The sequence below is a fragment of the Podarcis tiliguerta genome (assembly GCF_965153285.1).
Source record: "Podarcis tiliguerta genome assembly, chromosome: 1".
NCBI classification, from domain to species: domain Eukaryota; kingdom Metazoa; phylum Chordata; class Lepidosauria; order Squamata; family Lacertidae; genus Podarcis; species Podarcis tiliguerta.
Genome location: NC_139534.1, coordinates 93,908,589 through 93,967,862, shown reverse-complemented (window position 1 = coordinate 93,967,862; position 59,274 = coordinate 93,908,589). Strand labels below are relative to the sequence as shown.

The window sequence follows — 59,274 nt, the reverse complement described above, 5'->3', positions numbered from 1 at the left end:
TCTAAGGGCCAAGCAACATCATCCCACCAGCAAGCAGCTGTCGTGCTGCTGCTGCCAGACAGCTTTTCCCTGTGTCAAGAACCAGCTCCAGCAGCCGGATACTCATGACAGGTGTGCAGTGCCTGTTGGTGAATTCTTAGCTCTGCGCCCACCAGCTTTCAGCACATGACTGCAGTCAGATGCAAAGGGATGCTTGTGGTAGGATGCTAAAGGCCAGAGGTCACTACTAGCATCAGATGCAGGACCTTTTAGGGTGAATTGGTGGAGCCCACATGCTGAGCAGCACCTGGCAGGGTCCTGTGACTTGGACCAACATACCAGGGATGAAAACATTTTAAAAATAGTGTTCTAGCCATTCTTATTAAGGCTATGCTTTGGAGACTTTCAGGCTTCAGTTCTATACACTGGGAGTAAACTACACTGAACTCAGCAGGCATGTAAAATATTGTACTGTGAGTGCCTGGAGCATGAGAACTGTGTCAGCATCACATCAATTCTGGTGGGTCAACATTCAAAATTGGCCAGGTATCAGGTGCCTATAAGCCACATGGGACCAAGTGAGGCTGCCTGGGCACCAAGGATGGCACCTGACGTCTCCACCATCTGGAGGTGCATGCCTGGGGATCCTTGGATCTTGTTTTCACACACTAGTAACACATCCTGTAGAATTCTATCCATTATATTTTATCCGCACGATCGGAACAAATTTCAGGAACCTAAAGGTTGTATTGAAAAATACGACTTTTGAGCTGACTGGCCCCCAAATGACAACTAGACATTCTGTTTTGGCAACTGTAACCCTGGTTTAAGGAGCCATTTGGTGCCTAGCTTATATATATGAGTTTCTAACGCTGCAGTGGGTATTTTTCTGGGCATTTGCTTTTGGCGTTTTGGTTGCCTGACTCTCCGCACTGCTTGAAAAGTCTCCTCGCAGCAATAGCTTCTGCTTAAGGCATCTGCTTCTGGCTCCTTACTGGTGTTTGTAAAGCTCTTGGAGAAAGTGTCATGGAAATAATTACAAGGAAGTTAATAAGCCAGAAATCAGGTGAGGTGCCTTCTGCTCCTTTCCAGCCTGCTACAAAACAATCTATAGCAACCTTTCTGTCTATGAAGGTGGGGGGAGAAAAGAGGATAAATTGCTGTTTACATATTTCTCCTGCCTATAAAAAGGTAAAGGTACGGGCCAGTCTTGACAGACTCTAGGGTTGTGCGCCCATCTCACTCAAGAGGCCGGGGGCCAGCGCTGTCCGGAAACACTTCCGGGTCACGTGGCCAGCGTGACATCACTGCTCTGGCAAGCCAGAGCCGCACACGGGAACACCGTTTACCTTCCCGCTAGTAAGCGGTCCCTATTTATCTACTTGCACCCGGAGGTGCTTTCGAACTGCTAGGTTGGCAGGCGCTGGGACCGAACAACAGGAGCGCACCCCGCCGCGGGGATTCGAACCGCCGACCATTCGATCAGCAAGCCCTAGGCGCTGAGGCTTTTACCCACAGCGCCACCCGCATCCCTATCTCCTGCCTATAGAGTTGGCCTATTAGGGAACAATCTTGTGCTCACTGGGAGGATGGAAGAGGAGGATATAGGGTGCTGTGGATCCCTCACTTAGCCAGCCACCACTGGGACCCTTCCTGCTGCTGCAGCAGAAAGCTGTGCTTGTGGTGGAGTCCAGAACAAAACATGTTGGGGGAGGTGGTTGATCTGAAGAACAGCCACTCCCTTCCCCCCCCCCCCGCAAAAAAACCCATTGACCAGCCTTGAAGCTGGTATAATTAAGAATGAACTAGTTGCCATCCACCCTATGGGGCAGCAGGGCGATGGATCCAGTGGTTGCTGCACCATGTATCCTCTCCAATCCAGGCAGGTGAGATTGCTCTGTGCATTTGCAAATTAGGATACAATATGAATACACCGAGCATATGCACTTGCACACACAAAATATTGGGTGTCGTAGAATCATAGGGTTGTATGTAGCGTTGGAAGGATCCACGAGGGTAATCTAGTCCAACCCCTGCAATACATTCAAGTAAGATTTACTCAAGGGTAGACCCCCTGAAATGAATGAATGAGTGTAGTAGTTAGAAAGTCAGACCCTAGGACCTGAGAGACCAGGGTTCAAACCCTCATTTAGCTATGAAGGCCACTGAGTGACCTGGGGCCAGTCGCTGTCTCTCAGCCTAACCTACCTCACAGGGTTGTTGTGGAGATTAATTTGGAGGGGGGGAAATCATGTACGCCCCCTTGAGCTTCTTGAAGAATATAAAGTGGTCAATCAGTAAGTCAGGTCTATTATTTCCAATGGATCTACTCTAAATAAATGCCACCTATAGTGTCTTGTGATTAGTTCTTGCATCTAAATTAATCTGGGCTAAATACTATTCCAGTAGCAGCACTCATTCAGCTGTATACAATGCAGAGAATGTTGACAAGTGCTTTGATATTGATCAGAACTTGGTCATAAAGAATGCAATGCCAGCGATGAGCCCAGCAGTGAAGCAGAACCCAAAGCCACTCCCTGAAGTTGTGATTATTATTCTTCCAGTTGCAATTGTTATTGTAGGTCCCTTTGGGTGAAACTGGTCTCCCTCTGGTGACTTTGCATGCGATCTAAACATCCCTAGATTAATTAACATGGTATTTAATTTCATAGCACTGTAATGCCCTATGGAGGTACGGATTATTTGTCAAGTGAAAACAGTGCACTGTTTTCTGGAAGCTGTTAACAGCCCTTTGAACAACAGATTTTAGGAATTACACAGGAGGTGGTACCAACAAAGGAAAGGGATTGGCTAGCGAGCTAATATGAATGTATCTCATTTGTCGAACAAAAAATAAACTGCTAGAAATTGCTGACCGACTGCTTGGTGCAGTGTGAAGGAAAGACAAGGCAGTAATGCATAGCTCGTAAGATGTTCAGTAGTGGTGATGTTCTTCAAACAGCATAGCTATCTTCAAATATCTGAAGGGCAGAAACTTTCTAAAATGTGTGAACCAAAATGCAGTCATCTGTCAAAATTTACACTTATCTGAATTTTGCAGTGCAGTGTTTTTTTGTTGTTTAGTTGTTTAGTCGTGTCCGACTCTTCGTGACCCCATGGACCAGAGCACGCCAGGCACTCCTGTCTTCCACTGCCTCCCACAGTTTGGTCAAAAGTGCAGTGTTTACTAACTAAGTAATGTGCATAAAAATACATATCCTGGGGTAAAGTGTGCCTAAAAAGTGATTAATGATTGTAGCAATTGATCTGTGAGTGCTCTGGTAGCTAGGATTATTTCAGGCCTCCTTTTTGACCATACTATTACCCGCAAAGAAGACACTTTTTTCGTTAAACCAGTCATAAACCCTTGGACTTTGATGCAGGTAGGGTGGGCAACTGTGCCCTAGAAGAGGAAAAACCTCACCTCTACGAGAGAGCCATTGCCTTCATGCCCTGCCAGGAAAAACTGTTGAACTGCTGTGGGATATGGGATGCTAAATTAACTGGACATTTATTCTGATCCTTCAAGGCTCTTTTTGTATTCCGACTACAGGTTTGGTTTTTTTTTTTTTTTTTTAAGTTTATATTAAGTAGTGGGTGGACATAGCAGGCGACACAGATATTTCTCCAAGTAGTTCTTTATAAGTAAGCTGGAACTGAACTGAACAGCAAACGGCTCAGCCGGCCTGCTTTTATTGGCTGTCAACATTGTAACAACAACAGCCCAGGGTTTCCCACCTAAATTAACTTAGTGGACCAGAGTGCAAACTATATACACAATACGCCCTGGTGGCCAGGGTGAGAACTTCAATATATAACAGTTTGTTTCTACCCTGTATTGTCACTACAGATCCTGAAAGATAGAAACTCCAGTGTAGATGCAAACTAATCTGGGTTACCAGATCACAATAATCAAAGATTCAATGAGCTGATGGAAGTGCGACAAGAGACAGCCCATTAAGTTCTATGGAACTGTAACGTCTGGAACAAAATGAGTCATTAAAAAAATCTGTGCCTTAAGAACAGGGTCAGGTGAGAGACTCACAGCCTGCTCACCAGTAAATCGCTAGATTCCTCATCCTCTGCCATATTCTCAGCCGTCTGAGTTTCACATCTTTCAGCAACAGGTATCAGGTTGTTTTCTTGTAGCTGTTGTTTCAGCCTCTGGCCTCCCTCACTGGCAGCATATAGGTCCTCTTTCTTGGCTGCATCAGCTTTCACACAGTTCTTCACTAAAACTTGCACTTCTGCGTCGAGAGCTTTCACTTTGCCTTCGTACTCTGTGTATGCTTCCTGCTGCAGCTGTACGGAGAGAGAAATCAGTACATGAGACACATGTTGCTCAAATGCTCAGAAGAAGCTGCTTGTTTGTGGGATTTTAAATGCTGCTGCTGGGTCAAAAGCCTTTGTTTTACAAAGCCTTGGTTGTTAAGGGCCAAATTAGGCATGCTCACTTTTGTGATGGGGAGCTATTAGGATCATTTTTTAAATGAAAAGTAGCTGACCATATCTGGATTGGGAGGGATTACTTTGTACACTGCCCCCACCTTATGCCAGTTCTCTCGTGCAAGGCACCTCGGCAGCGAATAGCTTTGGGGAAGGGGGTAGGAGCCGGGATTTTGGAATCACATGGGCTCACTTTACCCTACACAAGAGGTCAGCAGCCGTTTTGAACCAGTGAGCACATATGGAATACTGGGAAAGTATTGTGGGTGACCGTTACAAAATGGCTGCTGTCATTGTGGTGTGGAAAAGCACAAAATGGCTGCCATGGGGTTGTGGTATAACATCTGTCACTAGTGAACTCACAAAGAGAAGCTCTGCACAGGAGGGTGGGCATTGAATCCTGGCATCCACTGAAATGCAAGGATGTTGGATGGGGTAGGTTCAAAGTAAAGGTAAAGGTACCCCTGCCCGTTCGGGCCAGTCTTGACAGACTCTAGGGTTGTGCGCTCATCTCACTCTATAGGCCGGGAGCCAGCACTGTCCGCAGACACTTCCAGGTCACGTGGCCAGCGTGACAAGCTGCATCTGGCGAGCCAGCGCAGCACACAGAACGCTGTTTACCTTCCCCCTGGTAAGCGGTCCCTATTTATCTACTTGCACCCGGAGGTGCTTTCGAACTGCTAGGTTGGCAGGCGCTGGGACCGAACGACGGGAGTGCACCCCGCCGCGGGGATTCGAACCGCCGACCATGCGATCGGCAAGTCCTAGGCACTGAGGTTTTACCCACAGCGCCACCCGCGTCCCAAAGGTTCAAAGTAGGAGAAGCTTAACCATTGCAAACAGGCAGGGACAACAAACAGTCCGTTGTGCATTTTGCTGAGCTATTTGCTGAGACCTTCAGCACATACCACAGCAACTATAATCAAGCCCACTGGTGTATGTGAGTGCTGTGCTGTTGACCACTGCCCAACACCACATTCCCAGTCCAAATGGTCCCCTTGGTACTCCCAACTCTGGGTAATTTGTTTGCTGTTACCTTTCTGCATGCTTATGTGCACTAGCTGGCTTCGGAGTGAGGTTTGCACCACTTGCCCTCTAGTCTTTGTCAGACTTGCTTCATTGCCTGAAGCTCCCCAGAATGCCAAGCAGCCACTTGGGTGCCACAAAGCTGGAGAGGATGCTCAGGAGCGATAGTGTCAACCACCCATTTCATCTCAACCATTCCATAGCAAAACTAGGGCTTCAAAAGGATTGTTGGATTTCTCTGCTGGACACTTCTTAGAGCAGGGGTCTATCTCTGGGGTCTATTCTAGATCTTTGATTCTCCCATCCTCTTACCTGGTTTTCCTTTTCCTTGATTGCTTCTAGGCAGGCTGCCTGCTTTTTCTCCAGTACTTCTTGGTCCCTAGCCTGTTTTTCATTCATCTTGAAGCAGGGAAAGAAAGTATTTTAAAAGCCACCATCTTCAAAGCAACAGTATAAAAGCGAAATAAAAAGAATAGCCCAGTAGCACCTTAGAGACCAACTAAGTTTGTTCTAGGTATAAGCTTTCGTGTGCATGTACACTTCTTCAGATAGTATAAAAGCGGCAAATGTTATTGCTAGGTACTTGGGGCATAGGCTCATGGCACAAGTTTGCATAATGGTATAGACTGCCTCTGGGCAAACTGAGTTAGTGAGTGGGTGGGATTTCACACTAGCACTGCATTTTGCAGTGTGCTCAGTAAAAAGTGATTCAGCGGCAGGAATTCTGGGACCCAGCAAAGAAGAAGATGACGAGCTCAGGCCCCTGGGCCGCCCCCTAGAAACACCCCTGATGAATTGAGAGCCAGTGTGGTGTAGTGGTTAAGAGCTACATAATCTGGGGAACCGGGTTCGCGTCTTCGCTCCTCCACATGCAGCTGCTGGGTGACCTTGGGCTAGTCACACTTCTCTGAAGTCTCTCAGGCTCACTCGCCTCACAGAGTGTTTGTTGTGGGGGAGGAAGGGAAAGGAGAATGTTAGCCGCTTTGAGACTCCTTAAAGGGAGTGAAAGGCGGGATATCAAATCCAAACTCTTCTTCTTCATCATCATCCCTGTGGTCCATCAGCAATGTGTTAAGCTGACAAAGCAGGAGTGCACACTCAGGATTTCTTAGCAGCTAAGGCATAGCTATTTATTTTTTAAAAAATGTTTAAATATTAAAGGCCACTTTTCTGGGCAAATGGCTATCCAAAGCAGCTTGCAACCAAGGACTATAAAAGAAAAAAGAACTAGTTAATACTGTCATTGTGTGACGGACCTCTCTCCTTTGTGGCCACCCACCTTCCTGACCTAGGGGGCAGGCACAGCAGGAGATTTCAAAGTTCCAGTGGGATGGTAAAGGTGAAGGTCCTTCAATAAATGGTTCGGGCCTAAGCTAAGCTGAGTGAAATGATCCCGAGAGTGTACTTTTGCTTAAGAACATAATCAGTGTGTTGTACAATTGGACTAAGATTTGCCAGAGGCCTTATCCAACTAGTTTCCGTGACAGCCGTACCTGTTTGACCATCTGTACCACTTCCTGAATGTGCGCATTGTTGATTTCTCTCTTCAGTCTGTAGGGAAAAAAACACCCTATCAACACACAACCTAAACAGCATTTTAAAAAGTAGAGACACCACCTTGCCAACAAAGGTCCGTATAGTAAAAGCTATGGTTTTCCCAGTAGTGATGTATGGAAGTGAGAGCTGGACCATAAAGAAGGCTGATCGCCGAAGAATTGACGCTTTTGAATTATGGTGCTGGAGGAAACTCTTGAGAGTCCCATGGACTGCAAGAAGATCAAACACATCCATTCTGAAGGAAATCAGCCCTGAGTGCTCACTGGAAGGACAGGTCGTGAAGCTGAGGCTCCAGTACTTTGGCCACCTCATGAGAAGAGAAGACTCACTGGAAAAGACCCTGATGTTGGGAAAGATGGAGGGCACAAGGAGAAGGGGACGACAGAGGACGAGATGGTTGGACAGTGTTCTTGAAACTACCAGCATGACTTTGATCAAACTGCGGGAGGTAGTGGAAGACAGGAGTGCCTGGCGTGCTCTGCTCCATGGGGTCACGAAGAGTCGGACACGACTGAACGACTAAACAACATCAACACACATTGATAATGATAACCTTCAGCAGGGAAAGGCTTCAGTTAGTCATGACTGAGAGGTTTATCACAGGTGCCCAGTTAAGAATTAAAATGACAGGGTGTTAAAGGTACATGATTTGCCAGCAAAAGGCATTGTGTTGTAAAGAATTGTACTAAAATGATAGATTTACAGGATTTCCCTGTAGTGATGATGAGAGCAATGTGTATCAGTTAAGGAAACTTGAACAAATTAATTGGGTTGTAGTAACTTGAGAATGAGTTCTGTGCAGTACTTACGAGTGTCTGACAAGGACCAGGGAGGGTTAGGTTCAAATTCTCACTCAGCCATGAAACTCACTTGGGACCTTAGGCCAATCACTGTCTTTCAGGATGGCTGAGACGGTGTGTGAAGTGTGTGTGATAAGCACAGATCAACTGAGGGTGAGCAAGTCTGTGTGGGAGAGTGTGTGGGTCACACTCATGTGTGATATGTGGCCCCTAGAGGGTTGCTCAAGGATGAATGTGGCCCTTGGGTCAAAAAAGGTTAGCCATCATTGGTTTAGCAGAATACCAGAATTCTCACACTATTTTTAAGTTTTAGGCTCTTTGCAAGTAAAAAATTGTTTCTAGCTAGGCATGGAGGAGAAATTCTGTTTTGTTTTAACTACCTCATTCACTCTTCTTGAACCAATATGCAAACTGAAATATGGCCATCCTTCAAAATGTGCACTTGTATATGGTTCTCTATCCAAACCATATACAAAAATATTAGGGGGAAAGGTGCATTAAAATGCACATATTAGTGAAAATAATATTAAAATGCATTACATTACTGGGATTTGCTTGCAAAAATGCATGCATGAGTCAAAATGTGTTTATTAGGATAAATTTGCACTAAAATACTGATGAATTTTCAAGATGATTTAAAAAATAAATTGCAATTTGCTGCAGAAATGTGGAGAACTAAAATTAAGGCTGGGAAAAGGAAAACTAGGGGTAGGCAACCTAAGGCCCGGGGGCTGGATATGGCCCAATCACCTTCTCATTCCAGCCCATGGAGGGTCCAGAAATCAGCATGTTTTTACATGAATAGAATGTGTCCTTTTATTTAAAATGCATCACTGGGTTATTTGTGGGGCATAGGAATTTGTTCATCCCCCCCCCCAAAAAAAAATACAGTCCAGCCCACCACATGGTCTGAGGGAAGTTGGACGGGCCCACGGCTGAAAAAGGTTGCTGACCCATGTCTTAGAGGGTCAAAATTGACAGATTTGTCCATCTCTATTTCTAGCTAATGCCCAGCCCTGTGAAAGAGTTCAGCAGATACAAACTCCAAAGAGGCCAATCAGTTTGCCACAGTACCTTTCCTGGGCACTCTTGTCGGTTGTGTTCTTAGCCATGGTCTGAATTTTTTCCAATCTTTTCACCTCTAGTTTCTTTTTCATTTCTTTAGTGTCACTGTAGAGGAAGATATCACCTAGAGTTGATCGATTTCAGCAATAGCACATTTTTATCTCTGTAAATTGCTGTCTTCTTGTCTACCTAATGTCTTCAATCATTTCAGTCATAGAGCACAGGTTAGTAAAGGAAGCACCACATAATGCTCTTTGTTTACAGGCCTGAAAATGTTCCTTGCCGGAGGTAAATGATCCCAGTGGAATGAGAGAAAATGCATAGGTATTGTGTGCAGGTTACATCATGCAAATCCCTTCTGACCACCCCTTCTATTTCTTGCCCAGCCAAACGACAGATGAGCTAGACTAGCACCAACCAGGACTGCATGCACAGAGCTGATTCAAAATAACCTCACCCTTCCTATCAGCTGCAATTCAGTCTGAACAGGGAAAACACAAGCAAAAATTAAGCCATGCAAAATTAGTAGATGAAAACGCTGGAAAAAACTTACATTATTTTGTTACCTACCTTTCCCAGGATTCCTTTAGTGCCTTTAGCTCAGATGCTTGCTTTTCTCTTGCAAGCTCAATTATTTTAGAAATTTGCTGTCCAGAGATTAAAACACAGGGTAGAATGTCAGAATTTAATTTTACTCTTTTTCTTTTCTTTCTAAAACTGCAAGTTGCTCCTCCATTTGTGGGAGGGCCTTTTATCCAGTGGAAGCTCTTGCTGGAGGAAGGGAGAAAGAGGCAATTTTTGCAAGTTCCTACTTCTGTTGGCAGCCTGTTGTGCCACCTTTTTCATTGTCCTGGAAGGGCCCCTGACAAGCTGGAACAGACCTTAAGGGTGCTGCAGGGAGAAGGAGGAATTGGCAAAATTGTAGCCTTCCCTTCCACAGCGGGAACAGCCCATGAGCAGAGTTCCTACAATAAATCTGGCTCCAACCTATATTCAGCCATAAATTAGGGACCCCCCCCATGAGGTCTATAACAGCTAGTTTGGGGTATATTTGACACTGTCTGTGACACATAGACTTGAACATCAGACAACCACAGCAGTGAGGATGAGATGCTGCTGCTCTCTTATTGAAATATACTCAGAGTCGCAAGTGATTTCATGCTCTTTATTCAGCTCATAGTGGTGAGGAGGAATGAATGAAAGTCCCCTCAAAGTATCTGCTTTCTATACATTCTTTACACAATGGGCTGCACATGATTGGCTAATTCCGGAATTCTACTGTAAGCCAATCAGGTTGTGGATTCACTTCTATCTGGAGCATGATTGGGTGGTTCCTGCCAACCAATCATACTGCTGCATGGTTCTAGGACCAATCAGACTGCTGCATTCTGAATCCTATTGTTCTAGGACCAATCAGACTGCTGCCTTTTGGATCCTATTGTTCTAGGACCAATCAGACTGCTGCAATTTGGATCCTATTCAACTCAGTACATAACACCTATATTAAAATCTACAGAACAAACAAGTGGAAAACATGGTTTTCCCTCACCCTTACCTGCCATTCCTGTGCTGAACATTTTCTTGTGAACAGATTTATTTGACACTATTCAGTTGCAACCAAATGATCTGAGTTGTGTTCAGGCAGTAGCACTTGGGATCACTGACTTCATGCCTTGAGATCCTCAAAGATCTTCCTCTGAGTGCCCCTAACCAAATGATGTGCACTAGGTCCTTTTCAGTGGTGGCATTGCCACTATGGGATGCCCTCCTCAAAAAGGCGCACATGGGGCATATTTTGGTGCCATTTCAGTGTGAGGTAAAGATCTTTTTATTTTCCCAGGCATTTTAATCTGTCTTTAATCTGTGCTTCCTCTATGTGACTTATGTTTTTATTGCTGCTTTTATTGCGATTAGATTTTAAATGGTTTCATTTCCTGTTGTGGGCTGCTCTGAGAACTCTGTTGTAGGATGACCTGTAACTACAGTGGTACTTAGGGTTAAGAACTTAATTCGCTTTGGAGGTCCGTTCTTAACCTGAAACTATTCTTAACCTGAAGCACCACTTTAGCTAATGTAGCCTCTTGCTGCCACTGTGCCGCCGGAGCACGATTTCTGTTCTCATCCTGAAGCAAAGTTCTTAACCCGAGGTACTATTTCTGGGTTAGCGGAGTGTGTAACCTGAAGCGTCTGTAACCTGAAGTGTCTGTAACCCGAGGTACCACTGTACTGCAAGCAAATGTTAAGTAAGGAAAGGGTAATAAACCTCCGATCTGTACCTCTGTGGCATGGAGCTCTTTCTTCTTCCGAATTGCATCATACTGCTCTTCTCCTAGCTGCATTAGCTCTTTCTCCAGCCTCTCTTTCAGCTCCAAGACTCTATTGTCAGGAGGACTCTCTGCCATCTCACTGGCGTTCCTTCCTGAGCTGCTGTCATCCACAGTCCACTTCCTGCAACTTCAGACAAAGAGGAACAATTCTCACAATGTGGCTGATATTGTGACCAATTCACTGCCGTACCGCCAAGGAGCCATTTTTCACGAGATCTCTGCATGGCATAATATTGCCAGTCTGTTCTATAACAGCTGTAGATTATGGGCCTTATTCTGCCATGTGAGAAAGAAGAGAGGCAGGCAGGGAAACAATAATAATAATAATAATAATAATAATAATAATAATTTATTATTTGTACCCCGCCCATCTGGCTGCGTTTCCCCAGCCACTCTGGGCGGCTTCCAACAAAGATGAAAAATACACTAAAATGTCACATATTAAAAACTTCCCTGAACAGGGCTGCCTTCAGATGTCTTCTGAATGTCAGTTAGTTGTTTATCACTTTGACATCTGATGGGAGGGCGTTCCACAGGGCGGGCGCCACTACCGAGAAGGCCCTCTGCCTGGTTCCCTGTAACTTGGCCTCTCGCAGTGAGGGAACTGCCAGAAGGCCCTCGGAGCTGGACCTCAGTGTTCGGGCAGAACGATGGGGGTGGAGACGCTCCTTCAGATATACTGGACCGAGGCCGTTTAGGGCTTTAAAGGTCAGTACCAACACTTTGAATTGTGCTCGGAAACGTACTGGGAGCCAATGTAGGTCTTTCAAGACCAGTGTTATATGGTTTCGGCGGCCGCTCCCAGTCACCAGTCTAGCTGCCGCATTCTGGATTAGTTGTAGTTTCGGGGTCACTCTCAAAGGTAGCCTCACGTAGAGTGCATTGCAGTAGTCCAAGCGGGAGTCAGACTGTCCCCTTTCAGGACCAATGAACATCATCTGCCCCATGAATAGGAAGATGAAAGGCTGGGAGAGGGAATTGTTTGTGTTTTATTTTTATGAGCATGAGACTCTTAATCTCAGGATCATGGGTTTGAGCCCCCACAATGGGGTAAAAAGATTCCTGCATCACAGGGGATTGGACCAGATCAGGCATAGGCAAACTCCAGCCCTCCAGATGTTTGGGACTACAATTCCCATCATCCCTGACCACTGGTCCTGCTAGCTAGGGATGATGGGAATTGTAGTCCCAAACATCTGGAAGGCTGGAGTTTGCCTATGCCTGGACTAGATGATCCTTGCGGCCACTTCCAACTCTGCAGTGATTATGGAATTGTAGAATTGATTATAGAATTCCATAATCATAGGATTGTAGAGTTGGACTGGTCTCTGAGGATCTTCTAATCCAACCCCCTGCAGTGCAGGAATATTCTATGTTTCTCTGTGATGGTGAGTGGGTGGGACAGTAGCAGAGCTGTAAACTGCCATGGGTCCTTCACAAAAAGGCAGTATATAAATCCTATAAATAAATAATATAAATAACTTGCTCTTTAAGCAGGAAGGCAAACGGTGGAGCCATCATTAATCCTTGATTTTGCTTCCTTTATACCCTGCAGCTGTCATATTTAGAAAGTGGCTACATAGCAAAACTGTGGTATTGTAATTCTCTGTTTATGTAACGGCTGTTTATTGCAGCTGTTGTGTAAGAAATGCCCTTTTATTTGTTTCCCTTTGTGAGGAGGCATTTCCTTAAAATGCATTGGGATCTCTGAGCTTTGTGATTAAATAATTACATGAGACACATCTGTGATTGGATTTTCTTCAGTGCTTTGAATTGCACCTTTGCTTCCTTCCTTGTCATTGTGGCATTCCCCTTCTGTTTCGTTGTGTATTTGTGTGGCAGGTATCTATACCACTGAGAATAGTAGTACACTGTTCCTGCCACCTGCCAAGGGCTTCTCCTCACACTCTTTTCTAGCACTGAGATTAACACAGTACCAACACACAAATCAGTAACACACACCTAAATATCTCTCTCTAATGCACATACCTAAATCTCTCTCCTCTGGAAAAGCCCAAAGTCCTATAATGTCTCAGTAGTGGAACAAATTCCTTTTATGCCATGAGACATACATTATGAAAGAAATGTATTAAATAAAGTTACAGTTAAAAGCAAGTCTTCTGATGGCCAATAAGGATCCCGCAGCCTTTCCTGCTCATGATCCAATTTCTACCTTTTCTTTTTCTGGGTTTTAGGCGGGCATGGCATTTTCTTTTTGCCAGCTTGCGTGCCCAGCTCCATGAAAAGGATGGCATATTTCTGCAACAGCTCTTCCTTGCGTTTGACTGTCTTCCGTTCCACCTCCTTCAGGTCTTTCTCTTGCTTTTTCAACAGTTTCCCAAAATTCTTCATCTGCTGCAGCTCCTCAAAGCTCGCCGTTTGCAGCTCTGAAACACAGCATGAAAAAGAGATGCATCTGCTTAAACGAGATGCTAAATTGCCACTTATTTTCACCATCCACTTGAAGGAGCTTTCTTTGCTATACTCCAGGCATGTCCAACTCCGAAGAGACTACGATCTACTCCCAGTATAAAAAAACTGGCAGTGATCTACCCATTGTCATTGGAGGGAGGAGGAGCATGCGTGGGGTGGGTGGATTGGGGTGAGTTGTTGAGCCCAGAGTTCTTGAGCTTTTTAAGGGTAGGATTGCCCAGAGTTCTTCAGCTTATATTTGTTAACTTTCAGTAAACTTTTATTTAATCCGACGATTGATAAGGGTCCCGCGCTTTACCAGGATCAGCTGGGGATCTACCGGTAGAGTGCGATCTACTGGTTGGACATGCCTGCATATACTCCATTTCCTCTCAAAGTGATCCTACGATTGCACATATATCGCAGCATCTCAGCACACAAACCACAATAATTTATCCCTGGGAAAACGTAACACTTTCCTCCACGAAAGATGCGACTCTGCAAATGTCAGAGGCCCTTGTTGGGTATTGTTTGTGACACTGCAGCCCACATTGTCTTATGCATGTACAGGACTTACCTGGCCTCCTTTCCACTGAGTCTGTCATGCCCTCTGAAAAGCCATTCCTAAGACACAGGACCCTCCAGATATGCAATGCAGAGTAGAGGGTTAATGATTCCCCCTTCTTGCATAGATTGCAACCCACAACATTTTTTGAACTTTTAAAATGTGTGTCTCTGTGTGAAGTTCAATTTATTTATTTATTTATTTATTGGAAAGTGTAAATATTGCTGTAGAATCTTATGGACACTGTAAGCTCTCTTATTTTCTGTCTTCAGTGCAGGAGCACTCATTTAACCACACCTTTTAAAAAAGTGGCTAGCCATAACAAACTCACTACCTACCTTTGCAGCATTGTTCCATAATTTTATGAACCTTCTGCTTAGCCTTAGAAACCTTCTGTTTATTCTTATATTTTAGATGCCCTCCAGCACACATCTAACTACTTAAGATGTGTGTGTATGTGTGTTCTTCCACCCCTTTAAAATATGCAGATATAAAAAAGTGATGGACAATTCTATTGTTTTATTTTTGTAAACCACTTTGAGGTATTTTACAATTAAACGGTGTATACATTTTATGAAATAATAAAGTATGAATCTGTAGCTCTAACTACTTTTTTGCAACAAAAAACCTGCAGTTTTATTATTTTCATTTGAAAAAAACTGTATAAGATTACATGATTCCTGTGAAGAAAACTGGCTGGATTGTTAAAGGGTGTCAGTTAAATCATTCCAACACCATATTTTTAAGGTCCAGGCAATCCCAGAAAATGAAAATATGCTGTTGGGATGTGCTTTGCAGGATTCTGTGGCTATGTCCAGAAGCTGCTATCAATTCTGTGCAGGATATAGAAAGAATATGGGGAAAGGTGAATCGGGGCCTGTGATTGACTTACCTCACATTTTGTAATGAGTTCACTTCCAGCAAAGTTACAGTAGCACAAGGCTAGCCAACATGTTGCCTTCTAGGTGCTGCAGGACTGCAACTCCCATCATACCTTGCTATCAGCTATGCTGGCTAGGGCTGATGGAAGTTGGAGTCCAACAACATATGGAGGGTGCCATCTTGGCTGTCCCTGCAAAATCAGGACAGAAATTACAGTAATTTGAACTTGAATGTTGCCATTCAACAGGAACAGGATTAGAAATACCTGTAGGTTCTTTTGTAGGTTCTTTTGTGGTCTCTTCTTTTCCTGTTGAGGTTCCTTTTCCATTCAGGGTTCCTGAGGGGCAAAAACACATAACGGATGAGTGAGCTTATTCTGTCTCGTGAAAGATAGCAGCCACTGAAATTGATCACAACCAGCATGTTAAGTGAGTCCCAATGAAATGAGAAATGCCAACCCTGCTTCCTGTCTCCTGGATCAATATCATTTCTTTTCAGAATCTGAACAGCGTATATTTAAGCTGCCGTGCTCAGCCCCAACCATATCCATAGCATTACCTCCAGGCCCGTTTGAAGGAGGAGTACTAAAGGTCCCTGTGGCATTAGGTATCCCGTTGGTATTGAGTTGAACAGATGAAAGACTTTTTTGCAAGTCAGGCCCCTAAAACAAAAATTAATTGTGCATCAGTTATAGCAAAAACGGATCACTAGAAACAACTGGACACTTTCCCCTCAGTTTTGCTTCGTGGCATTGTGTATTTTGCCACACTGAAACTACAGGAGGCATAAGAGAGAGCCATAAGGTACATCTTTAATCTTCTTGCAAACTTGCATCACTGTGGACTTTGGGTTTTAGTCTGGTTGGTGGTGGCACCCTCTTGTCCCTGCTGGAAGCCGAGGAGACACTGGCTTGTGTCTATGTGGCTGAACAGGCAAGCAGAACAGGAGATTTAGGAACAAGAAATAAATACACTAGAATTGAGGAGGGGGTTGTATTGCAGCTTGTGGCAGGGAAATGTGATGCTTGTGGTTACTAGTACAGTAGTGCACTAATGTGCCAGGCACAGGAGCCTCCTATGGAAGTTTGTGTTACTGCAGTATTTAATCCATTAACTTGGTCAATCAGTCAAAGCCATCCATTGATTTAAAACCTTAACTGCCTGCAGTGGCATAAATAATTTCAAACACAATGCTAAGAATGCCTTCCCATCTCTAACTCTTTCAAGGAATCCTGTAGATACAATTAATGTGGTATGTAATGCTTGAAGCAACTGCTTTTGATATGAAAAACAGTCCCCAGATACATCCTATTTGAATTTTTTAAAAAGATCTAGTGGGTGTAGGTTTTCCTATCCCAATGACTGAATGTTCATTTTTTAAAATTGCCAGTAGCTAGCTTCTCCATGGAGAAAACTAGCATTTGGGGCTGCCTCTCCTTTTATGGAAAATGGATATTCTAATTCAATATGGAAATGCACACATTTAAAGATGCACAGTATAGGATGCTGTGATGTCATTGTACACATGCAGGAAACTAATAAAAATGTAAGTCCAAGTGTGTTCACTCATTCCCCCTTGTAAAATTAATTGCATGTGGTTCAAGCCAACTCTGCAATACCCAAAATGGGTAGAATTCTGGGCCATCATTTTAAGATTATTCTTGGGAACTGAACTTTATTCAGGATCCAAATTCTGCTGCCAGCTTCTGCCTGTAGGCCCCTCCTAGGGCGAAAAAGTCATTTTAAGAACTGGTTCCCCTCCCACATTCCTGCTCTTGATTCCCCTAAGCAAATAAAACCCAGATGGAACCTCCATGTCTTCTCTACTTACCATTTCAGGCATTTTTGACACGCGCCATTTGCAGTAACTTCAGCTTTTATTGCATGAATTCTGCTGTTAAGTCACCTTGAACGGTACAAGTGAAAGTGGAATGCAATTATTCTGAGTAGGTAAATAAATAAAAGTATCTGTGGAACTCACCTCAGGAGTATCCTCTTGGCTCTTCTCTGATTTTTTGTCATGTGCGTTAAAAAACTTTATTGGGTTGGAGAGCGCCATGGTGAGATCTAGGAAAATAATCCAGGATTTTCAACAATATCGTATCATCCCTCTCCTACTTATTCCTTACTGCTATGTTTCTAGGAGTATGTTAGAGATCATATATCCTGAGTTTTGAGTCTCTCAATTCTCCAGATTCATGCATAATAGTACAGGTTCATTAAGGGAACAACCCTACTGCAAGTTCTGTCAGGATGAGCAGGCTAGGATTCAGCATATATCTGGATAAGCCAGGGGTTTTCAGCACAGTTGGGCTACACCGGCTTAACTCTCGCATCCTCATCTCAGCATCCCCTACATCCCAGCTGGCTATGCTGAGCCCAGTGGAACTTAAGCTGGTGTAAACCCTGAAAAAGGGGTGTGTATCGTTAAGCAATGGTGTTCTTGGGACACATGCCTCATGAATAGGAGATGGCTACCCACATGAGCCAAACCTCAGGACACATTTCCACTTCACCTCTCCCAGAAATTTATGAAAATCACTGGATTTATGAATACATCAGCCAGCCCTTAAGAAACAACTATTACAAATAATGACCACCTGACCATCATGCCTCAAGTTATCAAAGGGCCTACAGAGTTGGCAAGTCACATTCTGGATCTGGTGCTTGTAATGGGTTGGTGAAAGCGGGCCAATAGAGGAGGGTTTGTTGTGATCCAGTTGTCATGGTCAGACCATTTTCTAGTAAGGTCTACACTGCTAACTCGTTTTTCTTCATGGTGGTGGTTTAACCTTTGAAATTCTTCATGGCACAGAATCCAGATACTGTAAGGATCACCTCCCATATTAACCTGCCCAAATATTAAGAACTTTTACTGAGCCCCCTCCCAGAGTGTCACCACCATCGCAGATCAAGAAGGCAGATCTGTGGCATCCCCAATATGGAACTCCTTCCCAGGTATCTGCTGGATTATCTTTTCGGTGAAATGTCATAGGAAGACATTGTTATTTCTTCAGGCATTTGAATGATGCACATTTTTAATATTATAAGGGTGATGCAATTTAAACTCTGCTAATATCTGCAGGTTTCATTGCTGTTTTAATTAATACGTCATTTGCTATTTTGTATCGATTTTAACTGAGCCATTGTACATTTTATCATTGTACTTTTTCTTTTCATTGTAAACTGCTCTGGGGTAGATATTATGAAGATGCCACTAAACAAAAAAAAGATAACTACATCCCTCTTTCAGGTTTTTGGAATACGGTACCTGCCCACGAATCCGGAACATAGTCTTTCATCTCCACATACACAAAGAGAGAAGGCATTGTAAGTGGCATGTTGCTCTCACTACGAAGGCAAACATGGTGATAGCCTAAAACAGAAAGCACATATCCCAATAGAAACAGGTGGCAAACAGAATGCTACTGAGGGACTGTTTTGGAAAATGCTGGAGGCAATCAGAAATCAGCTTCAGATGATGCAAGGTGCAGCAAGTCACCTGCAATGGCAGGTTCTGCGTACCAGTAAGCAGGGCTGGCCCGAGGCATTTTGGCATCTGAGGTGAACCACAAAATGGTGCCCCCACCAGGGGAGAAGGGGTGAGTGAAGATCCACATCAGAAACAAGGGGCAATAGTGATCTACATCAGGAACTAAGCATGTGGGGAGACCAGTAGCACCTCCAATTTGCTGTGGAGGTGGCATGGTGGGGGGTAGGCACTGAGGAGATGATGGATCCAACCTCCAGGGTGCACACTGCAACCATTGCTGCCACAGTGCTTTCCTTGGAGTCTGGCTCTTCTGCCCCTCTGGATCCTGCTGCCTGAGGTGGTTGCCTCACCTTATCTCATGGATGGGCCGGCCCTGCCAGTAAGGATAGTGGGCATGGGAGCTGACTCATGGAGCACAGGCCCTCAGAAAGTTATCCTGTATAAGTCCTATTGAAATGGCCAGGAGTTATGAATCACAAATAATAGAATTGTAGAGTTGGAATCGACCACAAGGATCATCTGGTTCAATCTCCTGCAATGCAGGAATCTTTTGCCCAACATGAGGCTCATACCCATGACCCTGATATTAAGAGTCTCATGCTCTACCAACTGAGCTATAGTTGTGGAAGCCTCCATTCATTTCAATTAATTGTGGCAATGTCTCAGTCTGGTGAGGAAAACAATAATTTCCATATGCAAACCATGACACATTCTCACTATGAATATTTATGGCTCTGGAAATGATAGGGTAGAAGTTAGTGAAAGGACTTTAGAAAAGCACAGGCAAAATGACCAAGCAGCTTTTATATACAAATAGACTAAATTGCTAGATTTTTCAGTTAACAGAGGATGCAGCTATGATTGAGTTATATAGAAAGGGAAGAAGCAGAGGGCATTTGGTAAAATTAATAAGCATCAAGTTTAATACCAGCAGAGATTACAGACACAGAGATATGAAACAAATACAAAGCTCACTGCCACTAGCAGTTTCTACATATATCCTATAACACATGAAGGGCATATGGATTCATGCAGAAAAATCGCCAGTCAACCAAATGATCTAGTGAAGAAAGTAAGTCCATTTTCAGAAATCTCAAAAATAGTCCATTCTCACCTGAACGCACAGCAGTGATGGGAATGACACGTTGCCCTATGAACTTGCCTCCTTCCTCCCAAACCACAATTCTGAGAGAAGCTAGCTCTGGCATCAAAATCTGTCAAGAAAGAATCAAATGATGCTTATCTTCAATTGACTTAAAATATTTTATAAAATGGAGTTCTCAAGAATCATGAACTCCTGGATTGTCCAAGTATTTTCTTTTATACTTCCAGTTCATTTGTTTTTGCTAGCTCTGTCCCCTGTAATAACGGACTATGTTTTATTTAACCTACTAGTGTCCTGTAGGTTATAGCTGGCTGAGAAAAACATAGCGCTTGTGCAATTGCACAACACTGATTTGAATGCAGCATTGTATCAACCTAATTGATTCCAAGTAAATGCCAAAGCATACAAAACAGCTTAGCGTTCCCTATTTTGTTTTGGTTTTTTAGCACACAATTCCCCCCCCCCCCCAATAACCAGAGGTAGTGTGTGTGATAAGGAATATGTGTTTTGGGAAAGAAGGAAGAACTGTATGAGATATGGTTCATAATGTTGAAACTGGAGTATGGCTGATTTAAACATGATAACCCTAAATAAACAGCTCACAATGGGCTAAGTTTATGTCCTGAACAACAGACAACTAAATTTCCTCACCATTCACTATAAAAACTTCACTCCTTTGCACAGGAAGATGTTATCTTAGGAGGTGATCTAAACTGAAACATTAGGGAATCTCACTACAAAATGTACATGTCAGGCAGCATCTCTCCTCCAATAATCGCAGGGAACTTAAAACTATTGCACCTCCTTGAGAGGTGGGGACTGCGAGATACGCAGAGTGAATTTGACTTGACAGACGTGAGCTTTTCATTTCATACCAATTTAAAACAAATACCTGAATCAATTTTGATACGGCTTCCAGCTCACTACTCGCTATGGTAACATCCACAAATATTGGCTCTATAAAAATTACAGATCACACGTCTGGCCCAACTTCTTTTACATTGAGCTCATAGTTCGAAATGAGTCATTCCTGGTCTCTTAAACCAGCTTTGCTTGCTAATCAGGACATTAGAGAATGAATTGAGACAGCTCTTAAGAATTACTTTGATGAGAATAAGCAGGAGGGGACTTCTATTATGGGAGGTTCAGGGGAATTTGTATAAAAGGTTGGGGTTTTTTTATAGAGAGAAAAGAACCTTCTCTGAGATAAAGAACTAAGAACTAGAAATGTCCTTACTATTACAGGAATACAAGAGGACCGGGTCAACTAAAATAATCAACGCTGCCAAATTTATACATGAGGGGGAAATAAAATTAAGATGCCTTCTAGTTCAACAAAGCAAGTGTATATTTCCATAGTCCATTTGATTTGCAAGTTCCACTTTAAAAGCACAGAACAAAATATTTTGTGGGTTCATAAAATAAGAACAGTGGACTTGGATCTGGAATATTTTAATTTTAAAAAGCTTGTTCAGACAAGAGCTCAGTGCGTAATTTTTGGATAAGCCTCAGTCTCTCAGCTTCAGTTCTCCATCTGTGAAATGGAAATGTCAATTATTTGCCTCACAAGGTTGCTAGGAAGAAGGAAATCAGTATTGTAAAAAATGCTGTGCATGAAAGTTGTCAAAGAAAATGTAAAATATAAGCAAGAGGCTCCTAAATCACTCAACCCCACATACCCTATTTACACTGTAGTTTGAAAGTTGACCTCAGTCCATGGAAGTCTAGAACTGTCAAAGAAGCTTGTTCTTAAAAGAGACACCTGTTGCATGAGGCACTGTTACCTTTTCAAAGACAAAAGCATCCTCTTTCCATACAGGGTTGATTGAGTTGGCATTTGGTGACATCTTGGTTCTGTATCTGCGTTTTGGATCACCCGGCAGTCCATATAACTCCACTTCTACATATGACCTCACACTACGTTCTGAGAGGAACTGACCAGAAAGTATCTACGAATACATGGAAACAAGATCAACAAAGCATTTACTTAAACCCAGTTTACATCATCCATCGTTATATCATTAGAGACTGTCACTATATTGCAGATGGAATTCAATTACATACTGGCAAAATACATATTGCACAATTAAAGTGAAATTGCCACTCTGGTGCAACAATCCCCCCTCATCTCACAACTTGAACTTTTTGCAGGAAGGAAAGTGATGGGAAAACACACTGAAAACCTGCCAAATGTGAGATAACGACTGCTCAGTACAATGTTGCATAACCTCCATGCAAACTTTGTGAAATCAGGATGATTACACAATAATTAGTTCATTGGGGAAAGTCCTTAGTTTGTGGTTCTTCTCTACTTTAATCCTTCAGATGCATTTTCTTGCTTTAGTGCTACTTGTGTCATCTTTCTATTGCTCATTCTCCATTTTCATTTGATTCACTACATTTAAACACTGAAGGAAACTAGCCTTTTTCAAAATACCACTTTGCAGGTTACTGCAGGTGCATTTTTCCACAAAGAGCCTTGCTGGGTGATAAATGTCTCGGGGCCTCGGGACTATACCCCTGTTTAAAGGGCTCTAAATCCAGAAGCAACCTAGCGCTTGTTACTTACTGTTATTGAGAGTGTGCTCGCCACCACCACATCAATGCGATCCACAGAGAAAGGGTCAAATTGCTTATCTGGGCGACGCATGAAGTCATGCTTGAGAATATAGCCGCTCTGTCCATTGAATTCAAAGAGAGCCAGATTATGCTGCATGGGAATATCTGTTAAGGGAGCAGGCAAACAGGAATAAATAGGTAGGATTGTCTGTTAGCATGTATGTATAGTATGAATGAAAAGCTGATGAAATTGTGCTTCAGCAGCATATTCATTTCAAAGTCCTCAGTGTGCTTTACATAAAGGGGATTAGCCACCTATGGGCTTACTCAAGTTTCAAGAATAGGACCAAGTTCCAGCACAGATTCTGAAAGTGCCCATTTGTTTTTAACTGCTCTGGCACCTATATATGAGTGCACTCCTACATACATCTACTCAGGAATAAACTCCATGGCATTCTAATCAGTTTATTGCAGAGTTAACTCCACACAGCAGCCTATTTCATGAGATGTATACCTCACTAATAATTATGTTCCAACACTGATGTCACCTATGTGTAGAAATATATATATATATAGGCACCATCATGTATGAAAGCTGTACATCTGCTTCATTCCATGTACACATGCTGGGAAGCTGCAAATTGACTGTACACATGTGGTGAAAGAAGCACATCTGTACTTGTCACATGTGATGATATAAAACTTTCTCCTAAATGGAAATGATACTGATGTAGGAAAACATTCATGAGTAAAGTGCTGGTGGATGTTTGCACACAGGCACTGAGATACATAGGACAATAAATCAAACTAATAAGGAAGAATGGAAGATAATGAGGAAACTGCATCTTCCTGCCACTTCTATTGGATATCCAGTTTTAAAATGAATGAACACCTCAGTCCACTTTCTCATTACATTCCTTGTCCCATTCCTCTTACAACTCCATCAACACCTTCATTCTCTTGTGTACTTTTTTTGATTCATCCTGCCTCCCTTTCTCCCAAATTTATTACACTGCCTCCCCGCAAGTTCCCATCTGTTCACTTTATCCTTTCCTTTTCCTCCCACTCTTCTCCTCATCACACAACTCTGCTCTTCTATGCATGAGTGTAAGGAAGAAAGGAAAATCACTGAAGAGATGGAACAGAAGTCATACTGGCAATTGTGTTCCAAGGGAGACTGAACCCCTTCCCTTCCTCACAGTGAAATGAGAGTAGATCAAACTAGGCAAGGCTGCAGCTATGAGGGGGGTCACAGATGTTGCACTACATTACACATCCACTGCAGGTCAGGCATCCCTTATGTGCTCTGACTTGCTATATTAGCACTGCAACAAGCATCTGGTAATGTCATCTGCACCAGCAACATATGGTAACTGCTGTAGGCAAGATGAAGTGCTGCACTCGTACTGTCAATATACACAATATATACTCCATTTCCCCCACTACAACAACAACAAAAAACCTCATATCTGAATAGAATCTGTGAATTCTACTTCAGTTGTACCGGGCCATTCAATATCCAAAGAGGTTAGTGCCTTCCTGCCTGAATTACATTATGAGCTCCACTTACTGTTCTGTGTATGCTGATTTAGCCTTTAAGGTGCTCACCCTGAGGTGATGCCTTTCTGCCTTTCCATCAGGAAGTATTGATATTGCCACTGTTTTCCAATGTCCCTCCCTGCCTGCTTCCTATATATTTCCAGTCTTAAGAAGTGAGTCTATATAGTCATTTCTATCAGGGACAAAAATCACCCTGTGGCAATTTGTCCTTATCAATCTCAGATTTTAGGTAGTAGGAATACTTGTGGCCTCTTTCTTGTTTAACTTTCAGTGGGGTGGGCTGTGTTCTCTGTTAGACCTGCCTTTTTATATATACTGTGGGGTTGTTTTTTAGCTTTAAGTTTTGTTCTGGTTTTTTATACTTGGATTTAATGTTTGTATCATTTTGTAAGTCACTGTGGGTCACTTTTATATCTATATCTCTGTATGTAAAAAAATGCCTGTTGAAACTTCATTTCTGGGTTGCCATATTCTATCAGATGCCTCTGGACTGGCCCTTGAGGCAAAAGGAAACAGTTTCATTTGTGTTACAGGCAGTCCTTTGACCCCACCTGCTTCCTTTGAAAGGACACCTGGTTTATATCCAAAGGTAGGTTTAATTTAGCAAAAAGCCCTTCCATGAGCAAGTTGGGGGCACCTAATTTTCACCAGTCTTTCCCCCCCAATACTGCAGCCCCATCCCATTCTGTTCCAGAGGGTCTCCCAATTCTCAGGAGCAGCATTTTGGGAAGGAAGCAGGGCTTCGGCAGGTTGGAGGGGATGGCAAAAATCAGGTGTGCCAAACTGCACAGCTGGCAGCCCTTTCTTTTGAAAACATCTGTCTTCAGCACATGTGGAAACTTTGCACTGGAAAGATCTCTAATTAAATGCAGCAAGCTTTGATGTTGACCCCTTGCATTTTTGGGTGATATGGGGAAATATCCAATATAGGGGGGGACGACACCCAGTAATAATAATAAACATAAATGAAGGAACACAAATGAAGAAAAGAAAAGAGAAAAGGCAAAGAAAGAAAGAAACAGACATAGCAGGGTAGAGAAGCAGCTCTGGGAAATTTATGGGTAGTGGTGAAATTAAAAGAGTCAGAAAATTATTGCTAGCCTAGGAACAGGAAGGGATGGTAGGAGGTCACCACTTACCAGTTGTCTGGAAGTTTAATGCCACCATTTGACAGCCAACATTCCAGAACATCTGAGGCATGTAGTTAGAAGAATCCATCCGAGTACCTTTGGGATAAATTCGGCTCATCTGCCTCTTGTTGTAGCTGAATTTTCCTAATAGGAGTCCCATCTCCGAAGTTTATTGCAGTATATATGCCCTTGGCAGTTTTGCTCTTACAGGGTTCCCAGCATGAGCTTTTCATGGAGCTGTCCAGGGTGCTGCCTATATTCTGACTCTTCCCTTGCTTCACCAGTCTGGAGTTTTTATTTACCTTGACTTGCCTGGCTCTTGTTTGGTGGAACATGAAACTTTGCTGTGGCCCTGCACTCCCCGCCCCTCGCATTGCTGTGGCCAGCACTTGGAAGAGAACACTACACAGCTAAAATGTTTTTAAAGGTTTACTAAAGTTTAATATCACAGTGCTGCAAAGCTAAAATCGACTTCTGTGTGAATCGTATAGAAATCAATAGGTACACCTTATATATAATAGTTCTGAGGAATACCCATTTTGGGAATTGGCCTTGAGTCATGGAAGGTAGCAGTAGATTTTATCCAATGAAGTTTTCCTGTTCATGCAAGAACTTCCACTTGGGTGAACAGAGCGTCCCCTTTTCCTCCCCAGTGCATTCTCAGATCTGTTCTGGGGTTTCCCTAAATTCTGCAGAGCAAATAGTGTGTTTGGGTGGGTGTGTGGGTATGGGTGTGGGTTTGCAGGGCCACACAGGGAGAGGATAGAGATATGTTCAGTTTCATAGTAAGTCCTTGTGCAAACAGGACAACTTTGTTGGATACAACCTTTTGTTTCCAGACAGTAATATTATGATTGGCTGCATGTGACATGACCTAGAACAAACTTTTAAATATGTGAATAGGTGCACTTGCAGGTGCACCAAAGAAAAAAGAAAAAGGATACTCTACAAACTGGATGGGCGATTTGGTCAGCAGGTCATAAGCCTTCATCTCAGTGAAGGAGGAAACGACATAACTCCGGTTCTTCTCTGGAAGAACAAGCAAGATAAACATAAATCACGCCCAATGCTCCAGATCCTCCTATTCTACCATTTTTTCTTCACTATCAGCCCCTTGCTATCCACAAATAAAGACACTGTCTATGCATGATCCTCTGACTCAGAGAAGTAAAAAATATCAAGTTTGATTTGGGTTTTGATGGAGGTTGATTTGAGGAGCTTTCTCTGCATGATAGTTTCCCAAGGGAGTCGCTTAAGCGGCATTGAAGCCCTCATACAGTATCACCTGAGCAAGTGTTTTGGTTGTGGAAGTAATCAGTAATCAACTGCTAATCAAATCTGTGGGTAAACAGCATTTCTTGCAAGAAGGACTATTGGCACATTTTTGAAACCTAGAGGGATGGTGCCCATAATTCCACTGCAAAGTGTTCCACGGTGTCCCTTCTACACCTGTCCATGACATTTTTTATTTTTACTTTCTCTTTTTCTTCATGCATTTAACCTGTCCACCTATCTGCCCTAGTTCAGGAGGCCTTGCCACATGTGTGGCTTCTGCAATAGCATGACAGTAGTTCTCTGCTTATGTTAAGGTGAGACCACCTGCATTGCTTTGCTATGTTTGAAGATGGGAATGGCTACTCTAGATTCAGGAAAGGGGCAGAAGGCTTAGAAGTAATTGGTATAAAGGATCTGGAGCTGCTGGTTCTTTTTTGGAATAGAATCAGCTATTGTTGCCTAATATTTTTAGAAGAAGAAGCTTATTTTATAGTAAGTGCATAATCTTTATTAGTCCTTTGTTCCATTTCCAGACTTTTTGCTTTTTGTCTGACACTAAATCAGTTGGGAATCAAAACTTGGAAGGGGGGGGAGAGCTCTGCATTTCATCAGGCTTCCCATCAGTTCCATAAATCCTTTCAAGGACACTCAATACTTCACCCAAGATCATGAATCTTTTGATATGCTTTGGCAGATGTAATGAAAACATGGCTCATGATATATGGTTTCAAGTATGCAATCTTCTCCCTTTCAGTTCTCAATTACATTGGGGCAGATACCAGAGTAACTCCAGGTGCAGGGGAAATTTTCTGAGTTTACACAGCCATACTGAAGAAAAGCATCTGATTCAGGGGCTGCAAGCCAGGAACACTTATCTACAGGTCAGCGCAGCTTTGGGATGTCGGGTCACCTACTTCTGCAACTCTAGCCTCCTAATAACCTCTATAAAAGGGAAGTAGGAATAATCTGTTAGGAGGCTGGTTAGTAGCTATGGTTAGTGCTGCATGACTGTGCTCCAAACCTGATGCATTTTCTACTGCACCTTGTCTTGCTCTGCCCTAAATCCATGCCTGTTCTGGATTTCACCTGGTCTATTTGCCCTTCCCCCTCTAGATACACCACCTTTGTCCAGTCTTAAGAAAACTGCATTTTCTTAAAATAAAACCCCTAACAACTAGTTGGTTTTGTTTTAAGGAAATACAGTTTTGTGAAGTAGGTAATTTGGAGCACAGAATCAGCAAGAGGGAGGTATTTAACACCTTTCTTGGGCTGCCACCTTCTCTGCTCCACACCACCTTCGGAAGACTTCTTTTCCCTACACAGGATTCCAAAAGGATGTAATTTGTTGTTCAACCTTTACAGTGGAGCCAACAGATGACACCTAAATGCATGCAGATAGAGTATATAGCTCTAAATACCTGAAAACATGACATTCAATAGGACAGAGACAAGAAATCTTTGCTTACGTGCTGAGTTTTCAAAGCATTCGAATTTGATGGGCTGGATGTAATTAACCAGGCTGGACATTTCTTCATATGCTGTCACTTCTAGACCTGCAGTACCCTAAGCAAAATTAGGACAGTTAGAGGAAAAGGCATATCATACAAACAGACAGACAAAATGATAAAGCCCAGTGGCAGACAGAGCCCTAAACAGAATCAGAAAGTAGTGGGTAGAACTCAGAAGAACAGTCAATGAGAACCACATATCTTTTTCCTTGAGTATAGTTGGCTTTGATCCAGCTGGAGAAGCACAGATACGCAGAAGCAAGCTATCTCCTTTGTGCGTCTCTCTAGTCGGATGAGGACCGGAGTGCACAAATGGGTGGGGGGGGGTGTGCAGCTGCTCCCCTGCCTCAGCAGTATTGCTAGGACAGGGACTTCCTAATTGGCCCATAGAGAACAGGGGGTGGGGAATGTGTAGACTTCCAGGCAGCACGATGTCTTGGACCAGTCCTGGACAGGTGGAAAGCTCAATTCTACCAAACAGCAGGAAAGTAGGAAGATTTTTTAAAAAACAAAAAAATGTTACTTTTCAAGAGTTCTTTAAACTAAGAGCAATAATTGTACCTCATCAGATTGCATCTTTTTAATCTCCTCTTCATCCAGGTTTCCCATGTCTTCCTCTACTTCAGACACTTCTTCAGTCACCTCACCTGACTTTACTGATAAATCAAAACAGAAATTAGTTCATTTGTGATGACTGCAACCAGGAGTACCAACTTGGCCCCGTGACCGTGGGTGCCCAGGGCCATGTGTGCGATGCAGCGTGCATGGCCCTGGCACTGAAATTTGTAGGTGTCTAGCCCCTTTATGGGGAATTTTATGGGTGCTCAGGCACCCAGTGCCCCATGGAGTTACCACCGATGACTGCAACCAAGATCTGCCAACTATTTGTCTAAAATCTTCTTTAGGATCTGAAATTCCTTCAGACTGCAATTTCCATCCTTCCCAATCCATCTACCAAATCTGGAGGTCTACAGGCTCACCTTTAAGTGAGAACTGAATCCGATTTCCTCTTCCTCATACCTACTTTGGAGACGCTTTTGAAGTCACTGATAAAGCCACTCATTCTTATAAGTGAAATTCTGTCCTAAAATGGCAGTGTTGCCCTCTGTTTCCACATCAAATAATTGTGCTTATGTCAGAGCCTTAAAAACTGATTCCAGGCTTATCTGAATTCCCACCCCCCTCCCCAAGTAAGGCCCATCCCTTGTCATAATGTACCCTGTATATGATGAAGTGGACTCTAGTCCATGAAAGCTTATGCAGTAATAACATTTGTTAGCCTGTAAGGTGTCACAACACCGTTGCTCTTGCTACGAAAGATTAACAGGGCTATCCCTATGGAATATACTACCTATGCTATCCTTGTCTACTGGTGTGGGCTGATCAGTCATGACATCCTCCAGACTTCTTGCTTTCTTCAGAGTCTCTTGGTTCTCCCCAGGTATGAACTGATTCTTCTTGTTCTTAATCAAGATTTTCCCCATGAGATCCTGTGGGCTTGGCAGTGGGACTCCTGGTTTTAACTGCCCAAAAGATAAGAAAAAGGTTAGCATTCATGCAAAGTTTAGGTTTTTGCATCACTCCTCTAGTGAAGATGTAGCACAAACTGCCAGGGCAACTTCAGACCAAGCTAACACCTGCTTGCACGATAACTTCATCCCATGTAGCAATTTGGCATCCCTAGTCACTTACTGGAAATTTTTCAAGTGGCTCTGTCAGCAGCATGTCCCCAAATATTGTTCTACAGTACTCAGCCATCTTAGCCTGCTGCTTCGGCCTGTAAGAAAATATAGGTATAAAACACACACATGTCAAGCCTGAAGACTGGCATGATCCCTGCTTCATACTCCCAAATCCCCATCTGTCTCTTAGCATATGCATGGTTTGCCCAAGCTTAGTTGAATTATGGTGCTGGAGGAGACTCTTGAGAGTCCCATGGACTGCAAGAAGATCAAACCTCTCCATTCTTAAGGAAATCAGCCCTGAGTGCTCACTGGAAGGACAGAATATTAAGCTGAGGCTCCAATACTTTGGCCACCTCATGAGAAGAGAAGACTCCCTGGAAAAGACCTTGATGTTGAGAAAGATGGAGGGCACAAGGAGAAGGGGACAATAGAGGACGAGATGGTTGGATAGTGTTCTCGAAGCTACCAGCATGAGTTTGACCAAACTGCGGGAGGCAGTGGAAGACAGGAGTGCCTGGCGTGCTCTAGTCCATGGGGTCACGAAGAGTCGGACACGACTAAACGACTAAACAACAACTGTCCCATGCAAATTAAAATGTTGCCGCTCTCTGCCATGCTTGTGCCATTGTATCCTAATAACTTCTGAGAAGTAAGTTTGATTGAGTTGAAAGGGGCTGACTCCCAGGTAAGTGGGTTCTAACAGTGCAGCAACATTTTTTTACCTTATTCTGACTAGACACATTTCTTACCCATCCCTCTACCCTTTGTCCAGAATGCAATCTCAGCTTTTTCTCTAATCAGCAGACACTTAATACTCACGAGTCCACATGGTTCTCAAAGGACAGGATCACTGGATAAGGGGAGGTTTTGAAAGCGCTTTCTGCAATAGCCTCAATTGCATCCTGTATGAGGCAAATGAGAAAAAGATATTGGTACTTTGCAAACCAAGGAACTCCTTGTTCTTGGTAGTTATCCAGCTTTCAGAATGGCACCAGTCATTCCAGTATGAACCTTATGATATATCCAAAGCTTTTTAAAGGGCCTCCCGTTTCTATAACCGTATACAGTGAACAGAGGTGCTGGAACTCACCATGAACACCTCCCTCCATGGTCCATATGTAGATATCATAGCAAATTCATAGAGGGGACAGAGGGATTATGCATTCATTGGATATCTGCATAGGGCCTCTGCATATACAACAGCATTCCCATAGAGCTCCCTCTACACCACTAGAACCCTTGAAAACACGTGGCTTGTGATCTCAGAAAGAGAGCCTTTTGTGTGTATTGCTACATGCATGTGCAATTGTATGCATCCTTCTCAACACATGATGGTCAGGAGCAGAGCCAGCATCCCACTGAGAGTTTGCCACACGTGTTCGTTATGATATGATATGTGGCTTATGTCATACAGTGTCAATGTAACTCCGGATCATTTTCCAGGTTTGTTAACTGATATTAACCCAGAGTTCCTCAGTTCAGAAGTAACAGGGAATTCTGGTTTAATACATGCCAGAATTGCCACACTGAACTAAGTGTGCAACAGGAGAAGGAGGAGTGAGCGAGCGAGCGAGCGAGAAGCACTCAGACCCTTGTTCCTATCTTCTGCTTTATGAAGCCTCAAGCTATCATCTGTTGAGGCCTATAGGAAAAGATTGCATTTATTCATTTTATCATCTTAGGCTGTAGATTGTACAGTGGTACCTCTGGTTATGAACTTAATTAGTTCTGGAGGTCCATTCTTAACCTTGAACCGTTCTTAACCTGAGGTACCACTTTAGCTAATGGGGCCTCCCCCTGCGCTGCCTCCGCACAATTTCTGTTCTCATCCTGAGGTAAAGTTCTTAACCCGAGGTTCTACTTCCAGGTTAGCGGAGTCTGTAACCCAAAGTGTTTGTAACCTGAGGTGTGCGTAACCCAAGGTACCACTGTAATTTGTAAGTCCCTTGGGGACAGAGGCCATATCTGTGTTCTGTACAGTGCAAAACCCACTGTTGGTACTAAAAATTGTTGACAAGTAATTGAAATATTTTTGCTGTCATCTGTCGAGTTTAAATTCAACCCGATTTGAATGGCTGTCTTAGAGAGCAGTGATTTGTTTTTATAGAGCATAGTAAAGTTTTAAATTACACTAGATGGCAGTTCATTACTTACTTTCCCCTTATATTTGGATGATGAGACTATTTCAATTTTTATTCATTCTTTTAAGTCCAGGTGCAGCAGCATTCTTGCCACATTTCGGTTTGATGGTTCTATCCCTCATGATCTCCTGGTACTAAGGGGCAAACCACACGTTACACTGCAGCTGCACATAGTAAAGCCATAAGGGCCTGCAGCAAAGTGCCCTCAGAAGTGGGAGCTGGCTCTGGAGAAGTGATGGACAGAAACTATCCATCACCTTCCTCATTTAAAGAAAATGCAACACCTGAGGGCACTTGCAAAGGAGACAGGGCCTTTCAGGGCCTGCAGAGTAACATGTAGTTTGTATGTACCGTATTTTTTGCTCTATAAGACTCACTTTTTCCCTCCTAAAAAGTAAGGGGAAATGTGTGTGTGTGTTATGGAGTGAATGCAGGCTGCACAGCTATCCCAGAGGCCAGAAGAGCAAGAGTGATTGTTGCTTTCACTGCGTAGCAATCCCTTTTGCTGTTCTGGCTTCTGAGATTCAGAATATATTTTTTCTTGTTTTCCTCCTCCAAAAACTAGGTGCGTCTTGTGGTCTGGTGCGTCTTATAGAGTGAAAAATACAGTAGTTTGTGTCTATCATCTCTCTCTCTCTCTCTCTCTCTCTCTCTCTCTCTCTCTCTCATCTATCTATCAAGAACTTTGCTAGCCAAGTCCTAATCTTTTTTCCTCACATAATTTCTTATTTATGACAGAGAGAGAGAGATGGGGGAAGTGCAACCCTGCTCGTTCTCCTTGGTCTTCTGTTATTTTAAATCATGAACAGCCCCCCCCCAAAAAAAACCCCCCCACCCCTCAAACTTATCTGCCTTCTTGTTCTCCTGTTGCATTACTTCTGTGACATCATGCAACTGTTATTTTACCATGCATTGAATTCTGGGGTGGATTGGAGAAAATCAGTAGTCCAAGGTTATGCACCTCCTCCTTTTGCCCATCAGTTCTACCCTTCAAATTCCTTCCTAGCCCTTGCATTAGCATTAGAAAAGTCAGGAGGGAACACCATGTTCTCCTGTAGCCAATCACAGCTGCATGATGAGCCATGCACACCTGTAAGCATGTATTTGTTGAGCTTGCACTTTAAACTTTTTAAATACATGGGCTTCAAATCCCTTGGATATGAAACACTTCTCAGAGAGCAACAGTTTGGGAAATACACAAATGGAAGGCTCGATAAGATTTCCAAACAAATCCCACAGACACTTCCTCAGCTTTTTGTATTTATTTTGTAATCATACTTTTGTGAAACCTCTGTGCATTTGTCATTAACTTTTCTTTATTCCCCTCCCGACACTAGTAATTGGTAGCTTACGGTAACATTGCTTTTATCTCTAATTATCTGCCTTCTTTCTGCTCCGTTATGTGACATTGTGCAATTGTATACTGTGCTATTTTATGACTTCTTTGTGGAAGCTGAGCCTTGATATGCAGTGTTAGTACTAAGGTTCAACATGGCCTGGGACTTGATATTACCTCTTGCTAAGCAACTGTTCATGATTGAACAAGCAGCAGAGAACTAGGAGGAGGCTATGTACTTAATCTGCATTTCAAAGGAATGTGCTGCAGGTTGAAAGCAGGAGAGTGTCACCTCCCCCACCTACAACTATTTTGGAGAGGAAGGCAGCCATAGGAAGAGGGGAGGAAACATACATTACTTAAGCTATAATGAAAGGTGCATGCTGTGTTAATGGCCTGTAATTCCTTTGCAAGGTTCATTGTTGTGGTGCAGAGCAATCCTTCCATGTAATTATAGCTCCAGTGAAGCACAATAGCACTCTGTTTGTTTTGCAGGTTGGGTGGTGCAGTATAAAGGGGACCGTGATGTCATAAGATCTGGAATGTGAAATTATGAACACCAAAACCACAAGCATAATAGAGAAGCTAATCATTAAAGTAGGAGAAGGGGAAACGGCCTTTCAACTTTGCTCATTCCCTGCTGATGCAATTACTGTTGGAGGTACTAGTCCACTATAATCTAGCTGGATATGCCTGCCGGAACAGATATGCTTTGAGCACTTTTGCATCCAGAAAAAAGGCTTTTCAAGGTCTTCAAAAAGCTCAAGAGAGAGAAAATGCAGGTAGACATCAGGACTCTGGGTCACATAGCAGACATTGAGCAGATAGTTGGGTCACTAATGATGTATATGTTCTAAGTACTAAACTTGCATATGTAAGACCAGGCATAGGCAAACTCAGCCCTCCAGATGTTTTGGGACTACAGTTCCCATCATCCCTGACCACTGGTCCTGTTAGCTAGGGATGATGGGAGTTGTAGTCCCAAAACATCTGGAGGGCCAAGTTTGCCTATGCCTGCATAAGACCCAGGTTTTCAGTTTGCTATATTGGTGTATCTTTGGTGTTAAATTAAAACTATTCCGCTTTGTAAGACATGCCCCATTTTACCAGCAAAAAAAGGAAGTAAATTCATAACTGTAAGCCACAAAGAAAATACATTTTACTGTATTTTATTTGATGTCAGATGGCATAGATGAGTAGAAGCTGACTACGCCAGAAGGAATAGCTCTTACACTGATAAATGAAAATGGGGGCTGGGTGTGTGTGAACAAACCAATAAAGCAATCTGAAAATATGGATGCTTTACATTGCAAAGAGCCCTAATGTCTGGCTAAGGTTGTTTTCTACGTCTCAGCACATTCTTTGTACTCAGTCTAGGCCTTAGTATAGAGCAGGGGTAGGCAACCTAAGGCCCGTGGGCCTGATGCGGCCCAATCGCCTTCTTAATCTGGCCCATGGACGGTCTGGGAATCAGTGTATTTTTACATGAGTAGAATGTGTCCTTTTATTTAAAATGCATCTCTGGGTTATTTGTGGGGCATAGGAATACTCATCAGAGTCCCTGTTCTGGGTTCTCCCACTGCCTGAGGTAAATACACTGAGTGGCTATCAGGTAGAGGCTTCTCAGTGGTGGTGGACTGATTTTTTTAATGTCCTTGCCAGGTACACTCACCCAGGGGCGTATGAAGGGGGGGCGGAGGGGGAGCTTCCCCAGGCACCACTCTGGGGGGTGACAAGATGGCCTGCTGTCCCCCCCAGCTGCAGAGGGCGTGTGTGCAGTTAGAATCATAGAATCATAGAATCATAGAATCATAGAGTTGGAAGAGACCACAAGGGTCATCGAGTCCAACCCCCTGCCAAGCAGGAAACACCATCAGAGCACTCCTGACATATGGTTGTCAAGCCTCTGCTTAAAGACCTCCAAAGAAGGAGACTCCACCACACTCCTTGGCAGCAAATTCCACTGTCGAACAGCTCTTACTGTCAGGAAGTTCTTCCTAATGTTTAGGTGGAATCTTCTTTCTTGTAGTTTGTATCCATTGCTCCGTGTCCGCTTCTCTGGAGCAGCAGAAAACAACCTTTCTCCCTCCTCTATGTGACATCCTTTTATATATTTGAACATGGCTATCATATCACCCCTTAACCTCCTCTTCTCCAGGCTAAACATGCCCAGCTCCCTTAGCCGATCCTCATAAGGCATTGTTTCCAGGCCTTTGACCATTTTGGTTGCCCTCCTCTGTACACGTTCTAGTTTGTCAGTGTCCTTCTTGAACTGTGGTGCCCAGAACTGGACACAGTACTCCAGGTGAGGTCTGACCAGAGCAGAATACAGTGGCACTATAACTTCCCTTGATCTAGATGCTATACTCCTATTGATGCAGCCCAGAATTGCATTGGCTTTTTTAGCTGCCGCGTCACACTGTTGGCTCATGTTAAGTTTGTGGTCAACCAAGACTCCTAGATCCTTTTCACATGTACTGCTCTCAAGCCAGGTGTCACCCATCTTGTATTTGTGCCTCTCATTTTTTTTGCCCAAGTGCAATACTTTAGCTAGTTAGTATGGGCGCTGCTCGCGTGGCAGCCATACAGGCTCCCGTTCTCGTGCGCTGTCCGTATGGGCGTCGGTATGGGCTGCCTCTCACACAGCGACCGCATGGGCTGCCGCACATGCACACTCTGTGCGGATGTCGTGCGTGTGCCGCCAGGTCCCACTCCGGGTGTTGGAGAGGGTTTCTCTGCCACTACACTCACCTGGAATCAACTCTGATGTCATTTTGGCACCAGGCAAAGAATATTTATTTTCACAGATTTTATCCACTTTATCTGACTAGAATTGTTATGTTTTTCTGTTTCTTCTATGAATGTTGATGTTTTCAGCATTTTTTTAAAAATTTGCGTTTTGAAATTTTGTGGAATCTCTAAAAACAAAAGTAAAAAAACCCAAAACCACCTAAAGATATCTGTACCTTGAACAATATTTCTGTTGTCATGGTGAATCCATGGGTGATAATAGGCTCCTCATCTGGAGGACGGCCCTTCCAGCAATCAAGTTCCACACAGCGGCAGCCAGCCAATAGGGTCTGCCGATACATTTCGGGAGAGGAGATTCCAGAAAATTGTCCAGCTGCAAAAAAAAAAAGGGGGGGGGAGACGAGGAAAAAAGGGGGGGGGAGTCTATGCAGCCACATCTTTTGAATGAAGAGAAGGGAAACTCATTTCTGTTACACAAATGTTTAAAACTTTTATTTCTTTTTGAAGAATTACTTGTGACTTCTCCATTTCCAAAAGTTCAGAAAACTTTAATTCACCTATGACATGATTAAAATTATAAATATTGCTTACACACACACAATGCTCTATAATTGTGGGTCGTATTGAAAATTGTTATATTTTTAAAACCCTTTTTAAAAAAAGAATTGTTATATAACTTATTTCAGAATAGGTAGACAGAAGAAGACAAGTGGACTGTAGCAAAACAAAAATAACAATAAGCAGAGCATATACGTAAAAGGAACATGAAACAATATCTACACATCAAGCCAGTGTCATACATATAAATAAAGATAAAAGGTAAAGGTAAAGTGACCCCTGACCATTAGGTCCAGTCGTGACCGACTCTGGGGTTGTGGCGCTCATCTCACTTTATTGGCCGAGGGAGCCGGCATACAGCTTCCGGTTCCTGTGGCCAGCATGACTAAGTTGCTTCTGGCGAACCAGAGCAGCGCACGGAAATGCCATTTACCTTCCCGCCGGAGCGGTACCTGTTTATCTACTTGCACTGCATGCTTTTGAACTGCTAGGTTGGCAGGAGTAGGGACCAAGCAACGGGAGCTCACCCCGTCACAGGGATTTGAACAGCCGACCTTCTGATCGGCAAGTCCTAGTTTCTGTGGTTTAACCCACAGCGCCACCTGTGTCCCATAAATAAAGATAGTCATGGACAATTCTACTATAAATTTTGGACAATAGTTTGTCCATCTGTTCTCTATTTGTTTGGACACCTTTCAAAATATCATCACCAATCTTGGCACAAGGGTTGCTGAGGTGGCGTCAGTGGTCTTCATCTACATCTGGATGCTGGGTGCCATTTTGAATCAAGATGGCAGACCAAAATGTGATTTTGACATGGCTTTACCTGGTTTTTGGCACAGGGTCTGCCACTTCATTAACAAACTTGACATGAGGGTTCCTAAGGTAGGGGCAGCCATCTTCATCAGTGTTTGGATGCTGAGTGCCATTTTGATTCAAGATGGCGGACCAAAACATGACTTTGCCTGATTTCTGGTGTGATAGGTCCATTCACAAATTTAAAAATTGTTTAAAATTTTTAATATTTTTTGGTTTCTACAAATTCCCAGGCATTGCCAGGCATTCCCTGCTAGTGATAAATAAGTCATGGCCTGATGAACAGTTTTCATAATGAAAGTAAGCTACAAAGCTAAGTCAGGGGTCAGTAGCTACCCTCTTGCAATACAACAGCTAGTGGAAATGGACCTAGCTCCTCATGGCTGCATACCTGTTAGGTAGGTGTTGTGGGACGAGTTGATGAAGTAGTGAGAGAGTGGCTGGCTCATATCTTGGTGCAGCAAGAGTTTGTCCTGTGATACTATACTGTTTTCAGGACCACACAGGAACCAAACCATTCCTTCTGGAGACAGCTGCCCTGCAAGATGATTTTTAAAATGTTACTATTGCTGGTAACAAAATACAAGGGCCTGGAGGAACTGAGTTTGCATATTCCTGCCCATCTAAGCAATGAGTGATTGATTTCAGTGGGGCCACTCTGAGTATTATTTAGTCAGATACACCCAATGATGTTAAGCTGATGTAGGCCCAGGCTACTGAAAGATTTCCATGTAATAAACAGATTCCTCCTCTTCCCCCAATGACTTTGCACCACCCACGACTCCTCATCCTCCGCTACCACCTCCTGCCACCATCACCAATAAAAAGGAGGCCAAAATGGAGGCCAGTGGTGAGTGGGATAAGGCGAGGCAGAGGTGGTGCCAGAGGAGGAGGCAGGGAAGGAGCTCCTCAGGAACCAGATCTGCTGTCCCTCCCAGCTGTCCCGAGCCTGCTGCCCTGAAGCAACTGCCTCACTGAGCCTTGTGGGCAGGCCATTCCCGGCTGCCTTAAAAGTGGACCTCTATGACCATCTCTATCTGGTTCTCATTTGCATTGTTTTATTTTGAGCTTTTGTAATGTTACATTTGATGTTTTAAGAATGGTTGTAATCCATTTAGGGGGTTTTGCCCTGGAATTGTAGTGATATAGAAATAATAATAACAACAATATTACGATACATACTTCTGCTGATGGAAAAAAATAAACTCACCTCTTTGAATATTCATCCCACTGGGCTCATACTTGTCTATGAGACCCTGTACCTGTTGTGGCTTGGCAGGGGGGAAAAGCATGTCATTGAGGTGAGAATCTCGCTGTTTCTTGTTAATGAATTTTGTCAAGTGGTCTTTGGTCATGTACGGCTTGGCTTTCGAATGGCTAAGCAGAGATAATGGAAAAAGGACAAAGAGAGAGTGGTGTCTTTAGATGTTCTGGAAAATCCCTCTTAGCAGGGAGACAACTTTTCCTACACTTATTTGTTGTTTTGACATGACTAGTTCCTTCTTACCCTTGCCCTGTCTGATACTTTACATTTGGTATCAGCAGTACTACAAGATGTGGGGGGACTAGGCATTTATCATGCTAAAACAGTCATCCAATAGCATGAAGTGGGTGCTGGAGAAATATGCACTGCAATGTTGGTGTAAGTAGAAGTTATGGGGATAATTAGGCATTATAGTTAGAGATGGCAACAGCATGCTCACATTTAGTCTGACCGTAAGCACACTTAATTCTGTACTGGATAGTGACCAATGTTAACAAAATGGTGGGAGGAATAGAAATAATCTTGCTACCCTTCACCACTTTTTCATTTAAAAAGTAACAGTGCTGTCAATCTAGCAATCTGCAAAATTCCAGCCGGTTCTCACAGCCTCCCTTTGCCTGTGCAGTCTCCCTTCTCTCCCACACATGCTGGCTGCTACATAATGGAGGCTTACTGTGAGGTAAATATCTCGTCGATCTCTGGGCGAGGACATAGATTCATCAGGAACGTTTTGTACACAGCTTCAGGGAAGTCCTCTGGATTGATGCCGTCATTCTGGAAGCAGAACAGCAATTCTTGATGACTGTTATCAACCGTTTTGTGGACTTCATTTCCAAAATGAAGGGGCCCAAAGCCTACCCTGGAAGTTGGGCCCTCTGTCCTGGATGCCCTTGCCTGCCCAGGCCCAGATACACATGCTTTAAATGTATTTCTACCTCCACTATCACTTGGTTTCAGTGTATCTATGTGGGGTTTTGCTGTTGTTCATTTGGTTGTTTGTGAGTCGTTTTGGTTTGTCTTGGCAAAATAAAGCAACTAACAAATTTAATAAACAATAATAAAAGTGTGCCAGGTGCACATCATTCAGTAGTAAAGAATAAATACACTGTACTCAGCTCTACATGCATTCATACACATTCTTGTTTTCATTTTGTGTGTGTGTGTGTGTGTGTGTGTGTGTGTGTGTACTCTAGGACTGAGACCTCTCACTGAACACAAATACCTTCTGAGGTTGAGCTAAGAGATTCCAAGGCTGAGACAAACCAAGAGGGATCTATTGAGCTGGACATTGGTAAATTCTCTCTTCACAGTTCCTGCGATCATCAGACACACACACCCTCCACACACACAACTAGTTAAATACAAAGATACATTTAACACTATGTGCATTTTAGCTCTAAATAGGCAGTGTTGTACTGTGGCACACTGCATGCTGTACAGTAATGCAGAAAACTGACTTTTTTTTTACAGCTGTTTTACTGCTGTGTTAGCAATGGGCATCTATACTTCATAGAATTAAACTGGTTTAACTGCCATTCAGTTTCCTCAAGGAACCTGGGAAGTTAGGCACCTGGAACAGAACTTTCCAACCTACAATTCCCAAAAGTCTTTGGAAGAAGGCATAAGCTGGTATAAAATTAATATAAATTTGTTGGGCAGACATGTTTGTTGACTATGAGGCCTGGGCTATGGAGAATATACTTCTTACCTTGCCCTTCGGAAGATGGCAAGCACTTAATGCTGCTTCTACCCTTTTTCTGTCTGCAGGAAATGCTTGAAAAATACTGAAAGAGAAAGAAAAGGGTGAGTTAGAGTGACCGTTATTGGGGAAGAGGTATTTGGGAAAACTTCCAGTGGGAAAGGCACTCCATATAGAGAAAATGGCAAATTGCCCAACATGTAGGCCATTAGTTGTCTCCATGAACTAGTTCAGCATAGGCTCCAACTATACAACCAGAACTATAAGCAATTGTTGTTGTTGTTTAGTCGTTTAGTCATGTCTGACTCTTCGTGACCCCACGGACCAGAGCACGCCAGGCACTCCTGTCTTCCACTGCCTCCCGCAGTTTGGTCAAACTCATGCTGGTAGCTTCGAGAACACTGTCCAACCATCTCATCCTCTGTCGTCCCCTTCTCCTCTTTCCCAACATCAGGGTGTTTTCCAGGGAGCCTTCTCTTCTCATGAGGTGGACAAAGTATTGGAGCCTCAGCTTCACGATCTGTCCTTCCAGTGAGCACTCAGGGCTGATTTCCTTAAGAATGGATAGGTTTGATCTTCTTGCAGTCCATGGGACTCTCAAGAGTCTCCTCCGGCACCATAATTCAAAAACTATAAGCAATAGTTATCTGATATTTCCTTCCCCTTTTCTTTTAGGAGTAACTGTGACTGAGAAAAGACAAGCAGTTCGTGTTATCCTTTTTTATTTTCTGGCAGAGTAGTGTAGATGACTTGCCTCATTTAAGAGACAAAGTGTCACACCTCTCAGCAGTTCTTTGTTTCTGGCAATCTGGCATCTGGCAATGAAAGTGTTTTTGAGGACTCCATAAATTCAGGAGCCTACTCTTCTTTTCTACGTTTGCTTTTTCTTGCCAATCTGATGTTGAATTGTGCCAAGTTATGTTCCTCTGCGGATGGATGAAATGGCAACCTGTCTTCTGCTATCCTTATTATTGTTGTTGTTGGATGATGATGATTTAATATTTTAAAATTGTTATTATTATAATTTTTCCACAAGTGAGGAAGCCAGGGAGAGTGAGTCTTCCTAGAATTGGAAGACAGGGGGATGAAGTTGTTCAAGGCTTGGGCGGTTTCAAATTTTCATTCAGCTATGAAATTCAGTGGGTGACCTTAAGCTAGGCACATTTTCTCAGCCTAATGTGCACCACGCAATACATTTAAAGCACACAACTCCCCCCAAAGAATCCTGGGAACTGTAGTTTTTTAAAAGGGTGCTGTGGCTCTGTTAGGGATAAACTACAGTTCCTGGTATTCTTTAGGGGGAGCCATGAGCTTTAAATGTGCTTTAAAAGTATGGTATGGATGTGACCTCACAGGCTTGCTGTGAGGATATACTTAGGGTAGGGGAAACTGTTATGCCCCCTTAAGGTCATTGAAGGAAAGGCAGAGTAAAAATGCAATAAACAGGTAAATAAACAATTAAGTTGAGGCAAACCTGGTTTCACAACATATAGCGAGTGCTGTAGAACAGCTTGATTTGTCCTGGGATTTGAAACCTGGTAAATTTTACCTCAGCCCTCTTAACTGTATAGCAGACTGGACCTCTCTAAGCATCCCCTCCCAAAAGAACCCCTGGGCAGCCATTTGTCCAAGAAGATCCCTCGATAGTGCAGTCATTCAAGTTTGTCACACACCATCATTAGTCAAAAGAAGCACAATGCACATGCCATACTCACTTCCTAACAGGAATTTTCCCCTCACTATTCAGTTGCAGTTTCAGCTTCACCAGTCTGTGGAAACATTCAAAATAGACAATCCTTGGCTAAGAGGAAAAAAACGGAACAAGGGAAGTATGGCAGCCATAACAATAGGGAAAAGTAAGATAACCGTAAGAAAAGCCTGAGGTGAATTATTGTTAGATTTAAAGCTGAAATTCGATTCCACGTTGATTGGAAAAGTTATTAAATTCCACAGACTCGTCGCATTTGCAATCACAGGGAATCGTGAAGTGAATTGAAACTGAGATTTGGGCACCTTGTTTACTGACATCCCAAGCTAAACTCAAAGGCAACAATATTTCATATTGAGATGATCAATACAAGTCAGTGGAACTTGCCAGAGAATTAGCATCATGATGCTGAAAAGAATCTTCTGTTGATATCATACTTAAGCTTTCTGGATTGAATTGTTTATAGTACATTCCTGTCATCTCAGCACATGACTAGTTTCATGTCATCAAAATACAAAAGAAGTGTAACAGTTGGAATGATACACGCTTGCAGTGTATCATCACCTGATCAGGTCCTAGCTAGCCACGTCCTGCTTTGGGACACTATATGACATAAGGGAATGAAACAGGACATTCAACTCTCTCTCCCAGTTTTCCTTTTTCCAGCTGACATCCAGTATTCCATAGCTCTGTCCTCACTGGGCTGGCTTTTGTGGGGGAGGCACTGACACCTTACTTTTAAACCGTTGTTCTGTGCTTTGCAAACTTGAGAGTTTCCATAGGCACCCCAAGGTTTATCCCACACTCTCTGTTGGCACTCAGCACTTTAGCATGCTATTTGAAGGAATAGCAGAAAACGCTTGGTAGTATGAAGTTATTTGATAACTACTTACATTCTCTCCAGGAAGGAATAGCGGGAAGCATTATATACAAAGGGGTTCCTAGAAATGACCATGATATCATCTGCCCAAGCCTGAAAAAACAAGATGTGTGTACACATGGAAAGACTGGAAAATGAACTGTGCAACACCCTCACTTCCAGTGCCGCTGAGCAAGCGTGTTATGGCCAAGTTCCACATGGAACCTGTTCATTCTCTGCCCTTGTTATCCTTTCTGAAGTGATGCCCTCCAGCTAGACAGCCATTGAAATAAATGATATTTAGTTTCTGGTATATAAGCTTTAAATCAGGATTTTAGTGGAACCAATTATTCTTTTCCCTGTTTAAAGAGTACATCTTACAGGTACCTGTCTATAATAAATAAAGAGCATCAAGGTAAAAAACCCACAAAAGTTTATTTATTAATTAACTTATATTCTGTCTTTCCTCCAAAGAGCTGAAGGTAAATAAGCAGACATCATTTTCTCAATTCCTGTTTTCTCAAGTTGAAAACAGGTGTGTCTTGCATCCAGCAAACTTCACGGCCAGGCAGGGATTAAAACATTAATCTCTCATAGCCAAACCCAGCACTTCAAATATTTTACTGGCTTTCTCAGTGACTCAGCATGGAAGCTCCATTTATCTTTTTGCTTGCGCAAACTTCCAGGATAATTGAGGAGCAGGGCAGCATAAACTGCTCTTTTTGTGAATAACATGTGCTCACTCTTTGAAAAATAAGTCACTAGTGGACAGTTTGCCCATCTTCTCATCACTCCTTTCAGAACTCTTCACGATGACCCAACCCAACCCCTTTTATAGTTTTTCAGTACCTTTCCAACATTTTCTTTATAGGAAACAAAATTGTGAAAAGTGAGATCCACCAAATCAGGACCAGAAACCACAGTCAATGTCTTGAGAAAGAAATTGTTGTCTGGAAAATCCAGGTTGAAAACGTCTCGGAGCTTCTGGCTCTGCAAAGGATAAACAAGTATGAACAGTCCAAGTAGGGATGCAGAGGGGAGGACAAGTTGCCTGCCTGAAACAACAAGAACTGGGTCAACCTTTTGCTTGAATAGTGTAGTACTTTATAGTAGCACTGTTCATAGAAGGGATGGGGAACCTGTGGCCTTCCAGATGTTGTTGGATTACTCTTATCTTCTCAGTGCTGGCCGACACAGATGTGATTTAGGGGCATCTGGAGTCACTAGTTCCCCATCCCTAGTTTACAGAAAAGTTTAACATGTCCCACCCCAGCTTATTGAACTTCTTGCAGAAATACTATAACAGGGTCAGATGCTACAACAAGCTCAGAGCTGTCAGAAAATAATGGCAGCTTTGTGTCGAGATTTGTCTCCTCCATTGTTTCTGGCCATGCCCACGATCAATGGTGGTTGTTCTCCGCAGCCCTCCGGGGGCTGCAGGGAAATTCAGGCAGGGGGAAGAGAGGAAACGAGGCATAAATCCTCTTGATCCTCTTCAGTGGGGATCTCGCTGCATCCCACAGTGTGGCACAATCCCGTGTCTGCCAACTTGAAAGGCAGAACAGGAGCGATCTGGGAGTGTGCCACTGCCATGGACGAGCCTCCATTACCGGCATGATTTGTGGAAGGTTCCTCTTCAATTTGGATAATTGGCATTCATCAAGAGGTGCTCTCTAAGCATCATATGCTAAGAGGCTGCAATCAATCAGCTGCCGAAATAACCGGGACCGGTTTTCTGAAGGTATTTGAATGTTTTCTGAAGCTTGAGAATCCTTACAACAGCCTCAAAGGAAAGAGGGAGGACAAGGAGCTTTGTGCTTTCTTATGGTTTTCTAATGGTCTTTCTATTTCTTGTCCTCCCCTACGATGAAGAGACATGTGTAGTTGCTACTTTGTTTGACACTTCAAAAACGGGGAGGAGCAGTGGCGGAGGAAGCCTCTCCGTCACCTGGGGCGTGGTGCTGAGGGGTGTGGCGAACCGCCCGGTAGCACACGTACGGCAGCCTGTATGGATTGCTGATTGAGTGCCATCCATATGGGCTGCTGCGTATATGGACCTGTACCCTCGGCTGCTCTACAGCTGGAGGGGAGGCAGCGGACCATCTTGTCACACACACCCCCACGGTGGCACCCGGGGCGGACTGCTCCCTGCCCCCCCCCCTTTGTATGCCCCCGGGGAAGGGTGCTTTTCAATTATGCTTTACAAGGAATTTAATAAAGTTTTGCTATGCCCCCCCTTGACTGAGGCTGAATGGATTTTATTCATCACCACCGCCAGACCAGGGTGTTGTTGGAGAAATCCAGCGAGGGAAAAGAAAAACGACCTGCAACTGGATAGTTGCGGAAGAAAGGCTGATTCTTAGGAAAGTGTGTGCTGTGTATTGTGTGCCGAGAAAGAACTCCAGAGGGGAATTTAATGGCAGATGTCTGGAAAGTTCACTCTGTGAGATATTTATGGCTGTGGCTCGCATGTCAGCTTGATAACAGTGGAACTGAATGGAATGTGACCTTGTACTACTCAGATAAACACTGCAAAGAATTGAACAACAGAAGAAAGAACTGAACTCTTTTAACATTCGACGTCTGGAACAAAAATGTACATGAAGGGCTACAAGTGAAATGGATTATATATTTACAACAGGAAAATGAGGTGCTGATTGTAAGGTAAAAAAGAGGACAGCTGGAAGAATGGTTTAATAGCAAGTGAAGGATGTCAACTGGAGACTAAATAAGAACTGGGCAGCTATGGGGGAATATATTGGACATATGATTGCAACAAGAGCAGGAAACCTGGTTTTAAGAAATTGTATTAAATTAAGTAATTTGGTTTGATTTTTAATAATTTGGAAAATCAATAAAAATAATATTTTTAAAAAAGAGAGATTGTCTCCTCCATAAGTTATAGTGAAACTTACAGTACCATACTTGTCAGGAAATGTGTATGTTTCACACCTTTGGTTCTTGATGCCAGACCACAGGTAAGTTTCACAACATTATGGAAAGGAAGGGAACAAACTTCTCATGGGGCTAATATTTTTGCAGCAATCCTATGTTTTTCACCATGTATAATTCTGTCCTAAAAACAAGGACTATGAGATGTTGTCTTGTTAATGTGGGACTTTGCTGATTTTAACAAAAACACCCCATGCACACTGGATATTGCTTGCACCAACTTTAGCTTTCTTGGGAATGTCTTCTCCCTCTTTTAAATGTGGGCCTACGCATAACCATTTATTCACCAGACTTAAACTTTCCCCCCATTTGATTTTACCTATTTTGTAACCTCTTACATAAGCACTGTTTAGCAGTTTCTCCTGAACATTTTCAGATTTTGCACCCAACCGTCCACTCCCAAATTTAGCAGTGCAAAAAAGGATACATGTTTCACTGGTCACACATTTCATACAGTCCAGTGTTACAAAACACACAATTTGCTACCACAAATGAAAAGAACAGCTCAGTCAATATGAGAGGAAGAAGTCAATTAACAAGTTACAATGGCATCTCCCAATGAGTATTGCATGGATAACAATTACTAATCCTATACACTATGCCACAAACTCACCTTGGGAATCTTTGCAAATTTCCCTATTCTAGTATCTCGAATGCTTGTAATCTCCAAAAATTCCATTTCCTGCAAAATATCAAAAATTAACATTCAAGTCCTGAGCAATTGTAAAGGAAAGGAAAGCACTGGCATTCACAAACCCATTACTCAGCAGCCTAATCACATTTTCTAATGTACAAAACAGCATGCATTAAACATTTCCGATTTTTCAACAGATTCCATTAGGGTCAGGCCCAGAGAATGTTACCACTGCTAAGCAGTAATTGGTAATGTCCAAAACATAACAGCTAGCCAAGTATCACTTTGATGTTTGGAATCTGTGTTATATAAAATGCAAGGTATCTTCTCAGAAAATTAGAATTCTTCTTAGCTTTAACTACTACAGCGACTCTCACGTGAGTATTATATGAAAATATTGGGGAAATAAATGCCAGGTTCTGAAATGTTTGTGTATTATACTCAAATGGCAACCGGATCTTTCACTAGCTGTCTTATTTTGAGTATCACATACTAATGTTTGCTCTTTGAATTGGGCCTAGAAACAAACTGACAACCAATACAGGTGTTTTAAAACATGAGAGATCTAAACGGAACCCGAGTCAGTAATCTGACCACTGCAATTTCCACCCTCCATTGCATTTTCCATGCAGTGTTATGAGCTACTGGGTTAGGTTATCTGAAAGAGGAGCTTGCTGGGAGAATTTGCCTCTGCAGGGGTCTTTAGCCCGCCGAGGACGCATTCTGATGACATCATTGGTTCACACTACGCTGCATATACAGTGATCAGGGCAACCCACACAATACAGTAGCTTTGCACGTCTTCTTCTCCTTCTTGTACTTGCACTTTCTAACCTTCAAAGTCTGCTGGCTCTCAGCGGCATTAGCACCCATCAGCATGGGCACGACCCCCTTCCCTGGTTACTGCTTAGCAACAGCAGTCAAATGATGGAAGCTTTAATGTAACACACCACTGATCTGCATCAATGCAGATCTTTTTTTGTTTGGTTTTTACTTTCATAATGGGGTATAACAGCAGGGAGCTCAAGAAGCCTAAATCTCCCTTGTTTGTATTTTCAAATGCTGACAAGCAAATTTCCAAGAACATCACAATTCTCGTTTGCTGATTCAGGCCAAATGGCATATTACATGCCTCAGCCCTGATTATTATTATTTAACTTAAAAGCCGCTTCAATTTGTGAGCAGAGAAGGGGTGGGTGGGTGTGTAACCCTTTCCCTGCTGGCCATTTCCACACTCCAGATTGCTCACTTCATTCATTCTGGAAGAAAAACTTAGAAGGGGGAAGCAGCAGGAGGTGTGTAATTTGGAGAGAGAAAATAATGGGGAGCGGAAAGTTAATCACCCCACTGCCCAGTAACTTCACCACTCAAAATCTGGCATCTCACAGGATGCAAGATCCCATGGAATCTGATAGCGAAAACGTGTCAATGTTACATTATTGTGTACCCTTTCTGGCAACACCTTAAAATGGATAGGAATAGAATTCTTATCCCCAAAAGAACTACATGGATAAACCATTCTGACGGAACTTTTTGTACACTGCTATACATTCGTACAAAAAGTCACTCCCCCTTGTACAAAAACTGGCTTCGGAACTGGACTGTTTGTTAGCTTGCCCAACAGCATTTGAGCTCACCTTTGTTTACAAGCTCTTTTCACAAGTGGGAAACCAGCCTGTCACTGGCCTCTCCCAGTGTGGAATTAAACAAACCACCATCCTACTCCCACATTTGTTTATTTTGCTTAGTATTCTAATCATAAGACTACTGAATTTTCCAGGCAAATGAGACACCTGAGTTATCCCTACCCTCAGACAAGCCCATCTCTTCCGTTGACAAATTATTGAGCTATCTGCCAGCAACTACAAGCAGCAGAGTGCAAGAGGCCCCACTTCACTCTCTAGAAAACTCATCCCTAACTCAAAGGGTCCCTATACTGCAGCAAACTAGTACCTGGCAGAGCCGTGAGTAAGCAGCAACTAGGTATCAGGAGGCCAGAGCTTTGTGTGCAACGTAGCCTGCCCTGCACCCCTAAGCTAGCCAGCTCCCCTCGGGTGTGGTGGAGAACACTGACCAGATTCACATCACACATTCAAAATGCTATGATACCACTCATGGCTCCCCCCAAAGAATTCTGGGTGCTGTAGTTTGTTAAGCATATGACTGTAGTTTGTTAAGCATGTTAAGGGTGTGACTTGTCATGATTACAAGGGAAATGTCTCAATTTAGTGCGACATGTTATTCTAGACAAACGTTTGAAGGCACAACTATCAATGATTATTGGCCATGATAAGTGAATGGAGTTTCCAGGTCCAAATGCAATTATATCTCTGAATATCACTTGCTTGGGAGCAACAGCTATTGTATTCATGTCTTGCTTGTGGGCTCCCTAGAAACATCTAGTTGGCCACTGTGGAAAAGAGGGCACTGGGCTAGATGTGTGTGTCATTTGATCCACCTGGGATCTTCTCATTGTCAGCAAAGTCACTTAAATAATGCAGACAGATTTCAGAGAGAAATGTCCTGATAACACGTTGCAGAACAAAATTGAATGAAGGCAGTGTATAGTTTGAGGAGAAAGAAACAGAGAAGCTTTGCCTTTCTTAGTTAAGGTCTTGTACATAGCTCTCTCAGGGCTACATAGCCAATCAGGGCATGAGGTGACTCAGCAAACATCATGCCACTCTGCCTTGTTGCCAAACGAAACCTCCGCCACCCTGTCTGGTTAGCAGACTTATAGATAGCAGAGTTAGCCCTTACGTTACAAACTGAATGATCCCTGCTGTCGGACTTCTACCACTTCTAGTCTTCCAAGAGGAAGTGAAACCTGACAAATTGTCAAACTCCTGACATGGTTCTGCTGTGCATAGTTACTGCTATTGTCTTATTCTCAAACTTCAGTTACTCCTGTGATTAAGAGAAGGAAGCAGCCCCAAACCACAGTATCATATTTAACTAGAAAGCAGAACTAAACGATCAGAGGCTCTCAGTCCCCGCTGGCCTGCTCTATCTCACTGCATTTTCAGTTTTCATGGAGGAGAAGAAGACAGATGGCCTTCCTTTTCATGTGGATTATTGCTCCACTTACCAAACATCCTTACACCGGGCTGGTTCATGCATATCACTTGGAACCACAGTTAAGCCTAACTGGTTTGGGAATAAATGTGGAGTGCGCTGGTGTATGGAGCTAGAATTACAGCTGATTGTTCCTCTTCATGCTGCTTCTGTGCTCACAGGATCTAAGCCATGGTTTCGGCTAGTATTGTGTCCAAAGAGAAGTAGTACCACACTATTCTATCTCAGTCAGACGACAACTGGAGTACTGTGTCCAGTTTTGGGTGCCACAATTTAAGGATATTGTCAAGCTGGGATTGGTGCACAGAAGGGTGACCAAGATTATCAAGGGTCTGGAAACCAAGCCTTATGAGGAGCAGTTGAGGGAGTTTGGAATGGATGAGGAGATATGAAAGCCATCTTCAAATATCTAAAGGGGTGTCACATGGAAGATGGAGCAAGCTTGTTTTCTCCTGCTCTAGAGGGTAGGTCTTCAAGCTACAGGACCAGTGGCTTCAAGTTACAAGAAAAGAGATTCTGCCTAAACATTCAGAAGAACTTTCTGACAGTAAGAGCTATTTGACAGTAGAACGGTCTCTCTTAGAAGGTGGATGTTTTGAAGCAGAGGTTGAATGGTCACTGGTCATGTGTGATCTAGTTGAGATTTCTGCATTGCAGGGGGTTGGACTAGACACTCAAGATCCTTTCCAACTCAACAATTCTATGATCCATTTGGTATCCACATACCCAAAATCCAGAAACCCGTGGCAAGTTTTCAAGCTCCCCATAGGCATTTGGTTGGCAACTGTGAGAACAGCACACTAGATGCCATGAGACATTGGCCTAACAAAGCAGGCCCTTGTTATGTTCTTATGTTCCTTCTTTTCTCTGTTTTGCCAAATCTGCAGGACAAATCTACCCCAGTCTCAAATCTTCAAGGCATCTCTCCATGTAAGGCAACCTAGTGCTTCTATAAGTCCCAACTTTTACACAAGCAATGAACAACAAGTACATGCTTTGGCCATGTGACAGTGGGAAGTGGCTCTTTGGAAGAGCTAAACTGGATGTTTCAAAGAGAAACTGAGACTAAGAGGATGCCTAAAGAACACATAGCACCTCCAGCCGTGACAGAGATACTGGAGAAGAGGATGCCAAGTACTTTGTGTTTTCTACCCCCTGCATGTTCAATTCCATGCAAATCAGGAGCAAAAGATTAAGAGCATCAGAAAGGTTAAGTGCAGAATTAATGTCTGTGATGTCCCTTCCAAGTGAGGAAGTGTGGCTCAATGAAAGAGCACATGGTTTATACTCAGAAAGTCCCAAGTTCCATCCTTGGCACCTCCAGTTAGAAAAGATCAGGTAACAGCTGTTAGGAAAGTTTTCTGCCAGTCAGGGTAGACAAAGCTTCTAGCTGACCTGGCATAAGTCAGCTTCCTATGAGGCTTAGAGGCACATCGTAGGTTATGTATAAGGTTGAGAGAGAAAGTGAATTTGGAGGTTACCTGCAGTAGAAAGAAGTGTTCAACAGGCATGGGGTATTCAATGCTCCTTTATGATTACATTTCTGTTCTGCCCTTCCACCCAAGAGAGTCCAGGACAGCTAACACCAACGTGGTGAAGCAACACACCATTACAAATAAACATATTTAAAATCTTCATGCATTTAATATAGGCTTTTAAAAAATGACCTTTGTCTAATATTTTAGAACACTACTGCATGAGAAAAGAATGTTCTCACACAATTAAGAATAAAATCATCATCATCACTTCCCACGAAGCATCTCCATACATAAAATAGTTATCTTTCTAGTTTCCGCTCTCCATTGACTCACTGCTTTTCTCCAGAATTCCCCAGATGCGCATGCTGCTCAGTCAGCAAATATAATTAATGCCCTTCTAGCTTGGGAGGGGCCAGAGCTCAGCAGCAGAACACCCTCCTTACATGCAGACGTTGGGTGCCTGGTATCTCCAGATAAAAGGATGTCAAAGAGCAGAACTGGGTCAGGGACCTCTGTCATAAGTTCAAAACTTTGCATGATGCAAAGATAGGTGTAATGCTATGGCTGCTTTTTCTGAAGCCTCCAAGAAGAGCCCATCTGGAGTTAGAATAAAGGGGATCATTCCCATTTTTCTTCTGCCACCAAGCTGTTCCCACCCCAACCATAGGTGCAAACATTTGCTTAGAACCCCACATGAATGGACCTGGAGTTGAAAACCACAGCTGCGTAGGAAGCAGCTGCCTCACAAAGAGTCAGATTGTTGGTCCATCTACCCCAAGGTCACCTACACTGACTTGCAGTGACTCTCTAGGGTTCCAGACAGGGGTCTCTCCCTGTCTTATCTCGAGATTCCAGGGATTGAACTTGAGACCTTCTCCATGCAAAGCAGATGCTTTACTACCGAGATAGAGAAAGCAGAGAAAGAAGTAAGCGCACCTTCACCCTCTCCCCACTTCTTGGTCAGAGAATATGTTTGGGACTGGGTTAGATAGCTTGACAGAATGGTCTGATTTAGGAGACGGGAGCTTCATGGATGGGACCTATGTGCTTTGCCCTTCAAAGACTCAAACCCAAAGAGAACTAATGGGGTCCCACAGGGTTCAGCCCTGGGCCTGTTGTTGTTCAACAGCTTTATAAACTACATGGATAAAGGATTTCAGGGGATGCTCATCAAATTTTCAGATGACATCAAACTAAGAGGGTAGCTAATGCTGCAGAAGACAGAGTCGGGATCCAAGATTACCTTTACAGATTGGAGAACCGGGCCAAAACTAACAAAATGAATGTCAATAGCGACAAATGAAAGGTTCTGCACTTAGGCAGGAATAACCACCTGCACAAATGTAAGATGGGGGACACCTGGTTTGCCGGTAGTATGTGTGAAAAGGATCTAGGTAGACCACAAGCTTAACATGAGTTAACAGTGTGATGCGGGGGGGGGGGGGAGACTAATGGTATTCTAGGCTGCATCAACAGAAGTATAGTGTCCAGGTCAAGGGGATTAATAGTACCGCTCTATTCTGCCTTGGTCAGACCACACCTGGAGTACTATGTCCAATTATGGGCACCACAATTTAAGAAGGATGCTGACTAGTTGGGACGTATGCAGAGGAGGGCAAGCAAGATGATCCAAGGGTCTGGAAACTAAGTCTTATGAGGAATGGTTGAGGGCGCTGTGTATATTTAAACTGGATAAGAGGAGACTGATAGGAGATATGGGGGCCATCTTCAAATATCTAAAGGCTCCAGAGGACCGAAATCAATGGATTCAAGTTACAAGAAAGGAGATTCCAACTAAAGTTAAGGAAGAACTTTCTGACAGTAAGAGCTGTTTGCCAGTGGAACAGTCTCCCCCGGAAGATAGTGGACTCTTCTTCCTTAGAGATTTCTAAGCTGAGGTTAGATGGTCATGTGTCATGAATGCTTTAGTTGAGATTCCTGAATTGAAGGGGGTTGGACTAGATGATGACACTCTATAATTCTATGACCCTATGACTCTGGTATCTTTTGACATCAACATCTCCAATTAAAGACTGAGGATCAGGACTTACCTTACTCTGCAAAGTCCAATAGAGATAAAAGCCCTTTGGGTCTACCCGCAGAATCACAGGAGAGGCAGTTGCTGTATCCTGACAAAACCAGAAAAGCAGGTTTGTTTGTTATTTGTATTTATTAGTCACTTTTTTTGCACTCAAGTGCACCAAAGCAAGTTATACAGTAAAAGAAAACAACAAAGGCAGTAAATAGCTCAGAAACTGTCATTTATGTGTTCTACTATATCTGTGAGGGAGAGGAAATGTCACTTCAGCTGCATGAGGTGGGCTGGAATGACATATATTTAGGGTAGGGGATGCCAACATTTTACCTGTTGGCAGGGCCTTGCAGAGCCAGGCAGAGGCCTGGCCCAGGTAAATAATGTGCCCCCCCTGCACCTCCGTGTTCACCCCAGTGCATCCCTTGCGATTGTGAATACGCTGACTGAGGCCCCCTTTGGAATCGGAGGCCCAGGTCAAGTGGCCCAGATGGCTCCCCCCTCTGTCTGGGCCTGCCTGTTGGACTCCAACGCCCATCAGCCCCAGACAGCAAGAGATGATGGGAGTTGGAGTCCATCAACATCCAGATGACTCCATGTTAGCTGCTATTATTATGATTAAGATTAAGATTATGATTAAGATTATGATTAAGATTATGATTGATTTAAGGTTTTCCCCTATGCTATCATTTAAGTTGACTTCTATCCACATATATTTAGGAATTGCTGTATAGTAAATAGAGGAATGTATCCCACATTAAAGCAGTACAAACTTTTCTACAGCTGAGTGGAATTCTTGTGCTGCCCTTATTCCTGCCCATTCTGCCACCCCACTTTCTTCATTAGATTTTCAGAGAGGAGAGAGAGACAGAGAGAGAGAGAGAGAGAGAGAGAGAGAGAGAGAGAGAGAGAGACTGGGGGAGAGGGTTTTAAAGCATGGGACAGAACTTCAGGAAAAGTTTGTTCTGGATTCCAAAACTGAAGTGGCTATTTTTTAAAGGTGTTTATTAGTTGCTAATTTCACTATGTAATAATTACTTCCACTTTCTTCTCCAGATCTGACGTGAATGAGCTTGGCTACAATTCCCTTTTATTCATCTCAAAGCATCTGGAGGAGAAAGTGGAATTCAAAATGTCACACTTGTCTAAAAGAAGAGATCCTGAAGTCTTAATCCAATTTGTGGGACTTTTAGTGGGGTAGATTTGCTGCAGCTTCTGTTTTCTGTGGTTTTACTGCTTTGTTTTTGCAGTTTTATTGTATTTGTTTAAACTAACTACTCAGTCAGCATTTGGATGTCTTTGACAGCAAACACCTTCATTTGGAAATGGGGAAGGAGTGGAAATTACCGTATTTTTTGCTCTATAAGACTCACTTTTCCCTCCTAAAAAGTAAGGGGAAATGTGTGTGCATCTTATGGAGCGAATGCAGGTTGCGCAGCTATCACAGAAGCCAGAACAGCAAGAGGGATTGCTGCTTTCACTGCGCAGCGATCCCTCTTACTGTTCTGGCTTCTGAGATTCAGAATATTTTTTTTCTTGTTTTCCTCCTCCAAAAACTAGGTGCGTCTTGTGGTCTGGTGCGTCTTATAGAGTGAAAAATACGGTAATATGATAGAGGTGACAGCTGTGCCCGCCTTGTTTTGTGTGATCAGCCTTGTTCTGCATCATACAAGACTCTGAGCTGATTTTAGTTCTTAAAATATCTATGACACTCAGATGTACTGAGCTGAACCGCACCACACATAATGAAGACCATGATGAAGCCTGCCCTTAAGAGCTTTCTGTTTCACCATTAAAGCCATAGTTACATGGTCTATCTCCAAGTGACATACAGTATCTCCACTTACAGAAAACTTGTGGCTGCTGAGTCAGTTGACAGTAACAACCGACACAGCTGTTACCTGAGGGGGCAGCCAGGTGATAGATTCCTCCACGACTGATTCAGCACTTTAGCATCCAAGCTGGAAAGGCTGCTGAAGGAAAAGCTATCAAATAGTGCAAGCATTGTGTACTATACTCCTGCCTCTGGAATTTGCCACCCACAGTGGCTTGGGATATTACACTGTTAATAAGAAACTTCTGCTTGAGAATTCAAGAGCAATGGTAATATAAAATGTAAAGGGACCCCTGACAGTTAAGTCCAGTCGCGAACGACTCTGGGGTTGCAGCGCTCATCTCGCTTTACAGGCCGAGGGAGCCGGTGTTTGTCCACTTCCGCAGCCAATTTTTTCGGGTCATGTGGCCAGCATGCCTAAGCCACTTCTGGAGAAGCCAGAGCAGCACACAAAAACCTTCCCACCGGAGTGGTACCTATTTATCTACTTGCACTGCATGCTTTGGAACTGCTAGGTTGGCAGGAGCAGGGACCAAACAACGGGAGCTCACCCCGTCGCGGGGATTCGAACCGCCAACCTTCCGATCAGCAAGTCCAAGCGGCACAGTGGTTTAAACCACAGTGCCACCCACATCCCAAATGATAATATAAAGGTCCTCAATAACATTTTTTAAAACCCTCTATAATTAGTTAATGTCATCCAAAGGTATCTTCTTAATTAACATACGTGAACCCATATAATCTACACCAGTCTTTTTTTTAAAAAAAAACAACAAACACCAAAACAAAACAGGAAGGAGTGCATTTGGGCATCAAAACACAATGGGGAAACATTTTTCTGGTTTGACCTGAATTCCAACACAGGGAAAGAATATTGTCACCAATGCGGGACAATATTCTATACAGCTGAAGCCCTAAAAGCAGGGGCAGGGAAGCATTTTCAGCCCAAGGGCCGCATTTCCTACTTTGCTTCCTCCAGAGGGCCACGTGATAATGGTGGGTGGGACCAGAGGCAAAAGGGAGTGGAGCGATGGATGTAAACTTTGCCTCTGTATATTTCTACACGTTCTCACACGCCTCTCCGTATCTTCTATCCAGATGAGCAAGAGGCATTGTTAGAGTTTAAGGACACATTCCAGCCAGGCCAAAAACACTTGGAGTGCGCAGTAGGTCCAGTGAAGTTTGTGGGGCTAGCTGGTGAGAGACCTAAGGGCCAAAAACAGATGGCTGCAGGGCCATATTTGGCCCCTGGACCGGAGGTTCACCAACCCTGCTCTAAAGGAAACACAGGTTACTGATGCAATCACCCCAGTGCCAAACTGGAGGCCTCTAAAAGGACAGAAGATGAGCCTGCTTGAAGAAGCCAGTGGTCCGTCTAGTCCAGCATCCTTTTCTTACAGTGGCCGACCAGATGCATGTAAGCTGGATGTGAGCACAAGATAACTCTCCCCACCAGCAATTCCAGCAACTGGTATTCAGAGAGGTATACTGTCTTTGGTAGTGGAAACCTGTTGATGGCCTTCTCCTCCATGAATTTATCTAACCTTTCATAGTTTGAGGACATCACCAAAGCATTCTAGGCTTACTGCACATAAAGTGGCACAATGACATCCCCACATCATGTTGCTTTCTGCACAAAGGTTATGAGATGCTGCAGAGCCTTAGAGTACATGGACCTGCAGAGGAACCACACTGGCCTCTGCATTGGCCAATATTCTTCAGACACATCATTTGAAACATGCAGTTGTTTCCTATTCATTCAAAGACCGATATTAATCATAGATCAACACGGTGAATTTGTCATTTGTGCCAGATAACGCAGCGTATACGAAGACTGTGGTTAACTTACTTTTGAAAGATCTCACAGATAATTGGATGAGCTTGCAGAACCGCGGCCTCTTTAATGTGATTCTTCCCAGAGCAGATTCACCCTTATCACTTGTTATTTACAGAACTGTCAAAACTTACATTTGTTTTGACTGGCTGGTGATCAGCTCTTTTGTATGAACATGGCCTGTTGCTCTTTGTTTGATGCTGTTATCATTTATAGTTATTTATTTGATATATGCTTTACTTTGGGTATTCAACAGGTTAAGCTTGAAGAATGAAGAAGATGATAGATATTAAATGAAGAAGATGATAAATAAATAAGTATAGATAGCTATCTAGATGATAGATAGATAGATAGATGATAGATAGATAGATGATAGATGATAGATAGATGATAGATAGATAGATAGATAGATGATAGATAGATAGATAGATACTATTCCTCCCCCCTTCATAGCAGTGCCTTCCATAGGATGGCTGGAATATAATAATAATAATATCTCACATGCACAATAAAAATGCAGGAGTGGGCCCACCACAACTTTATAATTACTTTGCATAGTTTTCCTCTTTTTTACTCATCACTCATTGCTTCCCCCTAAATCTTACCACATGCAAACATTCATTTATTGCCCTCAACCACAGAAGGAGAGATTTACTCACTCACACAGCTGGGTAGTTATGTCTAGAACCCTTCCACGTCCTGCTTCTCAAGAGCCCCAAACCAGGGTGAATTAAAACCCACGGTACTCACATCATCCCACTTGATAAAGCGTTCACCTCTGGACATGTATTCCTTCACCTCAGGGGGAGTCAAAATAGGGGTAAGCACTGACATCTTGGCATTCAGATCCTGACTCGTAGGACTCTTGTTCTCAGCTGCCTCCTTCCTGTCTCTCTAGATCTCCTCACATAACGCTCTCCGTTGCTCCAGGAGCCAGAGATGCTTTATAGGCCAGAGAAAACACCAGGAGGGCTCCACAAACTGAAAGCAGAGACGCTGATCTGCATGGCAAATTATCAGCTTTCCAGAAGAAACAGGTGAGCTCTGGGGAGCCAACAGCCCAGAGAATGTAGGGTGGGCAGGCGGAGTCGATTAGCAGGCTGTTCCTTGCAGAAACCCACAAGCAAGGGCTTCCTGTTAAGAACTTCCTCATAAATGCTTCTGCTTCCCTCCTCTCAACTTTACAGTTGATTCATAAAGTATTTCAAAAGGGCTTGAAGGATTTCAGAGTTCCTTTTCAAAGCTGTTGTTTTGGTAACATTTCCTCCCTAAAAAGCTAAGGGAGTGGTATTATCTGCACAACACAAACACACACACAGCTACGCCTGGAAACTTAGGGGTGGGTGTGGGGTGGGGACCTGTTGATACCAAATTATCTCACTAGCAGTGAGAACTATTTGGGGTAAAACAAAGTCTTTTCACAAATGATACTAAAGAATTGTAGCTAAAACTATGTTTCAGAGTATGGGAGGCCCACATGGACAAGAATGTACACCTGAATTTTTAAAAAATGGCTCTCTATTCTGCTTTCAATATTGTATTGACAGGGTCACCACTAGACATTTCACTGCCTGTGGCACAGCAGGAAATGGTGCCCCCTCCCCAACCCAAAGTCAAGGTGTGTAGTATCTAAGGTCAACCAAGTTATGTTAGCATCTGAGGTAGAACATCCCACAAACACCTCTCCTCCATGGTAGCAAAATACAGTTATAATAAATTAGGCAGCAAACCATTTGCTGTCTTTCCATGGCACCCAAAATCTGCTGCCCGAGGCAGCTGTCTTGCTCTGCCTAATGGCTGGGTTGGCCCTGTTTATGAACAATATCTAACAGACAGAATAAGCATAACCCCGGTGACCTGGAAGTAACTCCCATTGAACTTAATGAGATTTGCTTCTGAGCAGATAGATATACCTTTGCATTATGAATCCCTGTATTGCTCATTGTAGCAAGGGTCCAGACATAGAAATATTATTATTATTATTATTATTATTATTATTATTTCTCAAAGGCACTGCTTCTTTTATAGTGTAAGGGCAATGCTAATCTTCTCTGTATTCAAAAGAGAATTAAAAAAAATCCTTCCAGCAGCACCTTAGAGACCAACTAAGTTTGTTATTGGTATTGGTTATTTTGTTTCGACTACGGCAGACCAACACGACTACCTACCTGTAACTTCTTTGTATTGTTCCAGTTTTAGCATATGTGCTTCTTTTATTGTGATACTGCATTTTCCCAGCTATCAAATGGCCACATTTTGCAGTGTGAACTGTGTGTGCTTTAAGGCAACCTATTTCTATTAGGCATTCATCCTGATTTAGTTGCAGAGATTAGACTAAAGCCAGCTATTTAACAAGCGTCAACCTGATTTGTTTGTAGGGAGGTTAGATGATGTTGCATCAAAGCAAGAGTTATCCCACACTTTCCAGTGAATTTTCCCATCACTTCCTGATCACAGAAAAGTTGCACAAGACCTTCAAATCCATATTAATTGTGTGACCTGGTACTTATATGGTAATTACAAAATGTAATTTGAAAAGGAATTCATGACAGTTTGTTACCCTTTAAAATCATCTACCATCTGAGGCACGCTGCCTCATCTGGCCTAATGTCTAAGCCATCCTGAATGTAGCCTGGAATATTTCCAGTGCAATGTTTAATACACTGGCAGAACACATTGTGGTGAGAGAGGAGCAAACTGCATGGAAAGGAAGCATGTAAAAACATTTTGCCTTTTTGACTACGGCAAACAGGAGGTTTGCTCAAACCACCAACTTGCTATCTAAGTGATTTCCATATACAAACTGAGATTTCATAAAAATCCTCCCTTATGCAAAAGTGTTATTTTACCCACTGTGAGTGTGAGAAAATGAGGGTGAAACTGCCACACATCATTCAATCACTTTTTATGAAACCTAGTATCATAATCCC

General features: G+C 43.1%; 1 protein-coding gene across 3 annotated transcripts; it reads right to left on the bottom strand.

Annotated features, from left to right (window-relative positions):
- Positions 1-3,601: 3,601 nt before the first annotated feature.
- On the bottom strand, positions 3,602-57,689 carry PLCB2 (phospholipase C beta 2). 3 transcript variants are annotated; one of them, XM_083449776.1, is made up of 32 exons: positions 57,095-57,689; positions 52,696-52,773; positions 46,071-46,139; positions 43,355-43,495; positions 42,540-42,619; positions 41,654-41,707; positions 39,948-40,023; positions 38,913-39,013; positions 38,186-38,352; positions 37,367-37,513; positions 35,817-35,974; positions 30,193-30,275; positions 29,381-29,465; positions 29,040-29,211; positions 28,250-28,344; positions 27,647-27,743; positions 25,850-25,934; positions 24,915-25,039; positions 22,226-22,380; positions 21,441-21,605; positions 19,666-19,765; positions 18,330-18,434; positions 17,040-17,125; positions 15,618-15,720; positions 15,325-15,396; positions 13,374-13,587; positions 11,150-11,327; positions 9,444-9,520; positions 8,883-8,978; positions 6,945-7,002; positions 5,764-5,850; positions 3,602-4,281 (listed from the first exon to the last, which is right to left on the bottom strand). In XM_083449776.1, the coding sequence occupies exons 1-32, from the start codon at positions 57,176-57,178 to the stop codon at positions 4,021-4,023; spliced, it is 3,654 nt and encodes a 1,217-aa protein (XP_083305902.1). In that variant the 5' UTR covers positions 57,179-57,689; the 3' UTR covers positions 3,602-4,020. The 3 variants fall into 3 exon arrangements, with proteins under 3 accessions (XP_083305902.1, XP_083305904.1, XP_083305903.1); XM_083449778.1 differs by lacking the exons at positions 52,696-52,773; positions 57,095-57,689 and adding an exon at positions 46,686-46,789; XM_083449777.1 differs by lacking the exons at positions 52,696-52,773; positions 57,095-57,689 and adding an exon at positions 46,668-46,727.
- Between the last annotated feature and the right edge of the window lie 1,585 nt (positions 57,690-59,274).

Excerpts from the sequence above, each read along its gene's own strand:
- PLCB2 (XM_083449776.1), bottom strand. The coding sequence starts at position 57,178 with ATGTCAGTGCTTACCCCTATTTTGACTCCCCCTGAGGTGAAGGAATAC. Across the intron at positions 39,014-39,947 it reads GCCATCTTCCGAAGGGCAAG|AATGACGGCATCAATCCAGA; the intron begins GTAAGAAGTATA and ends TTCTGCTTCCAG. Across the intron at positions 35,975-37,366 it reads CCACAACACCTACCTAACAG|CTGGACAATTTTCTGGAATC; the intron begins GTATGCAGCCAT and ends TTTTTTTTGCAG.